The sequence below is a fragment of the Pseudorasbora parva genome, chromosome 21 (assembly GCF_024679245.1).
Source record: "Pseudorasbora parva isolate DD20220531a chromosome 21, ASM2467924v1, whole genome shotgun sequence".
Lineage (NCBI taxonomy): Eukaryota > Metazoa > Chordata > Actinopteri > Cypriniformes > Gobionidae > Pseudorasbora > Pseudorasbora parva.
Window position 1 is genome coordinate 15,004,980 of NC_090192.1, and position 72,089 is coordinate 15,077,068.

General features: G+C 40.5%; 3 protein-coding genes, 1 long non-coding RNA gene and 1 pseudogene across 7 annotated transcripts; 3 read left to right on the forward strand and 2 right to left on the reverse strand.

The window, feature by feature from the left end:
* Positions 1 to 5,104: 5,104 nt before the first annotated feature.
* buc2l (bucky ball 2-like) lies at positions 5,105 to 10,232 on the reverse strand. Of its 2 annotated transcripts, XM_067429408.1 has the most exons (5): positions 10,095 to 10,232; positions 8,559 to 8,789; positions 5,526 to 8,150; positions 5,365 to 5,442; positions 5,105 to 5,270 (listed from the first exon to the last, which is right to left on the reverse strand). In XM_067429408.1, the coding sequence occupies exons 2-5, from the start codon at positions 8,785 to 8,787 to the stop codon at positions 5,203 to 5,205; spliced, it is 3,000 nt and encodes a 999-aa protein (XP_067285509.1). In that variant the 5' UTR covers positions 8,788 to 8,789; positions 10,095 to 10,232; the 3' UTR covers positions 5,105 to 5,202. The 2 variants fall into 2 exon arrangements, with proteins under 2 accessions (XP_067285509.1, XP_067285510.1); XM_067429409.1 differs by lacking the exon at positions 10,095 to 10,232 and having other exon boundaries at positions 8,564 to 8,692.
* A 4,113-nt stretch (positions 10,233 to 14,345) lies between these two features.
* Positions 14,346 to 19,315, forward strand: LOC137056240 (uncharacterized). Its single transcript, XM_067430261.1, has 2 exons — positions 14,346 to 14,639; positions 14,807 to 19,315. The coding sequence occupies exon 2, from the start codon at positions 14,847 to 14,849 to the stop codon at positions 19,080 to 19,082; it is 4,236 nt and encodes a 1,411-aa protein (XP_067286362.1). The 5' UTR covers positions 14,346 to 14,639; positions 14,807 to 14,846; the 3' UTR covers positions 19,083 to 19,315.
* Positions 19,316 to 21,101: 1,786 nt separating this feature from the next.
* Positions 21,102 to 26,020, forward strand: LOC137056540 (piggyBac transposable element-derived protein 2-like; annotated as a pseudogene).
* A 20,413-nt stretch (positions 26,021 to 46,433) lies between these two features.
* kbtbd2 (kelch repeat and BTB (POZ) domain containing 2) lies at positions 46,434 to 71,642 on the forward strand. The gene is made up of 4 exons (XM_067430303.1): positions 46,434 to 46,926; positions 60,830 to 61,222; positions 68,115 to 68,280; positions 69,737 to 71,642. Exons 2-4 carry the CDS (start codon positions 61,050 to 61,052, stop codon positions 71,291 to 71,293), a joined length of 1,896 nt encoding a protein of 631 aa, XP_067286404.1. The 5' UTR covers positions 46,434 to 46,926; positions 60,830 to 61,049; the 3' UTR covers positions 71,294 to 71,642.
* On the reverse strand, positions 49,015 to 58,837 carry LOC137056269 (uncharacterized). Of its 3 annotated transcripts, XR_010900279.1 has the most exons (6): positions 58,579 to 58,837; positions 58,233 to 58,330; positions 57,716 to 57,777; positions 57,115 to 57,385; positions 56,624 to 56,705; positions 49,015 to 51,442 (listed from the first exon to the last, which is right to left on the reverse strand). It is a non-coding gene; the product is annotated as an uncharacterized lncRNA (long non-coding RNA). The 3 variants fall into 3 exon arrangements; XR_010900278.1 differs by having other exon boundaries at positions 58,233 to 58,837; XR_010900277.1 differs by lacking the exons at positions 57,716 to 57,777; positions 58,233 to 58,330; positions 58,579 to 58,837 and having other exon boundaries at positions 57,115 to 57,709.
* Positions 71,643 to 72,089: the final 447 nt, after the last annotated feature.

The following is a 72,089-nucleotide window of genomic DNA, read 5'->3' on the forward strand; positions in this document are numbered from 1 at the left end:
TTTGATTTGGCCCACCGAGGTCCGAGAGAGAGAGCCTACATTTTGAAATGATAAACGCTCAAACATTATAATAAGCATGCATGTTATTTTCCGTCAGTGAAACAACTCACTGCAGCCTGTAAAACAATTAAACAATTATCAGTAAATAATGGTAACCCAAAGAGTATAAGAAAATTAATGATTAGTTAAAAAAAGATTTGTAGATAGATTCCTAGCCTTTTCCCCCTTAAACATGCGTCCTATGCCGGTCTGCGCTTTGAGATGAATGTGGGACATGAGCTGGATAGACACCTTTTCTAATATCTTTGTCTTCATGATGTTGCAAAGCAACACTTGTTGTAAAAGGGCTGAAGAGTGAATTTTATCTTCCACAGGGCCAAGACATTTAGGCTATGTTTGATTATGCACCGCTAGAAAAAGCGAAAGTAAAACCGCTGGGTGCACGTGAACTGCGCTATTCAAATAAACTTGACGCGCCTCAAGTCTAATAACAAGCACAAACATAAAATTTAATAAAATAAAATTTGTCAAAAGGTATTCGTCCTACAGTCTTTACCATAGATGTGAATGGGTATAATATACTTAATTATACGCAAACGAAAGGAAGAAGCATTAATATTTTCCTGTGAAAATGAGTGCGACGCGAGTGAAGATTTGAGAAAAGAAACCAGATGTCCATCAAATCGGGTGACCAGAACGCAAAACAGAATTAAAAAGCTGGCAGATCTTAAATTGGGCTCAGCCCACCTCTCTCATCCAGGGCTGCAATGTTACATCTGCGAATTTATTTCCTTTTTAAACAAAGTTTTGTGCTTTTACTCCTGTGGTAATATTCACGTAAACAGCATTCACATACCAAACACTGGGTTAATGACGAAGATAGAGCTTTAAGTAGAAAATAGTTTTTATGTAAAGAGATAAATTAAAATAAAAAGTGCACAACTCTTCTTAAGTGGAAGGAAGCTACCTTTTTTCCCCATCACGTGGAAACTTGTGCGGGTGAGTCCTTATTTGGGTTAATAAAATAATGAAATTATAGTTTTTAAGTAGAAAATAGTATTTATGTAAAGAGATATAATTTACTATACTCTGTATTTTATCTTTTTATAAAAATAAAAATAAACGACGATATCATCGTCCATTGCGATGTTTTACTGTAAACATTGTCAACTGCCAATTTAGGGAATATCGCCCAACCCTATTTGCAAACAGTCTGTTCCTTTTTTAAAAGAGTAAAATATCCGTCAACATTATGAATCTGGATCATTGTGTATTTTACATTGAACACTTGGGGATTGTTGCCCATTTAATTGGTCATTAAAATGCAACACTTTACAAATAAAACTGCATTAGTTAATCAGATTACATTTGTTTTATATTTATTGTAAACATTATGAAATGAATAAACCTATAGCAACTTTAATGTAGGCCTAATACAGTTTGATTTATGATTTTTTTTTTAATTACTTTCGGCCCACGTCTCTCAATCAAGTTTGATTTTTGGCCCTTCATAGGAAAAAGTTTGGGCACCCCTGGTCTAGATTTTTAGGCTACTGATTGCCGGCATGTCTATTTAATTGGTGGTTTGAAAGTTAGGTTTAATGCAGCAAACATGGAATCCAAAACAAGAATGCCGAGAAAGCCCAACTGGACAGAGGAACAGTTTACTGTTGGCACAGTTAGTGGATGAACACAAGGACATCCTTTAAGGTAAATTCGGGCCGGGTGTCACAGCACGGGGCAAGAAGCAGACGTGGGAGCTTATAGCGCAAAATATTAATGGTTCATTCCCCCTACTTGTGCGCAACAGGGAAGGCCATATTCATAAATGCAGTTTTTTGAGCATGCAAGGTGGGAATGTCTAGTGGAAATGAAATGAACTGTGACACAATATGAGGTTCTGAAAGTGCTGTAATTGTTTGTGTTATCACTCTGCTTACAGAAGGTTGTGACAGACCTAAATCATCACTGCTGCATTGTTGCATTTTCCCAGTTGCCAAATATCGTAATGAAGCAATTACTTTCATTTCTGGCGCTATGGCATTCCTGCGCTGTGTCGAAGATGTTAGCGTGTCTCTAATAGGATCCGTCACAAACATGATCCCTGCACGATCTAATCTATAGCATCTTATTAACTCACTGTCATCCATTGTCTGCAACATATTTCTTCTCCCTCTTTGCCTTTCTGCCATTTTCTCCACGGCTAAAGAAACTCTTAAGCCTCTTAAAAGTCCTCGTCCATGCTCCTAACAAATTTGACCTTAAGACCTCTTTTAAGGGTTAAGATGCTTTCTGAATTACTTTTTTCTTTACTAGGATTTTTTAGTTAATTTTAAGAGTAAACGCCCACATTTCTAAGAAATTTCTTAGAATTTTGTCACTAGGAGCTACTCTTTGCATTAAGATCCTTTATGAATACGGGCCCAGATATTCTTCAGAGCAGATTCAGTCACTTTTAACGCACATCGTTTTTACACACATAGGAATATCTGATAAAAGGATCTATACACCCATCAAGATAATCAGGGGCATATTCACAAAACATCCTGAGCTAAAAATAAAGCTCCTAACTTGCAGATTTAGGAGAAACTCTTAAAAAAATGGACTTGCCAGTCCAAATTTTTGAACTCCTACATTTTTACAGTAAGAGTATTTTACAACGCATTTTATCTCTAAAACTAGTTCCTAAATTTGTGAAATGATATTCAATAGGACCAAATCACAAACAATCCTAATGGCTGTTGCTGCAATTCACCTCAGCAATCCGCCCAAAGACCCTGTGAATCATAATCATACACTGTTTGGCCAGAGGAGAACTGGCACCCTGACTGAGCTTGTTTTTTTCTCTCCATTATGTCACCTGATGGAGTTTGGGATCCTTGCCACCACTGCCCTTGTTGCCTTAGTTGCCTGCGTTTCTCAGTGTGGGGCGCACCCCACTGGTGGGGAATAGAGACATGACAAGTGGGGCGTGACAAACGGGAGGAAAACGAGGAAATGTGTTAATTTTTTGGGCCCATCTCTATTAACCTTTTGAGTGGTCCCACATGGGATTTTTATTCCGGTGCCCCTGAGAGTACGGACCCACATATGGGATTTAGAGTGTTCAGTGATTCAAAAGCAGATTCAAAGGTGGGACGCACTTCGGCTGGCAATGAGCCAGATGCGGACGCGCTCTGCTCTTGACATACATCATGCAGTGTTATCAAACACATACTGTTTATTTTAGGTTTAATTTAATAGGTATCATTTAAATACACAAGTACTAGTAAAACAATACATTTAGAGTTTGTAGAATACACACTGGTGTCTATGGAAGCAGCAATAAAAATCCATTCAAATATAATTGGTCGCCATGTTTTAGATACACAGTGTAAGTAACTATAAAGTTTGCTCAATTCTTCTCCCAGTTTACCAGTCACTTATTCCAGGAGAAGCTGATGAATATATGTGCTGTAAATCCGATTGACAGGACTCTGAACTGTGGTGCAATTTGTTCAAATGGTTCAAACGTGGCAGCGCCCATCTCACATTATAGATCAAGATCATTTATAAAGGTTTTTAAAAGATACATCTGTCATACAGCGCTATATTGGTTATGTTGAGTCACGTGATAAACATTAAGGTAAAATGTTCTAAAATAACGTTGCCTTAAAAAAAAAAAAAAAAACTCACACTGGGAGTCAGCTAAAATATTTTGACTGTACACATGAAAGGTTTAAATGTGATGTTAATAAAATAAATGTTAAGAGGCAAACTTAAAGCCTAGATAATTACCATTTTGTTGGGGCGATTGGGGACAGGTGGGGCTCTGAGCCCTTCCCTACCTCCAAAGTGGGGAATGGCAGAAAAAGTTTGAGAAACACTGCCTTAGGCTTTTGGCTTGCTCAGTTGGGGAGACAAAATATTTAATTTTATTTATATATATATATATATATATATATAAATTACTTTCTATTAAATTCTGTTGCAATACATTCGTGTTAGCACTGTGAAGCTACTTTGAAACAATCTTCAGTGTAAAAAGTACTATATAAATAAAGGTGACTTGACTACAGTGTACACCATCGAGGAAGTAGGCCTAGGCGATAGAGCCTTGGGTGCTGAAACTTCTCTTCATAAATGCAATACATATTATTTATAGATTTGAATCTACGATAAAACACCAAAAATAAATCTTTAATATATAATGTCCATTTACCTGTGGCAGTTGTTTTCACAAATACACACTTACAAGATTAAGATCAGGGACATTCGAGTTTGAAATTTAGCCTAAACCCAGAGTTCTGCCCTGCCTCGGAGACCATGAGTGAAGAATGGGGTGGCCGAGGGATGCAGTCAAGGTAACTAGGTGAGTCAGCTCTCAGCTGTTTATACCTACTCTCAAGCTGATTAGATAAAACCATTTGAACGTGCACCTCAAACTTTGTTTATAAAACAATTTTTGCTTGAATTCTGCAATCTCTTGAGATGCAGATATGCTAGAGTCTGACAATTAGCTGAACATATACTAGTTTAGTGATACTTAACCTATTTTTAAACTCTTATTTTGAGTATAGCACCATTTTTATTTGAAAATCTTTATTTGAAAATGGCAACATGAAACCTCGTTCTACAATATTTCGGTATTTAAATCACTGACAGTGACCCCTTCCCCTATCAGCTAATCACTGTGGGCATAGTAAGCGTGTTAACATCATCCATAGCAACAAGGTCAACCCGCCCCTACTCTTAGCTCAAGACCCCTCTCTATTCCTTAGTAAAAAGTTGGTCTCAGCAGCTTTGTGAATAGGTTAAGAGAACTCTTAACTAAGCATTTACTGCCATTTAGGAGAACTCTTAGTGGTGAAATGAAATGTTTTGTGAATATAGCCCCAGATATCTGCATGGATCATACCTTCTGTTGAAGGACTTGTTACAAATTAAAATATTTGAAAAGGCCATGATTGAAATCTAAAAATCTATTTGAAAAAAGTTGACGTTTGTAAAGCAAAGTGTTTTCACAGGACTGTGTAGCCAATTACATGCATGGTTATTCATATTAGTGACAGATTTCATTTCAAATGGAACTTCTGAAGATTCAGTGACAAAGCAATGTTACATGTTCGCAGTCATAAGTACTTTATTAAATCACTGCATAAAAAAATGACACGTGAGTATGAGTGATGAAAGGGTTTAAACATTTGTGACATTAATGTTCCTTCACGCTCTCCATGGGGTGTGCATTGCGTTATATTGTGTAAGCTCTGGAGCATGAAAGGAAGAGGGGCCTTTAAAAAAAAACAACAGTACAAGATTAAGTGACTACATAAGAGGGATTTTAAATGTGCATTAAATACATAAGCAACAAAAATGAACTCTTACCTTGCAAGTACTCTTTTCTTTCTTTTTTCTGGATCCTTTCAGTTTTAGATGCCTGAATAATTCCTGTCCATGCATTGTCTACCAGAATATATAGGTAACAATATATAGTATATATACACACAATGTAGAGAATTTGGACATAAGTCTCTTGGCAGTCCTACCTTTCTGCAGTCTCTGTAACGATCTCTTCTTTGGGTTGATATTCCAGTCTTCCCCACTCTTTTCCCAAGTTCTCCATTCAAGGTCAGCACATTTATTTTGAGCAGAGCTGACATTAAGGCATTGGCAATTTTCACATAGTCCAGGCTGATCTCTTATTTTAGGCTGATAAGCAGCACGGCATTTTGCCAAATGACTACCCAGAATCATTTCTTGGGTTTTGTGAACTCCCCCAGTAGCCCTCTTCTCATCATAGGTGTTCACTTCAGCAATTTCTTCCCTTTTCCAACCAAGACCATCTAAACAAGAATGCTTTCTATGATCCTTTCCTTTCGTGTCATATCTACATGATGGGCAGAAGGGAAGTTTTTTCTCCAGTGTGGAATGAGAAATCGAACCATGCATCACGGCAGATCCAGCATGCCTCGGACTGCTTTTTGCTTTGCGCTTGCAAGTATGAAGTGAACTGTGCTTCTGATCTGCTGCTCTTTGGTTCTTGGTCTCTTTCCCACTTTTGAGAGAAGATTCAAGACTAATAGCAGGGGACATCTTTGGTAGCTCCCTCTCCGGAATGTTAGGCTGTTGTCGTACAATGGGTAACTTACTGTAGTAGTATACGTTACCAAAGTCAGCCAGCCAGCTTGTTGAGGGACGATATGGTGAGTGAGCCTTAAGAGAGCTAAGCGAGTCTTCACATTTAGTTGATGGACCGGTTTTTTGATTTTTCCCTACTGGAATACCATTAGTGAAAGACTGATTCAGCTCTGAAAGTACGTTGCTGGATTTAATCTGTGGTCTCAGAGTTTTCTGAGGTGTTAAAAACCCATTCTCCACCAGCCACTCATTGGAAGGCACATATGGTCTCAAAGACTCTACAGACCAGATAGAGGCCTCCAGTTGATGTGGAAGACCATTGTATTTAGTTGATGCAGGAATTTTTTGATTTTTCCCTACTGGAATACTCTTAGTGGAAGACTGATTTGGCTCTGACTGAACATAGCTGGAATTAATCTGTGGGCTCAAAGGTTTCTGAGGAGTTAAAACCCCATTCTCAGCCATCAGCTCATTGGAAGGCACATATGCTCTCAAAGACTCTACAGACCAGATAGAGGCCTCTAGTTGATGTGGAAGACCATTGTATTTAGTTGATGCACCAGTTTTTAGATTTTTCCCTATTGGAATACCCTTAGTGGAAGACCGATTAGACTCTGACTGAACATAACTGGAATTAATCTGTGGGCTCAGAGGTTTTTGAGGAGTTAAAACCCCAGTCTCAGCCATCAGCTCATTGGAAGGCACATATGGTCTCAAAGACTCTACAGACCAGATAGAGGCCTCTAGTTGATGTGGAAGACCAGTGTATTTAGTTGATGCACCAGTTTTTAGATTTTTCCCTACTGGAATACTCTTAATGGAAGACCGACTTGGCTCTGACCGAACATAGCTGGAATTAATCTGTGGGCTCAGAGGTTTCTGAGGAGTTAAAACCCCATTCTCAACCATCCACTCATTGGAAGGCACATATGGTCTCAAAGACTCTACAGACCAGATAGAGGCCTCTAGTTGATGTGAAAGAGAATGATATTTAGTTGATGCATCAGTTTGTATATTCTTCACTACAGGAACATAATTCGGCTTTGAGACAATTTCACTAGGTTCAATCAGTGGGTTCAAATGTTTCTGAGTGCTTAAAATACCATTCTTTGTCATCCACTCACTGGATGGCACATATGGGATCAAAGATTCTACAGACCAGATAGAAGCCTCGAGTTGACAAGGCTGGTTATGGTTCTGTATGTCAAATGGCAGCCGCAGAATCTTAAATTGAACATTGGAAGAATTTCCATCTTCCTTTACCTTTGCCAGAAATGGCATCTCTGATTTTTTCTTTGCTTTAATGCTTTGGGTAATGACTGATCTACTTGGCATAGGATACTTTTTAAAAGTTCTACAAGATGGAGGAGTTCTCACCACAGTAACTTCTGTACGAGTAGGGAGACGATGCCTACTGGAGTATGTCAACATACCAGCTTCAAGCTTCTGTTTATCCTTCCTTACTGCTAATGACTGGTAAGAGCACAGGACAACATCCTCTGAAGATTGTAAAGATGCCAAGCTGCACTGCAAAAGGTCAGTTTCATTATGACTAGCAAGCTCCATGTTCTGAAAGATCTGAAGCCCAGGAGGGATTTCACTGCATTTGATTTGCACCCGTTCGGCTTGAAGGATTTCACTCTTGTGAACAGAATTGCTGGCATTGCGATTTTGAGTCAGCACAGATGTACCTTCAGGGCAAGCTACTGATTTGTTATCTGAGGAGCAGGGTGATGTTGACACTGCACTACCACAGCCAGTACCTCTACCTGATTCAGAACTAGTTTGATACCTTGCTGCATGTCCATGTGAGTCTACACCATGACAAAGGGGTTCAGTTTGCACCTCTGAGCTGACCATCACACGACCAACAGACACACTGTTTTGAAAATGGGAGTGGCGGGTCTGGTGGGCTATGGTTGGAGCCACATGGGGAGTCATACGCCTGTAGTCCATTAAGGGCAGTTGAGCCTGAGGAATCATGTATCCAGGAACTTCCAAACATGGAGGTAGTAATGGCACCATGCCGTAACCTTGAAAACAAAGAACAGTAATATTACCTATATGTGGGTTTCCATTCATACGTTTTACCAGACTGCCAGGTAGCATGAAAATCTGGATCCTAGTATCCTAAATTAAGGTTACTCTAATCACACAATTAAACCATGTAACGTTAATATAACACTTTTTAAATCATCACTATCATGAAAAGCATACAGCTTCCTCAAGGTTTTCACTCATTTGATGTGCTCAAGGCAATCTAGGAAATAAGCCATCGGAAAACTTTTAGAAACATCATGTTCATTGGGTCAAATTAAATAAAGACACAGCAAATATATTCAATTCCTGAAAAACATTATAATCATATTAAAATCCATTGCTGAAGAAAATAATAATATTCAGTAAAATAGGAAAAGAAACATGCATGCTTTAAAAGATACCTAACCCATGAAATCCACCATAGGGAACATATGGAGTTGACATGGACCACTGATATGGAAAGAGTGGCTGGACAGTAGGAACATAAAAGGGCTGGTTTCGATGGAGCTGCTCATCTGGGTGTAGCACTCTGGAGGTCATAGAAATAGGAAACGGAGGGGCCTGTGTATGTGGTCCACTCATTACACCTGCCATAGCACCAGTGGGCTCTTGGGTAACTATAGCAGCCATACCTGGAGCAGAACATTTCAAGAGAGGGTTTGAATAATTTGACTGGAATAGTTTTTAAACTACAGTCGAAGACATCTGTTTTTGAACTGAAGCATTTTTTTTTAGAAAGGTCAATCAAACTAAAATCATTCTTATTATATAGTTAGTTCAAAAGCAAGATAAAAAAAAGAAGTTTGGTAACATTTTACAGCAAGTTTTTATTTGGTTATATATAAATCCAGCTGTTTATTGTGTGTCCATGTTAGTTCACAGCGAATTAACTATTAACAAATACAACTTAATTTCAATACAGCATTAATAAATGTTGAGATTAAAACTAACAAAGATTAATACATGCTCTAGAAGTGCAGTTCATTAGGTCATAATTCATGAAACATTGTAAAACGTTACCTTTTACTTATCCATTCACATTTTTTTTTACCTGTATTTAAGCTTTCCTAGCATTTTATGACAAAAAGTGATCAAATGTTTGATAGCAACTGAATGGTTTGTTTAAACTATTAAAGTTCTAGTGCTTCTTCCTACTTTATTGGTGGTCGGCAGACCAGCTTTCGGTGCATTACTGCCACCAACTGAACTGGAGTGTGAAGCGTCAATGGAAAGTGAAAAAAATAAATAAAAAAATACCCAACACACTTCTAACACTATTCTTAAATAATTTCCGCTTTCCTTTAAAACCCTCAATATTGCATAGGAATTCATACATTTTTTTTCACCCAGAATAATTTCTAAGGACATTGTATTGTGTTCCATTTCCTTCACCTTATCTTTTAACTCATGCATTTTATTTTTATATGCCATGAAATTTATGAGAACACGTTCAACTTTTCTGGTTCTTTACAATTATTGCACTTCTCTGTAGGATATTTATTGGTTTTAGGTAAACTATAATTTAACCCTGTGTGTCCTATGCAAAGTCTAAAAATCAATGATGATTCTTTACTTCTTACTACTGAATTCCAATCTCCTTTTCCCACTTTTCTCTGAATCTGATACAGGTGTCACCCTTCACCTCTCTTTCCCAATGCTTCTGCCAGATGTCATATGCCACCTTACAAATACATGCTTTTGCTTCTGATTTACCCATATCAATATTAAGCGCTACATTACTACCTTTAAGTGAGTTCTTTGCTAGATTATCTACCACCTCATTGCCTTCCACCCCTACATGTGCTTACCTTTGTTATTTAACCTGTATAATGACTGTAAAATATATTTCAAATATAATATCTTGTCTACCATCAGAAGGACAAAGTTCTAGTTAATCAAAGTATGTGGGCTTTATTTATATTTCTCATAAGGCTTACCTTTAAGTTTTCTGCACTGAATGAAAAGCTTTCTCAGACCAGAAATAATTACAATTAAAAAAAAATTCTCAGTTTTCCACAAGTTTAAATCAATAGCGTGTTGTGAAACCAGAGAAAACCACACCCAAATAATTAGACCTATTAATTAGAATGGCATGTTAATTAGGATGAAAGAGGAGCTCATTAGGCAGTCCAGCTGACTTGATTAGAAAGATTGTTGGTTCCAGAAAAGCCATTTGGTGTTAGTTCAGTCAGCCTATTTATGCACAACTGCAAACACAAAGATATTTAATGTCGTTTGAGGTGTCAAATGCATGATATGAGTATCATACGTTCCTTGGAGGACAATAGTTGGCCCCCAAATATTTATTGTTTTGTTTAATAAAGACATGTACTTTATATAGCTTATCTATACAAACATGCACACACAGTGATGGTGAAATGAAGCTTTGTGAAGCACTGAAGCTGTATCGTAAAATGTTTCTATATCCACAGATTTTCAACACACAAACGACCAGTTTAGGGTGCAACGCATTACAAGTAACTTGAGTTATGTAATCAGATTGCTTTATTCAAGTAACTAAAGTAATGCATTAATTTTCAATTTACAATACAAATCTGAGATACTTTTTCAAAAAAATAACACAAGTTACTTTGTTTTCCCTTTTATTTACTGACAGTGCTCCTGTTGCCATGTTTAGGGAAATCAGGAGAAAGTGCAGATGTGTTTTTTACAGTCTATGGTGCAGAGGCCTTGTGTGCACTGCATGATGCATAGACTAAATGTGAGCATTTACTAATCTCTCTTGCATAAAAAAGATTCAGTATTCCTTAAAATGATTAACAACAGTGAAATGCACAATCAGAACACTACGCAAACCTCCAATAATTAAAAATGTTAAAAGAAACAAAAAATAATTATGCATTTAATATCACTTCATTGATTGCTGCTGATTTTCAACTATTCAATTAAAGCATAGGCAATAATTGTTTGTTTTTATTCAATTTTAAACTTTCTACTCCTGCATCTTACATATTCTTCTGCAATATAGGGAATGGCAGCACAGCTGAAAGGTTTGTTTGAGCTGCATTTCCTTCAGCATTATTTCACGTTTTTAAAATGGCTGTGACAACAATACACTATATTGATGAAACTACTTGGCAGGATGTGTGGATCAGTTGTGTCCAGTTGCTAACAGCACAGTTCAGTGCATAGTTGTTGTTTCACATGCAGAGCAAGGAAGGCTGTGCAGATTCCAACTCCAAAAATCCTGGAATGCTGGTTCCTAGACACAAAACCAGACCAATTACAATTAATATTATTTGTATTTTATAAATACGGGAAGTTTATGGTGGAAAAAGTTAAATCATCTTGGACTTTGGTGACTCAAATAAGAAACTATTTTGGTTAGAATTGACTGATTTCCAAGTAAATTAACTCTTACTTCATCCAAAAATGTTAATTCTGTTTTTAATTTCTCACCCTCATGTTGTTCCAAACCCATAAGACTTTTGTTCATCTTAAGAACCCTTAATGAAGATATTTTTTATAAAATCGAAGCGATTTCTGTCCTTTCATCTACAACCTCCACTTCCAAAGCCTAGAAAGGTACAAAGGAAATTATAAGTGATCTATATGAATCCAGTTGTTCAACCTAAAGTTTTATGAAGCAAGTGTTTTATTAACCTTCATTGTCTTCAATCTCTTTCATACAATTTGCTCATGCATCAACAACAATGTTTTTTTCTTATATTGGAAATAAATATAAATAAAGTGTTAATGTTTTTTTTTTTTTTTTTTTTTGGCAAACACAGCACTTAGTTAATCAAAATGCATGTTAAACCTGAACGATCCTGAAATCCACTGCCGCTTCAATATACCTGTGTATGTATATATATATATATACATTGCATTTTATCTGAGCCAATAAGAATGGCGTGGATAGACCTTAAAAACTGTATAACTGTTTGCAGAAAGCCTTTCAGGAATCGCTCTTGTAGAGTCTCGTGAAGTTCAATGATTTCACAGCATTTTTTGAACATTGATTTATAGTAAAATGGAAGAAGTCAGATTTCAAAATGCTCATTTTGTAGAGTATTCACATAAACAAAATTGATTATGTCTTAAGTAAAGGTAAACAGTTGGAGAATATCAGATGTGTATCAGTGTTCAGTGTATTGGACCCATGCATTAGGCCTTAAAGTGACAGCAGCTTTTCAACTTTTATACAAGTATTTAAATGAGTTTAGTTAGTCATATGTTAGTCGGATGGAGTCACACTGACTGGCTTAAACCATGATGGCATAGTTTCCATTTATACAACAATAATAAAATAATGTGTTGACATAAAAAATGAAATTTACTTTAATACTTTAGTACTTTTGAAAACAAATACTTCTGTACTTTTACTTAAGTAAAAATCTGTTTGTACAACTTTCACTTGTAACAGAGTAATATTTGACCAGTAGTACTTTTACTTTTACTCAAGTAATGAAATTGTGTACTTTGCCCACTTCTGCAGGTGACATCACCAAGGACACCTCCACCCTTCTCCCCATAATCGAGGTGTCCTTTGAGCGCATCGGGATGGACAGTGTGGAGCCCCTGCCTAAGTCTGCACGGGTACATGAGCACATCCTGGTGATTGTCTTATGCGTTCTCTTCCCTCTCCGAGCAGACCACCGTCCTGCAACATGACATCCGCACGCCTCCAGGAGTCATCGTCAGGCATCGGCCCTACCGGGTCCCTGAGGCTCGTCGAGAGGCTATTGAGGAGGAAGTACAATAAATGCTGAGGTTAGCGGTGATAGAACCTTCACACAGCCCGTGGTCCAGCCTGGTCATGATGGTCCCAAAGCCTGACGGCACCCTTCGGTTCTGCAATGACTTCCGTCGCCTCAACAAGGTTTCTGAATACGATGGATGCCCCATGCCTCGGGTCGATGAGCTATTGGACCGGTTGGGAAGGGCCCGGTACATCTTAACACTGGATCACACCAAGGGCTTCTGGCAGGTACCGCTCTCTGAAAATGCAAAGCCTAAAACTGCTTTTTTCACCCCTAGATGCCACTGGCAGTACCGAACCCTTCCCTTTGACCTTCACGGGGCACCGGCCACGTTCCAGAGAATGATGGACATCTTGTTACAACCCCACAAGGCCTACACTGTTGTGATCCACTGTTGTGATCCACTCTGAGGCATTGGAGGACCACCTGGACCGTCGGCGAAGAGTGCTGTCGGAGCTCCAGAGGGCTGGGCTCACAACTAACTCATGTAAATGCCACCTTGAGATCTTTGAGGCAAAGTACCTGGGCTTCCAGGTCGGAAGAGGTCTCATCTAATTTATTTTGTAAGACAAAAAAGTGGAGGTGATTCACTCGGCCCAGAGGCCCGAAAACAAGACCCAGGTACGAGCATTCTTAGGGTTGGCAAGGTATTATTGCTGCTTCATCCCTAGATTCTCCTCCTCAGCCGCCCCTCTGACAGACTTGACTAGGAAGTGACAGCCGGAGAAGGTTCACTGGACACCAGAAAAGGAGGAAGCGTTCCAAAACATTAAGATGCCCTCACCTCGGAACCGGTACTCCAGGCGCCGGACTTAAGCTGCCCCTTCCTGCTACAGACAGATGCGTCCGGGTCTAGGAGCCATCCTGTCGCAGGTCCAGGAAGGTGAGGAGCACCCTTCTTATTTATCAGCAGGAAGCTAACCCCAGCTGAGAAAAACTACGCCACGGTGGAGAAGGAGGCCCTGGCTATCAAGTGGGCAGTCTTGGAGCTGCGGTATTACCTTCTTGGCCGAAAGGAGGTAATACCGCAGAGAGGTACCTTGCACCCAAGGCTCTCATCAGCGTCGCCCTGGAAACAGACAGGAGCACTCACCCTTATCCTTTACTGGTTTTGTTTCACCTTGTAAATAAATCCACTCTCCAAACCTTGTTTGAGCTATCCGTATTGTGTGATTCTTCACACCCTGTGACAATATATATACAGAAATACACATCAAAATAAGTGTCCCAATGACAATCAGAAAAATAAAAAATGTGGCATTAAGTAATTATTAGTTTATATATGCGATCTCACGGTCGAATCTTCGAGGGTGTTATGAAACGAGGATCATACCATTTTGGCAATACGGGGGTGCTCAATATTTTAAAGACGTGATCGTGGCGCTGAGCTGAGCTGAGCATCGGTGTGCGACCCCTTTAAGGGTGCTGTATATATATACATATACATATATATATTGTGACAAGTCTCCCGAGCTCTCATCAGCGTCGCCCTGGCAATTGATGGAAAACACCTGCACACGATCAGCACGGGCCGGATCGTCACAGCTGCAGGCCATCAGGCCCGGGCTTAAAAGCCTCGACTCTGGGACACCAGTTTGAGCACGATCTCCATGCAGCACTACGCTAACCTGTCTCTCTCTCTCTCACCCAGACTGCAGCCTGTGACGCTCCGGCCACCTCGCCGCACCCACGTCACCGCTAGCACCAGGGCACCCGGAAGAAGGACATTCACAGCGCACCTGCACCTAAACACATCACGTCTGTCAAATTTCACACTAATAAATCCACCCTCTGGGGGCTTTGCACCAATTCCATTGTTGCGTGATCCTTCACCCTGCCACACTGGTGGAGAATGCGGGCAAGAGCGTGAAGGATCACCAACCACCCCCTGAACACTGACATTGTTTTTTTTCTCACCCACGCAGTCAACCGGATCGGAGAAAAAGGCGGCGCTCCTCCCCCATCATGGAAGACCTGCTAAAATGCCTTACCGAAGTGAGTCTGCGGCAGCAACAGATCACCGAGCATCTGGCGGCTCGCCAGCAAAAAGTTGAAGAGGAAGTCGCCGCTCTCCGCCTTGCCCCTGCCCAGCACGTTCCGCTGCCTGATCCGCGCGTCCGCGCCACCCAGATACTGCCAAAGTTAACCGGCCATGACGACATCGAGCTGTTCTTGCAGCTATTTGAGACCACGGCGGTTCGGGAGAACTGGGACCGGAGCGAATGGGCGCGGCTGCTGGGACCCCTGTTGACCGGTGAGGCACAACAAGCATACTTTTCATTGCCCACTGAAAGGGCTGATAATTATGATGCATTAAAGAGAGAAATCCTCGGACGCCTCGGGCTGTCGTCCATCTCAGCAGCCCAATTGTTTCACGACTGGGAGTACAGGCCTCGTCGCCCAGCCCGCGCCCAGGCCGCTGAACTCTCCAGACTGTCCCGACACTGGCTGCTCGAAGGAACATCCACCGCGGGTCAGGTAGCGGAGCGTGTCACGATCGACCGTCTGCTCCGAGCTCTCCCACCGCCCACGAGGAGGGCGGTGGGAATGACGAATCCAACCTCCATCAGCGAGCTCGTCGAAGCCATCGAGTTGGCGGAGGCGGCGATGCACCGCGACCCTGGGGAGCGAGCGCCGTCTTTCCCCCGGAGGGTGGTCCAGGAGCGACGCGCGCCGGAAGGTACCCAGCGCGCAGTACACAGGCCTGCGGCTCCCGGCCCAATCGACGAGCCGATGCCCACGGAGGAACCGGTCCCACCGGTACGTACATGGTTGGCTGGCTGTGTCGTCCATCAAGAGCCGCCCCGCGGAGCCCCGCGATCGGAGGTGAAACTAAATGGGCGGCCAGTTCTGGCCCTTCTCGACTCGGGGAGCTCGGTCAGTCTCGTCCAGGCCGCCATCCTACCGCCCCAGAGGAACTCCAAGACCCAACTTCCGATCACCTGTGTACACGGCGACACTCGTTATGTCCCGGCCCGCCGAGTGACGATCTCCGCTGGCCCGGGCACCTGGCCGCTGGAAGTGGGAATTGTGAAGGACCTTCCCGTGGCCGTACTCCTCGGACGGGACTGGCCGGGCTTCGAAGAACTGCTGCAGACCTCCGCCCAGCCAGCCAGCCAGGCCGGGAGCCGCCCCCGAGAGCGGCGCGGTCGGAGAAGGAGGACGACCCAGGCCGCTCTGTTGGCATCGGACAGCGGGAGAGATGGTGAGTCCCCCTCCCAAACTCCTAATGTCTTCTTTGATGTATTCCAACAGGTCCAGGGAGGGGGCTCCTTCGCGAAGGCCCAGTTGGAGGATGACCGCCTCAAGAACTGCTGGACTCAGGTCCGGGCAGTCGATGGCCAGGACCATCATCCAGCGCCCCATCCTCTCCCGCATTTCATCGTTCGGAACGGCCTGTTGTACTGTGTCGCCCAGCGGAGGGGGGAGGTCAAAGAGCTCCTCGTGGTGCCGAGGACCAAGACAGAAATGATCATGGAACTCGCCCATGGCCATCCAATGGCCGGTCACCTGGGAGTCGCCAACACCATCCAGCGGATCCGGGACCGGTTCCACTGGCCAGGCTTGGATGGGGAAGTGAAGCGTTTCTGTCAGGCCTGTCCCACCTGCCAACGGACCGCACCACGAGCGCCTCCCCCCAGCCCGCTCATTCCGCTTCCCATCATCGGGGTACCTTTCGAGCGAATCGGAATGGACCTGGTGGGGCCGTTGCCTAAGTCTGCCCGGGGACACGAGCACATCCTGGTGATCGTCGACTACGCCACCCGGTATCCAGAGGCAGGTCCCCTGAGGAAGGCCACGGCCAAAAACATCGCCCACGAGCTGTTCCTCCTCTGCACCCGAGTCGGCATCCCAGCGGAGATACTGACGGACCAAGGGACCCCCTTTATGTCCCGGCTGATGGCAGACCTCTGCCGGCTGCTGCAGGTAAAGCAACTCCGCACCACGGTATACCACCCACAGACAGACGGCCTCGTAGAACGGTTTAATCAAACCTTGAAGCAGATGCTCCGGCGTGTGGCAGCGGAAGATAAGAGAGACTGGGACCTGATGCTCCCATACGTCCTGTTTGGCATCAGGGAAGTGCCTCAAGCATCCACGGGATTCACCCCATTCGAGTTGCTCTTTGGCCGTCAGCCGAGGGGTCTTCTGGACGTGGCCCGTGAGGCCTGGGAACAGCAGCAGCCGGCACCTCTCCGCTCCGCCATTGAACACGTGAGAGAGATGCGTGAGCGGATCGAGAAGGTCATGCCATTAGTCCGGGAACACCTCACCAAGGCGCAGCAGTCCCAACAACGAAGGTACGACCGGGCGGCCCAGCCACGAGAGTTTCAACCAGGGGATCGAGTCCTGGTGCTGGTCCCCACCTCCACGTGCAAGTTCCTCGCGACCTGGCAAGGTCCGTACACCGTCGTGGAACGAGTGGGGCCCGTCAACTATCGGCTGCGCCAGCCGGGTCGCCGGCGAGAAGAGCAGCTATATCACGTTAACCTGCTGAAGAGGTGGGTGGGGACCCGAGAACAGCTCGCCGCGGTGGCTTCCGTCGATCCCCTGGTTGTAGACGTCGGGGACCACCTGGCGGCCGCCCAGAAGACGGAGTTGAACCATCTGGTCCGTCAGTTCTCTGATGTGTTCTCCACCCGTCCCGGGCAGACCAACGTCATCCAGCACGACATCCGAACGCCACCAGGGGTCATCGTGAGGCAGCGGCCCTATCGGGTCCCAGAGGCTCGGAGACAGGCCATCGAGGATGAAATTTGTGAGATGCTCAAGTTAGGGGTAATCGAACCATCCCGCAGCGCCTGGTCCAGCCCAATCGTCATGGTACCGAAGCCGGATGGCACCCTCCGGTTCTGTAACGACTTCCGCCGGCTCAACGAGGTCTCGGAGTTCGATGGCTACCCGATGCCCCGTGTCGACGAGCTACTGGAACGTCTGGGGAGGGCCCGGTACATCACGACACTCGACCTCACCAAAGGATACTGGCAAGTCCCCCTCACGAACTCCGCTAAGGAGAAAACGGCGTTCTCTACTCCAAGTGGGCACTGGCAATACCGGACCCTCCCCTTCGGCCTCCACGGGGCACCGGCGACGTTCCAGAGGATGATGGACATCCTCCTGCGTCCTCACCAAGCCTACGCCGCCGCCTACCTCGACGACGTGGTCATCCACTCCGAGACCTGGCAGGACCACCTGGAGCGGCTCCGGAGGGTGCTCCTGGAACTCCGGCGGGCTGGGCTGACCGCCAACCCCCGGAAATGTCATCTGGCCCTCGCCGAGGCTCAGTACCTGGGGTTCCGGGTGGGTAGAGGGCTGATCCAGCCACAACAAAGAAAGGTCGACGCCATCCTGACAGCGCCCCGCCCGGAGACCAAGACCCAGGTACGAGCCTTTTTGGGGTTGGCGGGCTACTATCGCTGTTTTATCCCTAACTTCTCCTCCTTAGCATCTCCCCTGACAGACCTGACCAGGAAGGGGCAGCCGGAGAAGGTGAAGTGGGATGACGCGCTGGATAAGACCTTCCGGGCCATCAAGACCTCGCTGACCACGGAACCGGTCTTGAGGGCGCCCGACTTCAACTGCCCCTTCCTGCTGCAGACGGACGCCTCCGACACGGGCCTCGGAGCGGTCCTCTCCCAAGTCCAGGAGGGTGAGGAGCACCCCGTCACCTACATCAGCCGTAAGCTGACCCCAGCCGAAACCAGGTATGCGGCGGTGGAGAAGGAAGCCCTGGCCATTAAGTGGGCGGTCCTGGAGCTCCGCTACTACCTGCTGGGACGCCGCTTCACTCTGATGACGGATCACGCCCCGCTTCAGTGGATGGCCCGCGCTAAGGACACCAACGCCAGAGTGACGCGGTGGTTCCTGGCGCTCCAGGACTTCCACTTCACAGTGGAACATCGGGCCGGGACGGCCAATTCCAACGCCGACGGACTCTCCAGGCTGTGGTCAGCTTACGCAGGTCTGTCAGGGCGCACTCCCCGCCCACCCCTATGTTCCCCAATGTATGCCACTAACTGTCATTACAGGACCAGCGCGACGCTTAGGGGGGGGGAGTGTGACAAGTCTCCCGAGCTCTCATCAGCGTCGCCCTGGCAATTGATGGAAAACACCTGCACACGATCAGCACGGGCCGGATCGTCACAGCTGCAGGCCATCAGGCCCGGGCTTAAAAGCCTCGACTCTGGGACACCAGTTTGAGCACGATCTCCATGCAGCACTACGCTAACCTGTCTCTCTCTCTCTCACCCAGACTGCAGCCTGTGACGCTCCGGCCACCTCGCCGCACCCACGTCACCGCTAGCACCAGGGCACCCGGAAGAAGGACATTCACAGCGCACCTGCACCTAAACACATCACGTCTGTCAAATTTCACACTAATAAATCCACCCTCTGGGGGCTTTGCACCAATTCCATTGTTGCGTGATCCTTCACCCTGCCACAATATATATAAATGAAAAATTACTAAATGCCACATTTTTAATTTTTCTGATTGTCATTGTGACACGTATTTTGATGTGTATTTCTGTTCCATTGATATGTAGAGCTGCATTCAAAGGGATAATTCACTTTAAAATGAAAATTCTGTCATCCTTTACTCACCCTCAAGTTGTTTCAAACCTGCATGAATTTCTTTATTCAGCTGAACACAAGGGAAGATATTTTGAAGAATGTCAGTAACCAAACAGTTAACTGGAGCCATTGACTTCCATAGTAGGAAAAAAAATACTATGCAAGTCAATGGCTCCAGTTAACTGTTTGGTTACTGACATTCTTCAAAATATCTTCCCTTGTGTTCAGCTGATGAAAGAAATTTATACAGGTTTGAAACAACTTGAGGGATCCCTTTAAGGATGTTAGACTTACTAGAAGATAGCTGCATTTAAGGATGTTGGAATTACGAGAAGACAGCACGTGACGTTGAAGTTACTTGGAGTAGTTCACCTCCTCTGACTCAGAGTAGACTCTACGCACAGTCGCTCCTACTTTTTTTTCCAGCCAACTGCAATAGCTCTTTTTGCTATTGCCGATAATTGTGTGAAAAAGATGGCACAGAGAGGATGACATTTTACACTTGCTGTTTATAAAAGCTTCCCCAGATGACTGTGGATGAGGTTAATTATATTGCGAGGCAGTCAGCTGTCACAACTAATAGCAAGAAGAAAAATAGCTTAAAATTATATATTTTGAGTTACATTAACAACTATGATGGTGATTATTCTAATGCTATACCCGATTATTGATTGGTCTCCATTTCTGTCTGTTCAAACTGTCAGAAGTTAAATTTAGGTAAAAAAAATAATGAAATGTAGTTTCTCCAAAGGATCCCAAGTTTTTTTTCCCTCTCCATTTCTGTCACAATGAGTTTTGGGTTCCTTGCCACTGTTGCCTCTGCTGCAGACGAGAGAGAATGAACGTGCGTGTGAAAATCTATTCAAAATATTGTTCATAACGGATCTATAATAATGCACTCCTGACATAAATTAAGAAATGAATAATATCGAAGCTGGAGTCTTTAATCTGTCTGATGATACTGAGTTTGTCCAGATAAAGTAAGAGATGTTTTAGTTTTAACGAGCAATGAATGTTGAACAATAGTATCAACAATAGTAATAATCTGAGGCCGTCTGCGATCTTGAGGACACATAATATTCAACAATATTTTTGATAATATTATTTGAGTCCACTGACACTATTGGATGAGATCTGAAATGAGCTGTATCTCTGCAGCTGCTTTAAGCTGAATTGAACTAATTTTATATTTGATCAATTGTACAGTAATTGAACAGAACTGAATAAACACTGAACTAACCTCAGCTGATCAATGACACTATTTTCTTTTTAAAGCTGGTTTTCAACAAAAAAAATCTGTATTTTACAATGCACTATAAATAAAGCTGACTTGACTTGACTGAGCTCCCTGTAACCTGGAATTGTTTTGGTTTTACATCTGTACAAAGACAGGCTAAATCACAGTGCAGGCAATTTTTTTAAATGTTTATATAATGTAACTGTTGTAGGCCAGTAAGAGCTGTGCATGTAAACCTCACTCCCCTGATCTCAAGAGGTGCTCTAGCGACTGACTGATGCTATATATATATATATATATACATGAAATCAAGTAACAGTGTATAGCTGGTTGATGCCCCCCTGCAAGAAAGAGGGATGACTGAGTCCTCATACATTTTATTGCTTAACCCTGTAGATGAAATGCTCAACATGGACCCTCAGCCAAACTCTCAGCCAAGAGTCTGCATTACCTCATTCCCAGACATCTGTTCACTCTTTGACAGGTAAGCAGGTCTGAAAACTTTGCAAGGTCACACATTCATCAACAAGAAAACCTTTGTCAACCATAACTGCCATTCTAGATTTTAGCAACGCCATAACCCCAGACTGCTTCAAAAGCTCCTTTTCACTGACAAATCCTGCATATGACAAAAATGTGACTGCATGTGGTGACAAGCCAGTTAAGGGACTTGTAAGTGGAGAAGACGAGAGGATGATGTTTGGCAACACAGCTTTGTCAGTTACTCCTTATGTGTCTGGATAATCCAGGAACTCCTTGGGTAGATGAACCTTGTCTGCCTCCTCAGACATCCAGATGTGAACAGACACAAAAACAGCTTCAACTCGAGCTCTGACATACCCCCACAGTGACTAAATATAGGATATGATTGTGTAGGGAAATGTACTTTAGATGGCGATGGAGTTTAGGAATGTGGCAAGTATTGTGTCTAAGTATTCAGACCCTTTGCTGTGACACTCATATATGTAACTTAAGTGCTGTTCATTTCTTCTGATCCTCCTTGATATGGTTCTACACCTTTATTTGAGTCCAGCTGTGTTTGATAATACTGATTAGACTTGATTAAGAAAGCAACACCACTGTCTATATATGACCTTACAGCTCACAGTGCATGTCAGAGCAAATGAGAATCATGAGTTCAAAGGAACTACCTGAAGAGCTCAGAGACAGAATTGTGGCAAGGCACAGATCTGGCCACGGTTACAAAAAAAAATTCTGCTGCACTTGAGGTTCCTAAGAGCACAGTGAAGACATTTGGGATGACCAGAACCCTTCCTAGATACCCCTTCCAGCAGCCATCCACCATTCGGGGCTTTATGGCAGAGTGGTCTGACAGAAGATTCTCCTCAGTGCAAGACACATGAAAGTTTGCTAAAAAACAGAGAAGGGTCCAGCTGCGGCTTGGGGGTTCCCGTCATGAAACAAGAACGCCTATTGGAGTTTCTCAAGGCACATGGGTATGATGTCATATGCATGATTTTCCCCCCCAAACCAGTTCAGCGGAAATGCCCTGCAACTGATTCTAAACATTTAATTTGGCCATGTCAATTACAATAACGACTGCCTACACCGAATCCTGATCCCTAAACCTACCCATCACAAGAAACATTCTGCGTTTTTACATTTTCAAAAAAACACAATTTAGTATGTTTATAAAAACATTTTTATTGTGGACACACACACACACATAATGGTTCATTTCGGCATAGACATACACGCGGAATCACACACACGAACAATGGTTCGTTTCAGCATAGACATACACGCGGATAGCTCAAAATGCGTACAGATAACATGCCACTTGTTTTTCAGCTGCAGAGACAGAACAACTGGTTGCAATCAAGGGAAAGATGACTGTGGCCAAGTACATGGATATCCTGAATGAAAACCTTTTCCAGAGTGCTCAAGACCTCAGACTGGGCCAAAGGTTCACCTTCCAATAAGACAATGACCCTAAGCACACAGCTAAAGTAACGAAGGAGTGGCTTCACAACAACTCAGTGACTGTGACTGCTCTTGAATGGGCCAGCCAGGGTTAGTTCAGAGTTAGTTAAATTTAATTTATAGCTGTGTCTCATTTCAGAAGGCTGCGTCCTCCGGAGGTCGCATTTGAAGGGGGCATACGTCATAAGGCCGTCTCATTTCAAAAAAGTGAGTAGGACTCTCCAAATGCGGCCTTCGAATGCGTCCTTCTTTCACAGGATTTCGGAGTGTGCATGAGGTGTAGCCTTCACGGCTGGAGATAACCCATAATTCTTTGCGTCGCCGTAAACAACCGTCATATATATATTTTTTATATTATATGAAAAAACGGCACCACTGCCAGATATGCATGCGGGCGTAGGTGTGGTGTTTAAAATGTAAGTTCAAGCTTGTTTTTATTTTTAAGCTCTATTACCTCAAGCAGATAGTTGTGGTTAACAGGATTACAATGCTTTAGTGCATTTTAAACGTTTAGAACAGTACATTGGTGTCAAGACAAGAAAAATTTCATAGTAATTTTCAAGTTATAAATAATTTTCATTCATATAACTGGAGTGAGAGTGCAACGAGGCTGATGTGTTGGCATAGCAACGTGACACTTCCTGCCTGTGTGTCCTACAAAGGACGTCTCGTTTAATTCTGATTGAGGACACTTCGTATACTGCATCCTACACAGGACGTGTCCTCCGGAGGACGCAGCCTTCGAAATTTTACAAAATGAGACACAGTTTATGTCATTAATGACAAATGGTCATGAATCAGCTTATTGATTCATGATTCGGATCGCATGTCAAACTGCCAAATTGCTGAAATGTGACATTGGCGATCCGAATCATGAATCAATATGTTGATTTGTGACTTTTGAATCTTTATTTAAGGTTTGAAAACAAAAACAGAAGTGAAGACAATGCTGAATAAAGTTGTAGTTTTTGTTATTTTTTAACCAAAATGTATTTTCAATGCTTCAAGAGATTCTAACTAACAAACAGATGTCACATATGGACTACTTTGATGATGTTTTTAGTCCCTTTCTGGACATGGACAGTATAGTGTGCCTACACATAGATACGCTGTCGGACTAAATATAAAATATCTTAAACTGTGTTACAAAGATGAATGAAGGTATTACGTGGAACAACATTACGGTGAGTCATTACCCCTTAACGCCCACTGTCATAAATATGCGACAAATCGTTTGACTCAATCAACCAGATGAGATAGCGTCTGCATTCCCCCAATGCCGGTTAGTGCATATTTGCTACGGACCTAGGAACCTTCGACAAGCACTTGTTTCTAGTGAGACCGCAAAGTGACAGACTTATTTCCTGTTTACGCACGAGGATTACTCCGGTCGCGAAGTTATGGATATGAGGCGGGAAAGTTTGATCCTGAGGTGTATATAAGGTAAGTTGTGCTAAAATAAAAATACTCACCTGCTTATTGTGTGCTTATACACTCGACGTAATGAGTTAAAAAAATGTGTGACAAGTGTTTTTGAAGTTATTGTAATATTTAGCTTTGTAGGATATTAGCGACAGTAAGCCTAGTATTAGCATTAGGCTTATTAGGCAATGGCGAATATGTTCCCGAGCCAGGGGATTAAGAGAGCAACAGTGCCCAAGTTGCAAGAAAGACACAAAAGAGACAAAACAAAGACAAAGTGGCGTGGAAGACGGTAAAACAGACTCAGAGCTCTACAAAAAAAGTGCCAGTGTAGGAAGGTGCTCTGCCAGACAGTGACACAATCAAATAGCCTGTTGATTTTTTTGACACTGAATTTTTGGATCTTATTGTCAATCAGAGCAATCTGTACAGCACACAAGAAAATCCAAACCCTGCCTTGAAATTAGATCAGAAAGAATTGGAGCAGTTCATTGGAACTGTTTTGTACATGAGTGTTATCCGCTTACCTCGCTCTATGATCTACTGGTCTAATGCATGTCGTGCAGAGCAGGTGGCTGATGTGATGCCCTGCGGCAGGTGGAAAGAAATTAAACATTTTCTTAATTTAAATGACAAATTGGCACCCAACAACAGTGACAGGCTGTTCAAAATTATGCCACTAATTGATTCCCTACTCCCAAAATTCCAAGCTCTGCCTCAAGATCAGATGCTATTGACGAACAAATGGTGCCATTCAAAGGCAGATCTGTTCTAAAACAGTACATCCCCAAAAAAACGTACAAACGGGGATACAAAACCTTTGTTTTGTGTGACACAAAAGTGCACTCATTTGATGTTTATGTAGGGAAATCTGATCCTCCACCAAGTTCACAAGACATAGGGACAAGCGGGAACGTCGTGCTAAAATTTGCACAAGTTACTGAAGGCTCTGTCAACCACCTGCTGTACTTTGATAATTGGTTTTCCTCGCTCGATTTGTTTGTAGCTCTTGCAAATAGGGGGATACCAGCCCTTGGCACTGTGGAGCAAAATCGCCTGCGATACTGCAGTTTCAGCGAAGACAAAAAGCTAAAAAAGAAGGGAAGAGGGACATTTGAGAAGCAACAGGCTGTTGTTGACCATGTGGAGGTTAAGGCTGTCAAATGGTTTGACAACAGAGGGGTGATTTGTTGCCAGCACTTTTGCAAGTGCCCAGCATGTTTCCTTCATAGAGAGATGGGACAGAAAGCAAACGAGGAAAGTGTCTGTGGAATGTCCTAGCATCATTACCTTCTATAATAAGTTCATGGGGGGTGTTGATGCGCTTGATGCCCTAATCGCCTACTACCGCATCCACATCAGGTCTAAGAAGTATTACCACCGATTCTTCTTTCACTTCGTGGACATGGTAGTTGTCAATGGCTGGTTGCTCTATCGGCGTAATTGTGACAGTATGAATGTTCCACGGAAGAAGCAGAAGGACTTACTGGCGTTCAAGCTTTCCATTGCACAGGCCCTATGCATTAGGGATGGGACGATACACTTAAACTCACGATACGATGCACCTCGATATGCCAGGGTTATAACATATCAACATGTTCTGGTGTAATCAGGGATCTTTGAGTCGACACAATGTCTCCTGCTGTGGAAAAGATATGCTCACTGGGCACTGACGTAGCAGGAATGCAAAGGTAGGCTTTGGCCAGGGGGGCAAGTATGGGGTAAGCATATGCATTAACTTTCCACCACTCAAGTGGAATACGGTTGAGTGGGATAGGAATCCCATTTCTGTAGGAGAGTATCTCCATTTCTGTAGGAGAGTATCTCCATTTCAATCCCTCGGCTGGACTGCACTGTCTCAACAACAGTAGTGTAGGAGCTCCCAAGGAGATCATCTAACGCTGTCTTTTTTGGTGGGGGAGGCTGTGTCACGTCCTGCATCTGCCTTTTTCCTTCCACTGGCTCTTCCTGGCTCTGCTCTGCTCCGCTCCCTGTGCTGCCTCAACCATGACCCTGGCCTGCTCTGCTGCTGCCCCTGATGTTGAAGCACTGGCCCTAGTGGCTCTTTCATCTATGTCACTGGTCTGAAAAAAATAAAATAAAACTAGCTCAAACATTTCTGTCCTTCAATCCTTTCACTCCCTCCCTCTCTCACAGACACACGCACACAGAGACTCTCTCTCTCTCTCTCTCTCTCTCTCTCTCTCTCTCTCTCTCTCTCTCTCTCTCATCGACTAATAAAAAAACAATATGAGAAATACGTTTTCGTGCTCTGGCCTACACATACAGAGTTACACACACGCGCAGGGCACCTCTTTTTTTCCAATAAAAGTTAGCCTACCTGGTTGCGCTGCTTATGAAGTGCTGAAGCTTTTTCACGTATTTGGGCATAGACGGACTCGCGTTGTTCATCATTCAAATGGGACAGGCTTCGGAATCGTGGTTCAAGCGCAGTGCACTCCTGCAGCATGTCATTACAGTCCCCAGAGTACCGGTCCGAGATGTCATGTAGAATGACGCTTTTCATGTTGGCGATGGTCTGTGTGTCATTTTCGTCTGGTGACATGCTTTGCTCGATCATGAACTTCAGTGGGATTATCAGTGAAACAGTGGGCTCTTTTTCATCACAGACAACTGTTGTGGCTGTCTTCAGTGGCTTAAGCAGTTTCACTATGTCCTCTACATCTGATATATCACTGTTATCCAGAGTGTCAATTTCTCTCGCATTCCTTCGGATTCCTGGGCAGCTCAGCGCAGCTGAGACAGCTGCTTGTTGCTCCAGGTAGCGCGCCAGCATGTCGTGTGTGCTATTCCACCTGGTTTGGACATCGGTGATAAGTTTATGTCGAGGCACCTCTAACTGGGTTTGCTTGTTGGTTAGGAAGGCGGTGGCCGTGGTGCTCTTGTGAAAGAATGTAGTTATTCTTCGCACACGAACAAGGAGACGCGCAACACGGGATACAGCCAAGCCTCGCTTACTGGCCAGATTCAAAACATGCGCTAAGCACTTGATGTGAGGGTAGAGACCGCTCTCTCTAACAGCAATGGCCATGTTGCTCTCGTTGTCTGTGACACAAGCAATGGTTGTTTGTGGCCTCATTAGCTCCCACTCTCTCAGTGCATTTCTTAACACGTGAGCTATGCTAACACCAGTATAACTTTCACTTAGCTCACGAGTTTGCAACACAAAGCTTTTTCTCTCCCATTTCTCGTTGATGATTTCTGCCGTGATAGTTATATAACTCTGTGTTGCACACGAGGTCCAGCTGTGGTCAGGGCGACACAGTCTGCATTTTTTAGATACTCATTCACACTTTGTTTGGTTTCATTGTAAATTTCCGGGATTACGTAAGATTCCGCTATGAATTCGCCAATGAGCCTGGTTATCTGTTTTGCACGCAGACTTGTCGGAGGTAAAGTTGGTGTCAGCGCTTGTTTCATGGTCAGCTGTCCCTTCGGTAGGCTCGTTTTCTCCGGGCCGTCTTCACATTTTTATGGTGATGTTGAAGGTGGTGGTTCATGTTTAATGTGTTGGATGTGGTGTACGGAATGACAGCATGGCATAGCTTACATACAGTCTTAGTCTTGTCAGTTACTCTATTGCCGTCTTTGTCTTTTTTAACGAGAAAGCCAAAATACTGCCAGACATATGACTTGTATCCAGGCGGAGCGTCCTCAATTTCGACCTCATTTGACTCCATGGTCGGCTGTTTGGGGGCAAGGCAGTTGGTGCTAATGCTAATATTTGTTAGCTCGCTGCAGTGTTGTTGTTGCAACATATGCTGTCTTGACGTGACGACGTACCGCACCGTTCACCGGATATAATTTTTTTTTTTCATTTCGTTTTTTTACCCTGCTTGATCAGCAGATGATGCTGCCAGCCTGCTACCATTGACTGTATGTCTGCCCCATATACATAAACACACATATAATACACTAAATTATTTATATACTACGCAGATCATGCAGCAGTGCCATCTATCTTTATTTCGCGATACATTTTTTTCGACCTCTATACGTTTCGTCATGTTTTGTATCGTAATATTTTGTCAAACGATATTTCGTCCCATGCCTACTATGCATGCAAGGCAAAGTTCTAAGGGTGGCCATATGGTCTATACAGAGGCGGAATTTAAGGAGGTGTTTAATACCTGTCTGGATATGCGTCTCAGTCCAGGGGAGATGGAGAAGCTGGGGCATCTGGGACTCTGGGACTTTGTTTACCGCATCTACCAACTTAGTGAGCCAGAACATCTCCGGCCAGCAGAATCCCAGCCCACTGACTGTTCCCTTCCATCTACAGTCAGTGGAGGCCCCAGTCCTCTGATGAGAAGGAGGAGGATCCATCCGGTGATCCCAGTTCCGGTGGTCCCAGTTCTGGTGGATTATGGTTCAGTGATCCCTGTTCTGGTGGCTCGTGTTCCGGCGGTCCCAGTTCCGGTGATCACTGTTCCGGTGGATCTAGTTCAAGTGGTCCTTGTTCCGTTGACCCAGTTCCAGTGGATCTAGTTCCGCTGGTCCCTGTTCTGGTGGTCAATGCCGATGATCCCAGTGCAGGTGATCCCGATTCCGGTGGATCGCCGGTGGATTGTGTTCTGGTGGTCCCAGTTCCGGTGGATCATGTGCCGGTGGATTGTGTTCTGGTGGTCCCAGTTCCGGTGGATCATGCGCCGGTGGATTGTGTTCTGGTGGTCCCAGTTCCGGTGGATCGTGTTATAATATATAATGCCTGGCCTTAATTTAAAAACCTCCACATAAAATCCTCTATTACATGTAATCATGCCCTGCGCTGATGTCACTCCAGAGGCGGCAAATACTAAACCCTGGCGACGGGGAACCCGCTCTGTTGCCATAGATACTGATACATCGTATTATACGGCATGTTTTCGCAATGTTTTGTAGTGATTTAAAACATTTAACGTTTTTTATGTGGCTTAATTATATGCCTGTCGAGGTTCCTGTGCTGTATGGAAAAACTATCCATCCATCCATGTCTGTCTCTCTTTTGGCTAATACATTTTCAAACTTCAAAGCCCTTTAAAATACTTTTTTTCAAAACATTAATATAAATGTCATGTTTTGACAAAAAGTGTAGCCTATAGCATAAAGTTATATGAAATCAAGCATCTGTGTTAGGTCAGGCAGGCAGGCCATGTAGTCAAGCTAGGCTATCAGCTGATTCCAACCCCGCCCATATCAGCTGATCTAATTCCCATACACTCAATTGGCAACTCTCAAACAGGACGTCTTAAGCTTGGAACATACTCTGCAAGAACAAAGAAATTTGTTAGTTTTCTCGAGGTGTACATTCAGTACATTCCATACTACATGAGAAAAGCAGGTGCCGATAATCTGCATTTCTCCGCATTAACCAGGCCAATTTAAATGTATGACCAATCACACAATAGTTCTCAGACACCCGCAAGAAAAAAGTTCTGCTCAGGCGATGTGTCGAGAACAAGCTGCGAGAACTCCCAAACCAGGGCTGCGAGAACAAAATGACGTAATTTTGTTCTTGCAGCCCTGGGAGCGAGAACTTTTTTCTCTGTTCTTGCGGAGTATGCTGTAGCCTTTATTTTGGTTTAGTTCAGTCTACCTGCTTGCTGCTTTCAATGCACACTGCTTTCTAACCCAGCTCCTCCTTAACCGTTGAGGCGGCAATAGTTCAGTGGTTCATGTAGGTTGTCTACAAACCGAAAGGTTGGTGGTTCGATCCCCAGTTCCACCTGACCAAGTGTCGAGGTGTCCATGAGCAAGACACCTAACCCCAGCTGCTCCCGACGAGCTGGATGGCGCCTTACATGGCTGACATCGCCGTCGGTGTATGAATGGGTGAATGTGAGGCAAGATGTAAAGCGCTTTGGATGGCCATAGGGTCTGTTAAAAGCGCTCCATTTACCATTTAACTTAATCAATGTCAATTGTGTCATTTATGCATGTTCTGTTCTAAATGGGGGATTTACGATGACTTCCTAATTTGGAAATTTGGAAGGTTGTCCCTGGAAGTTGCTTTTCATGGAGCTCATGAAAAGGATGGGGAATTTAGAACAGAGCCATTCCGTCAAATGTAAATGTATGCAAAATATGGAAGAAAAAAAAGTTAACAAAAATTTTGTTATTTTTGTCAATTTCTGTTTTTGACTCAAGTGGACCTGTCTGAACTACTTTTCATTTAAATTAATATTCATAATTCCTTACATTCAAATTTGAATTACATTTCTTCATCCTCGTGTTGAGTTACCCTGTTGGCCGACTCGCTGTAGACATGTGTCTGCTGTTTCTCATGGCCGGTTTGAAGGTCCTGAGGGTGCACTGGGGTAAGATCCTATTTTTGTTTATTAAAAAAACATTTAGTAAAGCATATTCATTGGCCTCATGTTAGTCTCTCTTCCTCAGGGGTCAGGGGTAACCTTCAGGAGAGCGAGGGCTACACTGGTTTAAATCTGGTCACCATAGGGGCCACAGTGCTGCTGGTGCTCTATTGTGTATGTCAGTCTTACGTCCTGTGAGCCGATGTCATCTTCGGTGCCATCTTGCTCTGCTTGTATGGACTAACAGGAATTGTGGGGCTCTGAATGCTGGTGTGCTTCACCAGGTCAGAGTTCACATGTTTGTAGTTTTAGACACCTGGGCTCTGTTCCCAAATCTAGTGAGCTCCTTTGATTAGGCATTGTCCACACTAATAGGCTTTTGTTTGAAAATGTATCGTAATTATGATTTCCATTTCAATACATTTCAGCACATAAATTACATAAAACTGTTACACAAGATTGACTGTGAAATGCTAATGTGAAATTATTTTTATCAGTATAATGTGATTATCTCAACAGGTGAACACACCTTTTAAGCATCCACAATTGGCATATTTAGCTCAATCAAAGAAAACCGTGGTGCAATTGCTCTGTTAGTGCGGTGAATTTAATTAAGTGTGAATGCTGCCATCTGAACCCTGGTGGACACCAAACAAGCAGGTCGAGTCGTAGTCGAGTCCCCTATATTAGATGGAAGAGTTGGATCAGGTTTGCAATGTCGTCTGGACTGGTCCAAGATACATATTTTGACATATAGGTCTCATATATGAAATATCCTAATATGCTCCTTTAGAGTAAAAACATAAATGCACATATATGCACAGCATCAGAAATTCCATATATTGACATATATCTTTATAATATATGTTTAAATTCTATATGTGACAAATCACTATCACTGTCAAATGTCGTAGAGTCTTAAAATATATGCTATGTATAAAACAAATGACATTTAAAATATAAAATATTTATAATGTTACTTATTGTCAGGTGAGGCATGAGATGAAGGACTCAATGGTGCAGAGGTTAATGGGCTTTTTATTAGAGTTATTGAAACAAACAAACCCCTTAATCCTTGTAACTGGCTCGCCTTAGTTTTTTTATACAATAAGAAAGCCTAAATAAAAACAGGAATTCACTTTTGCCAATAGTTTGTGTTCAAACTAACTGTAAGATTCTCAATGTGGGAGTGAAAATAAATCGTATCTATTAATAATAATAATAATAAACTTTATTTACAGTCTTGTTCAAAATAATAGCAGTACAATGTGACTAACCAGAATAATCAAGGTTTTTAGTATATTTTTTATTGCTACGTGGCAAACAAGTTACCAGTAGGTTCAGTAGATTCTCAGAAAACAAACAAGACCCAGCATTCATGATATGCACGCTCTTAAGGCTGTGCAATTGGGCAATTAGTTGAAAGGGGTGTGTTAAAAAAAAATAAAAAATAGCAGTGTCTACCTTTGACTGTACAAACTCAAAACTATTTTGTACAAACATTTTTTTTTTTTGGGATTTAGCAATCCTGTGAATCACTAAACTAATATTTAGTTGTATGACCACAGTTTTTTAAAACTGCTTGACATCTGTGTGGCATGGAGTCAACCAACTTGTGGCACCTCTCAGCTGTTATTCCACTCCATGATTCTTTAACAACATTCCACAATTCATTCACATTTCTTGGTTTTGCTTCAGAAACAGCATTTTTGATATCACCCCACAAGTTCTCAATTGGATTAAGGTCTGGAGATTGGGCTGGCCACTCCATAACATTAATTTTGTTGGTTTGGAACCAAGACTTTGCCCGTTTACTAGTGTGTTTTGGGTCATTGTCTTGTTGAAACAACCATTTCAAGGGCATGTCCTCTTCAGCATAGGGCAACATGACCTCTTCAAGTATTTTAACATATGCAAACTGATCCATGATCCCTGGTATGCGATAAATAGGCCCAACACCATAGTAGGAGAAACATGCCCATATCATGATGCTTGCACCTCCATGCTTCACTGTCTTCACTGTGTACTGTGGCTTGAATTCAGAGTTTGGGGGTCGTCTCACAAACTGCCTGTGGCCCTTGGACCCAAAAAGAACAATTTTACTCTCATCAGTCCACAAAATGTTCCTCCATTTCTCTTTAGGCCAGTTGATGTGTTCTTTGGCAAATTGTAACCTCTTCTGCACATGCCTTTTTTTTAACAGAGGGACTTTGCGGGGGATTCTTGAAAATAGATTAGCTTCACACAGACGTCTTCTAACTGTCACAGTACTTACAGGTAACTCCAGACTGTCTTTGATCATCCTGGAGGTGATCATTGGCTGAGCCTTTGCCATTCTGGTTATTCTTCTATCCATTTTGATGGTTCTCTTCCATTTTCTTCCACGTCTCTCTGGTTTTGCTGTCCATTTTAAGGCATTGGAGATAATATTAGCTGAACAGCCTATCATTTTTTGCACCTCTTTATAGGTTTTCCCCTCTCTAATCAACTTTTTAATCAAAGTACGCTGTTCTTCTGAACAGTGTCTTGAACGACCCATTTTCCTCAGCTTTCAAATGCATGTTCAACAAGTGTTGGCTTCATCCTTAAATAGGGGCCACCTGATTCACACCTGTTTCTTCACAAAATTGATGACCTCAGTGATTGAATGCCACACTGCTATTTTTTGAACACACCCCTTTCAACTAATTCAACTAATTTCCCAATTGCACAGCCTTAAGAGCGTGCATATCATGAATGCTGGATCTCATTTGTTTTCTGAGAATCTACTGAACCTACTGGTAACTTGTTTGCCACGTAGCAATAAAAAAATATACGAAAAACCTTGATTATTCTGGTTAGTCACATTGTACTGCTATTATTTTGAACAATACTGTATATAGCACTTTTCAGGCATATAATGCAGTTCAAAGACCTTTACATAAAAATCATGTTCAAAAAACATATAGGCCTACATCAAAAAAAAAAGAAAAAAAAAGATCAATTGCAATATTCTGAATAAAATACAAAACATATGATAAAAATACACAAAATCTGACAAGAAAATATAAAAGAAATTGGTCATAATTGATTATAAAAGAAATAGGTCATAATTGATTATAAAAATGATTTGGAATAGGCCTTACTAATGAAATGCCAAGATAAAAAGATACGTTTTTAGTTTTCTTTTAAAAATACTAAGTGTACTAGCTTTCCTAATATCGGATGGTAGCATGTTCCATAGTTTTGGCGAATAATTAACAAAAGCCGCAGCAGTCTGAAGCAGCATTTCTCTCTTCGTTTTTGGGCCAACTAGTAGAATATCAGTCTTATCCTCATTTAATTTAAAAAAATGATTACTCATCCAATTATTTACTGCCACAAGGCAGGTAGTAATAGAACTAACAGCTGTATTATCAGTTGGCTCGACAGAAATATGGAGCTGTGTGTCATCAGCATAACTATGGAAACACACATTGTTTTCTCTGATGATGTCACCAAGTGGCAGCATGTACAATTAAAACAATAGAGGACCAAGGCAGCTTCCTTGTGGGACTCCACAGAGAATTTTCTCAAATCACTGGTTATTTTTGTAAGGCAGTTTCTGTACTATGGTAAGCTCTAAAACCAGACTGAAAATCCTCCATAATTTGATTTTCTTTAAGAAAGGAGTTTCTGTGCTGCAACTACCTTTTCAAGTATTTTACTAATAAATGGGAGGTTAGATATTTCTTATTGATGATATTGTATCCCTAATTTTTTTGTGTGCAAATTCTTCACATTTTGAGCTGTATTTACTAGCTGTTCAATAACAGAAAATAATGTTCTAGGGTTACCACAGTTATCTGCAATAACCTTGGAGAAATATTTTTTTTCTTGCAAAAAGTAGCATTTTGTTGTATACAGTCATTGCTTCTTTATAAATATTGCAATGAACTGTTAACCGTGTTTTTCTCCATTTTCGTTCAGCAGCCCGACAACTTCTCTTGACTTCTCTCACATTTTTAGTATTTAACCAAGGGGACATTTTGTCAGAAGACCTCTTTTTGACCTTTAGTGAAGCAATAACATCTAAAACAGATGACAATGTATTGTTAAAATTTCCAACCATTGCATCTAAAGAACAGTCATTGCTAATGGGATCAGACAATTTTAACATTTCTGTAAACTTTACCATAGCCTCATCATTTAAAATTCGCCTCTGGATCATTGATTGATTTGTAACATGCATTAGAGTTACATTAACACCAAAGAAGATACAGTAATGATCTGAGATGGGTAACTGAGATACAGAGATATTTGCAACATTTAATCCTGCTGTTATGACAAGATCTAATGTGTTACCATATTGATGAGTAGCTTCATTGATATGTTGGGTGAGTTCAAAACTATCCAATACATTCATAAGTTCTCTAGATTTGGAGTCATTTTCTCTGTTAATGTGAATGTTCAAGTCCCCACTCAAGATTATTTTGTCAAATCGAGTAATGCAAAGCGCAATCAGCTCTGATAATTCTTGGATTAATGCTGGGGCATGTTTTGGCGGCCGATATAATACAATGATAGGTACTGATAAATTCTCCTTTAATCTCAAGAGCTAAATATTCAAATGTTGTAAACTCACCCAAATCAATGTCATTACATACCAACTGCAAGGATAAAATAACTGCTAATCCACCACCCTTCTTGTTTTGTCTACATTAAAAAGAGCTAGTTTTAGTTGTAAGGATTTCAAAACAGGAAGTGTAGCAAAAGATGACTGAACTTGAACATGTTTAAGATTGTTAATACACACATTTGATAGTTTATCAATTTTACGATATGTTTGACCATGCCATCGACTGCTTAAAATCACTGGTATATTATTAGGAATGGCATGGAATCTGTCTCATCTCCGATGAATTCTAGAACAATGATGTCTGTGATGATCGGATTAATTTATCCTCAACGTTGCAGCTCGAGCTAAATCAGTACTAGGTAGGCATGCATTAGTTGGAAAAGAGTGACGCTCAGTCAATGACTGAGGAATGGACATTCTTTGAGTACTATAAGATGTCGGGTCAGGAATGGGTGGGGGGGAGAGACGGAGATCATCTGCCTACATGGCTTCATATCTGTCTGTACATTCTGAAAATGTTGCATTCCAAGTACATAACGTAGGTTGGCACCAAGTAATCTGGATCCATTAGCATTTGGATGGATTCCATCCTGTTTAAAACATTTTTTATTGTTCCAAAAGATGTTAAAATTGTCAATAAACGTAATTCCATAAGTAGGGCATGCTCTTGCAAGCCAGGTATTTAGGCTGAGAAGTCTGCTAAATATTTCGATACCTTTCCCATTAATTGGAATGGGGCCTGAGATGCAAATGTGTTGCATCTGACTTTCACTCAGCTTTTTTAATAATTTAGAGAAGTCTTTTTTTAATATCTCAGATCCAGTTTTCATTCGCAAGATATCAAAAGATCCAGCATGGACTATTATTCTTATGTTAGTTGGACATGTAGACAGAATAGTTAGTACTAGCTCTGATAGTTCTCTGACAGGTGTATCGACCAATGTCAGGATTTCAGTTTTTGGCATATTTAAATGCTTGGTTTTCGAGTCTCCAATTAAAAGTGTATCTGACGTGCTAGTTGTAGACTTTTCATGGATCAATATTGCAATTTACCTGAATAGGCTTAGAAGGTTCATGATTGCTTTCCCTGTGTTCAATATCAACATTTACAACTTGATCAGTCAAAAACAATGGATCATACCTGTTGCTTTTGAGAGTTCAGGTAACGGGGCTAGGATTGATGTTTTCTTACTCACTTTCAGGCTAGATTTTCCTCCGTTACGAACAATGTTAGTCCAGGTCTTAGCTGGAGATGACGCTTTCGGCCTTGCGCCAGTCCTATGCCAGCGAGAGTTGACAATGTCATCGTGAAGCGCTGGTTTTGAAGTCTCTATTGCTAATCCAGTTTCATCTGGACATATCCAAGGTACTGTGTCAGCCAAATCAACAATGGAATATTCCGCATTCGCTTTGTTTCCGTGAATGAAAATCTGCGTTTGGTCATTTACGTCTGGCGGCTCCACACCTTGTAAAGTGGCCACTACAGAGTCAATGAATTGCTCAGTCTCACGAATTTGAAATAGCATTTCGATCTTCCTTTCAAGTTGTGTAATTTTCTCAGTCAGTTGTTCAGTTCATACAGCTCATTGACTCCTTGGAGCTAGATCGGACATAGCATCCATGCTATCAAGCTAATGGGCAGATCAAACTTGCACGTAGTGAGTTGCAATCTCAATCTCTGTAAGCATCAGAATGTACTGCAGATCTCAAGGAGGTGTTGCAAGCAGTAGCAGGAGTTGTAAAGCAGTAGCAAGCAGTTGTTGCAAGCAGTAGCAGTAGTTGCAAGCAGCGTCTCACTCACCGTAGCCTTGGGTTGTTTAAATGTGTCCCAACTATTTAACCACTGAATTAGATAACATAGTAACAATTAGCACATGGATGGAAATCCAAGACAGCATTGTGAATATCAAAGCTCAACACTATAAGTAAACAAATAAACAGTAAATCAATTCCAAACCCAAAATACTAGTGATACACAAACAAAAAACAGTACCAAACAATACAAATTGCCGTAGAGGGAAAAGGATATACAGTCTGCAATGCAAGTCTCTTATATGAGTGTTGTAGGAGTCCAGGTCCCAGCAGGCAATGAAGATATACAATCCTAAATCCTAGATTAGGCACTGGCACAATCCAACACAGGTAAGAAGTAGGTATCAGTGCACTCAAGCCCCATAACAGAATCCTCTGCAAGCTTCTCTGCAAACTTCCAAACACTATGAATTAACATTTTTATGGGTACATAAGAATGTGCATTTGAATAAGATTATGAAGCATTATAATGTACAATTCACTTAACTCTCAAGCACAATGTGATTCCAGGCATTTTCACCCATGCTCCATTGCCATGCCTCTGCTCTATGCTACTCGTAACCTTAAAACCACTTCCTCCCTTTGTTGCCCTCTAGAGGACAGGATGAAAAATGTCACCCATGTACCAGGGTAACCGTTACAGAACAAAACATGAAAGTACACGCCATGGCTAATGATGAGCACAAGCCGCATGCTAAACAAACAACCCTAAACACATGGGGAAAAAAATATGCATACCGCCCAAGCAAAACTAGATGTTCAACACAAGACCAAGCGAATACAACAGGGAGAAAAACACAGATGGAGCTTTTAATGTCTGAAGCCTGAACCAAAACTAAATTAGAATGAAATATCAGGATTAAAACACCACTATATAAATCCATATAAAATCCTATACAAGCATACTGAATGTTTGCATATATTATGTTTAAATAAACTTACATATATAAATTCGACATATAATGTTTAATTATATATGGCATTAGTATACAGTGCCATATAAAAAGTCATCATATAAATAATTTTAATATAGGTATAATAATTCTTCTATGGGTATTTTATACATGGTATAAACCTTGATCTTCATATATCGTGAGAATGTTTATATGTGCTAATAATGTATTGCCTTATATGAAACATATATGACATCACTACTCGGATAAAGGGACATATATGTACATACGGAATATTACATTTCCATATGGGGACAGGGCTCTCAAGTCTCACGCATTGGGCGTGAGACACACGCATTTCAACCCGTTCACACACTCACACGCCACACCTTGTATTTCTCACGCAGAGAAATCGCCAGGGTAACACGCGCAATGTTAAGCCCCGTTTCCACCACAGGAACTTTACCCAGGAACTAGGAACTTTGGGTGGTACTTCGTGTGTTTAGACCGCAGGAACCAGGGTCTAAATGAAGTTCCGGGTAAATATTTCCCCCTCCAAACGGCCCTGCTCGCAAGGTAGTACTTTTTCAAAGTTCAGGAACTTTCGAGGGCGGGACTTGGGCGCTGAACATGCTGATTGGTTGAGCTCAGGCAGCATTTTTTTCAACTCTGCATTTTTAAAAGTCTTTTGCGAGGTTCGGTCTACGTTCAGTGTACGCCATTCAAAATAATCAGTCTTACACGCCGCGCTCATGTTGACAAGAGAGGAAAGTTAATTTTTCTGAGGGGTTAACTTTTTATTTCGTAAGTTATGAAGATAATGGAGTAATGAGACGGCGTATATTGCCCCAGGCAGTTTTTACTTTAACTGCGCCTGACAGAAGAATTTTTTTTTTTCTCAGATGATTATTTAAACAAATAAATAGCTTATAATATAATACTGTATTAGTCCTGGTGGCCGTTAAGAGTTGCTATGGCTACAGTAAACACACTCCAGCTGCTGGAGAAAACAGCGTTGACATTTTTGATGCGGCAGACAAACTGCACAAAATGATTGCGATTGAAAGTCATCACATGTAAACACCAGATCGGTTTAGATAACATCTCATGTAAACAGTCCACTAAATCTTTCAATCGGTACACACAAAAATGATTACTGTCCGTTAGGGCTGTCATTTTTGAAAAAAATCTAATTGAATGGAATTAAAATATCAAGCAATGCATTCGAATATATTAAATTATCTACAACGCCGTCATCTCCAGCAGCTGGAATGTGTTTACGGATGCCACTGCAACTCTCAACGGCCACCAGGACTTACGGTTTTATAAAAGCTATTCATTTGTTGTAAAGTGTAATAATCATCTCAGAAAAAATAAATTCTAATGTCAGGCGCAGTTGAAGTGGTTAATGATTGTTTGCTTGCAGTTGAAGTGGTTAATGATTGTTTGCTTATCATAGGCGTAGGGACAGTGTCATTATGCCAACATTATCTTCATAACTTCTCATGAAATAAAAAGTTTATCCCTCAGAAAAATGTATTTTCCTCTCTTGTCATGCTTGGTGAAGGCGCGCGCTGTGTACATCACATAAGGACGCACACTCAAAAGTAATCCGGTCAGGTCATGGTGAAATGTTTAGTTTGATCGATTCATGAAAAGGTTTATCCACCCATCTCAAAATGATTACAATTTCATTCAGTTTGGGCATTTTTATTACGATTGAGGTGTTTATATAGAGCATTTTCCTTCAGATTGGACTTTTAAAATAGTGCTCCATGTAAACGCACCGACAGTAAAAAAAAAAATTGTGCTACATGGCAATTTAAAAAACGGATAGTTTATTTATAGTTCGATTACGGATATTTCACGTCATCTTCGAATGCATATTCGAATATCGAATAAAAAGTGACAGCCTTGTCCGTCACTGGCTTGGAGGAGCAGTCGCGTGCAGCAGTCCTACATCACCGGACTAATTTGCCTAATCTTCTCGGAACTTTATCGCGGTCGAAACGCAGACAGCTGCAGGTCTGGGGGGGAGAAAAGTTCCTGTAGAAAAGTTCCTGGTACAAATTGTTCCGGGTAATTTTGGTGGAAACGGGGCTTTAGAGGAATCAAGTGAGTTCCCCATAGAGTTCTGAGGCCCTGCCACGCACCAGTTAATCTAATAAAAATAGAGACCGAACAGCCAATCATAAAATAGATTTGCTGTATCTGGGTAAGATATAGATATTCCCTCCACCCAAGAACGTTTACGTTCTGATTCCAACGTCACATTCTGTGATTCACGCCAGGGACTGAGAAGGGTATTCCTGCACAACCGGAGGCTGCAGTTTCAGGACCCCAGTTCTAAGACCGCAGTTCTAGGACCCTAGTTTTTTGTGACAGCACCACCTACCGAATTGAATCACCAAAACACTAATTTAAGATGGACGATGGACACCGATCAGACTGTGAGTACTGATATTCAATCAAATTTTATTTTATAACTTTTACATGAAACAAAATGTACGTAAGTGAGCTGCTATGAATTAAGAATTAATTCACACGAATTAAGAATTTGTGTGCTAGTTTTGTGTGTGGCTGAGATTTATTAAATCCTTTTTGATTTTTAATGACTATAATGCATCTAGCCAGCTGCCAGCACATTAATTAAACTTAAAAAGATGACAAAAGCATGTTGTTAAGGGTGTGTACGATTACCTGTAGCTTACTGTATTAGAGGGCAGACTTGCTGAATACTCATTGTTTTACCATAGTTAAGAATAAAATATTCTTACATAACTGCTGTGACTGCCTTGTTGCACTACAATATTAGTCTGTCTAAATGATGTTTGACAAGTTCAGCCATTTATACTTTGGCTACGTTCTTATAGCCTGTACTGATATATTTTTGCTGTGAAGGATTAAAAAGTTGAAAATTAATCCTTTAATTTTTTTAAAATAATTTTTCTGTATGAATCTTGCACAAATGTTTTTTAGTTATCCTTGGAGCTAGACTGAAAAGACTGGGCATAACATTGCAGTGATTTATAAATGCATATTTAGCCTCTCCAAATAAATATTATTATATTCAATTCTGCATATCGTGTAAATTTCATAATGTAACCGAGATGGCAATGGCTTTTGACGTGTTACCTTTTTTTTTTTTTTGCTTTTAGGAATTGCCACGCCATCACTGTAGAAATGACTGCGGGATAAAGTCTCATCAGTGTTTTTTTGTTGTTTTTGTTTTGCCAAGCATATGCTAATATAGTATCTGTCAATGTCACACATCTTTCAGATGGACATGCCTTTCATTAGAAACTGGTGGTGTCTTCTTCTGATGGAGCGCTTCAAAATAGGATGGTTATGACAATATATATTTGTATATTCAACTCTGTAACACTTGCTGGTTTTTATAACTTGTGCAGTTTTTTATTAATTTTATCTACAGTTCATTTTGTGCCTTGGCTCATTTATCAAAATTACCATGTTCACCAGATTAGTATAAGGACTGTCAGTCATCATCCAGCTTAGTAAAATGTAAAGGAAATGTTTACAGTTGTGAGTTGCCTCACATTGTATGCAGCTTCAACTGTATAGCACCATGGTCTCAATTGGTGGATATAGCTCTTATATACTTACACATTTGGAATTAGACATGAGTAACATTAATATTCTGTTTGGCTTTCTCTCTCTACAACTCCAACAGTGCAGTGCAAAAGTGTTAACTTAACTCATATATATATATATATCATTCTGTCTGTGCAGCAACTGATGAAAAAGGGGTCTTTTTGGTGCTGTTGTTATTGCAAAAATGACAAATATATATTCTTCAATCATTCTTGTGTCTTGCCTTGCCTCTCTACAAACTTTAAAATATCTGACTGTAATTTAGTGACTGCACATACTGATTCCATCTTTATTTTCCCTGATAATTAACTAATTAGTTAAACTTAAGGAGGTTAATCAATATAGAGTATAATTCAAGAAATTAAGATTTTTAAGGTACTCAACTTTTTTTAAAAGATTGATATACATTATTTATTTATATTTTGTGTTAATTAATTTGTTTAAATTTAAAATTGTGGATCAAAGCAGGTATTACACACTTTGTAATTAACCTCTGATGCATTTTGAATTTAAAAAATCACATGAAATATACTCCTGAGATTAAATATCTTGATACTATGTAGGCTACTAACTAAACCACCTGGGTCGTAGAACTGAGGTCCTGAAACTGCAGCACACCGCTATATCATCCAGTTCTGTAGGTGGCGCTGTCACAAAAAACGAGGGTCCTAGAATTGGGGTCCTGAAACTGGGGTCCTGAAACTGCAGCCTCCGGTTGTGCAGGAATATACTACTGCAGGGACTCGCTCATTGAATCAAATGCTTCCTGAAGTCCGTTAGTTGGCAACTACAAACCCCGATGACAGACGCAGAGACACAAAGATAACGGTGTCAAGTTAAGTTTCTTACAGCACTTTGTTTTCTGTTCTTAATCCCTCAACAAAACTTAAAGGAAGCCTTGTCTCAATCATGATTTGCATGAAATGCATTTTGCTGTACGTTATTGCGCTCTCACTCAGTGAACATCTGTGCTCACCCGCACTCGTGAATGCGGTGATGGACAGCTTGTTCTCATTCGACTGGTGTTTGGATATGATTTTTTTTTAACTCACTTTCATTAATTAATTTATTAAAAGTAACTCCATTTTGTAAGATCATTTTCATTTAAGTATAATTCCAAACATCACGAGGCAGTACGACATTAGTGATCAAATACAGTCGAGTTATTAACACGCTCCACAGCACCACCCAGTGGATTTAGTTATAACTGCGAGATTTAGAGGGATGTATAATGGATTCACTGCATTTAGGCCAGCGAAGCAATATAGTAAAATTTCAATATTATTTTTATTTTTCAAACATTAATTACAGATCGAATATATTCGTGCTCACCCCTATTTATGGAAGCTGAAGTGTAGCGATATAAATTTGCAATGCAATATGTAAAATGGCAATGCATTTCAAAATTTACATTTACATTTTCCATACCATGTGTGCAACATTTGGAGCAAAATAATAATTCAAATTGAATAATATAATTTACATTTGCTATTTCCTACATTAGTTTTAACATAAAATTTAAACATAAATTGTATATTGTAGGCTAATACTTTATATAAGTTGCAAAATTAAAATGTATTACAGAAATAATTAGATGTGTTTAACATGTTCAAGCAATTCCAAAAATTATGCCACGTCACCGCACTAGCCATTATTTTTTATGGAAAGGAGACATAGGTGTTATTCAAGCATTAATAAAATTTTCTATGGTGGCAAAACATTTTTTTTTTACATTTTGTTATTTTAACTGAATTCAGAAATGCTTTTGAAATTAAAAACTTTGCTTTTAATAAACAAAATACATATTTGAAATAAAGACTGTTTGGAGTTGGGTGCTCCGTTCCCTGAATCCACAGCCTTTGTTGGTATTTTGAGTGTACACAAATAAAAGTAGACAGTTTATAATTATCTCTTGTACTTAGCCTATGTACTTATCTGTATGGCTAAAAAATGATGGGGTATTGGTGTGGGAGTTGTTTCCGCTGTCATAAAGAGAGGGAAAAATACAACCATACTGATATAGCAAACAATAATCATAGGCAGCTTGTCTAAGATTATTTGAGAGTAAAATAATCTCTGTTGTAAACCACAGCTGACGTCAGCGTGACCGTACTCATGTTATGGTGCCACCAACCTCTGGGCTGAAGGCCTCAAAAACCAACACCAATAAACAACACTAACCATTCTCTCTCACTCTCTCTCTCTCTCACAAACACACACACACACTAATTAAATACATATTTATTTTATTTGTACGAATTTGTCATTTTTCATATCAGACCCCTGTACCCAGCCAAACCCACGGCCGAAATCTCACTCTGAACTCAGTTCAAAACTTGAGAGCCCTGTGGGGAAATCTACAGAGTCTGCAGATATGCTAGGTGTTATGCTGCGTTCACACCGGACGCAAATAACGTGATTCGCGCGAGTGTACATCTTAAGGGGGGGGGGGGGGGGGGGGGGGGGGGGGGGTGTGAAACACTCAGTTTCAGTCAATCTCATGTCAATCTTGAGTACCTATAGAGTAGTATTGCATCCTTCATATCTCCGAAAAGTCTTTAGTTTTATCATATTTATAAAAGAAATATAGGCTGTACCGAGTCTTTCCGGAAAAAACCGAGCGCCTGGGCTGGAGGTGTATCGTGTGGGCGGAGCTAAAGAATGACAAGCGCGCAAAGCGGTGACGTCCTCAAGCGTGGAGAAACCCATGGCTATCTCAGCTAATACAGATAATGATCCACAATCAAATCTGAGGGAGAAATAAATTGAACAGGAGAAACGGCAACATCAGGACGTCCGTCTCTGTGGTATGTAAGTTACTGTATTTAATGGCCTCTCCACATTTCTGTGTGTTTACTCGCAGTGTATGAGGACATGATTCGGTTTATGGACTATTGTATGCGACTAGACCTTAGAAGTAGCAAGCAAAACGGTTTTGCACGTCAAAATACTGTAACGTTATACAGAGAACAGCAATGGAGTAACCGTTAGCGCATTTGAATGACGAAGCACGCGATCGTGTCGTTTACTGATGTTTACTCATGCGTCCGTAGCCAAAAGCAGAGACATTTGAAGCAGTTTAACTCACCGGCTGCTTCCAAAGCAGGACCGAAGGTTTATCGCTGGGACTGCTCCGTCAAAAACACACTTCTTTGGTATGATTTGGTAAAGTCCTGACAGCAGTGGCGTGTAAATCCATTTTGAGACGCAACTGAAACGATGTTGTGAAGCTTCCCGTCATTTCTGCGTTCAAATCGGTTTAAATGCAGCGCTGCCTTCCCGGAATGCTGTGCTGAAGCGTTGAAGTCGCTCGACGTCACCCATAGGAATAAAGAGAAGCGCGGCGCCACATAAGTGTTCACGGACGACTATAGGTGTTTCTCAATGTCAAGGAAGGATCCTCGGAAGCCAGAATTCTAAGGACGCTACGTCATCGACATCCGACGAAGGACTGTTCCAATGTCGAGGATCCTCGGAATTCAACCAAGGACTGAGTCCTTCGTTCGAAAAATATGTCATATACAGGAAAGGATGCATACGAGTAGCCTTCGCGCACTTCGCGTTCTCAAATCACCCACAATCCTATGCGCGCAGCTTTGCTATCAGACGTTCCCGGAGTCGGACTCGGAGCGTGAACGGCAAATATGCTTGTATCGGGGTTTGTAGATGTGAAGGAAGGGGTTTGTAGATGGGAAGGAAGGAGGCGGGAACCGGCAAACGTTCAACAACTTTATAATAGCCCCCTCACGGGCGACTGCCCGCACACACATAATAAAACATAAACAAACCATAACATAAAGTCCAGCAGACCTAGTCCTTTCTCGACTTCCACGCTCCTCCAATTATACTCCCGTCACTGCCGTGAGCCGAGACCGGTGTGGCGATCAGCTGCCGCTCATTATCACTCCACCGGCCCGCTCTCACGGTCCCTCACCTCGCTGCTTGCCACAATGCTTTTATTTACGTTACCAAACATTTGTTATAACCGTAGTAAATATAAGTAAAGTTTAACGTTTAAATACCGGTACAAATTACTACTGTATTGATATAAAAAAAAAAATACAAATAACGTTACACATAACGTTATTGATGGCCAACGGACCTTTTCACTGACGTAATGACGCAATGACGTGCACTTGCTAGCCTGTTCCATTTACGTGTTCTCCGAATGCTAAAGAGGAGCGTCGTCTAGCCTCTGAAGGAAGTGACTTTGAAGGATCCGTCCTTCCAAGGAAGCATCCTTGACATTGAGAACACCTTGGATCTGCATCTGAGAGACTGTTTACGGCGTGCTCTAGTCACGCGCGCGCGCACCCTACCGGGAGAAAAGCCCGTACATCCCATACAAGGACCTTCCGCTCTTATTAACGTCAAGCTGACCCATACTCGAAAAAAACTCGCCGAAACTTGTGAGAAACCGGAAGGAGTATTTTTGACACAGAAATACTCTATCAAACGTCCAACATTAGTTTTTGAAACTTTGTCTATGTTTAGGATGGGAATCCAAGTCTTTAACAGTGTAAAAAGCTCAGTATGCATGAAACAGCATTTCACCCCCCCCTTTAAGTCAATGCAGAGAAGCGAATAGGCATTCTGCGGAAAACCAATGAGGATCCTACTTCGGATGGGAATCCCCGATGCCAGAGTAATTTAAAAATACTGTGTCACAAAATGTAGTTTTAAGAGTTTTTCAGGTGAAAATGTAGTTGTTTAAAGCTCAAAAATTGGTTTTATTTATTAAGAGAGAGCGTAATGAAAATTTGATCTGGCTCAATGCTTCACAAAATTATTTAAACTATTTTTAGAATCAAAATCTTTTCTAATCTTGACAAAACACACTGAAGATGCAGACCACACCGTTGCCCCTCCAGTCAGCATAAACAGGACACTGATGAAGAAGGAAACTATAATTCACGTTCTCACTAAAATTGGACAATCTTGCCTGAAAAACGTTGCCTGATCTCAAGTCAAAGGCTGAGTCTTCAGACAAAAGTTAACATGCACGTCAATGGTAGGCCTAAAATATATTCGATTTAATAGCCAGTGTAAAATATTGATAGAACTGTAACATCATAGATATAGACGACGGTTATAGCATAATGTATTTTCCTCATATCATCCTGCAGGCTAGGCGGAAGAAGCTTGTCCCCGCCCCCTTCAGTGACACGGTTGTTGCTGGTTTCTATTCTACCGGTTTAATTCTCGGGCTGCTAGCATGCAGCTAGCTTTTCTGATCGAAGCAACTTCTTAAATTAGGCTTCCGAGCTCACGCGGTGTCTAAAGGCCCGATTAAGTCACTGCATCGTTGCGTACAGTGTACATATTTTAAATGCACGAGCCATCTTCGATACGTTAATATTAATCTGGTTAATTTCCGTAAAGTACAGCTGTTTGTAGCTAAATTTGCTAATGCATAGATATTTAGCAGCATATTGCTATAGCCGTGACCAATTTGTGTAATATGCGCTTGATATCATGATCAGGGCGTCAATGTGTTTGTTGTAGGCACATAAAGCATCGGGTTTCGATCCGGGACGAACCGAGCATTTCTAGAAGCCTGCTGTCTGTGAAAAATCTTCGTCTTTGTGTGTTGTGGGTCCGACAGAAATGCGCAGCAGCCGGAGTTTCGAGCAGCACATCAGAGGTAAGGTGACCTCTAGCAGGCCTGTTTAACAACGTCGTGCGGTTATGATCCGGATAACAGCGTCCTTGCTCGCCTCCAGATGTGATAATGTTTACTAAAGGTAAAACACTAACGTTAGCGTGTTTGCTTACCACAGAAAGATGGCTTGAGCCACACTAATGGTAAATCACCATGATGATACCGGAGCAAAACACGTTCTTCACTGACGAATTTAAGATAATATAATCTCATACATACATACATACATATATATATATATATATATATATATATATATATATATATATATATATATATATATATATATATATATATATATATATATATATATATATTGTGTGTGTGTGTGTGTGTGTGTGTGTGTGTTTCAAATTTGGTTTTCATGAGGAGACTGGGAAATGTGGGTGTAATGAGTTCATGTAGCGACATTACTGATCTGAACTAATGAGCTTTCACCGGAAAAAGGCGGTCCCGCCAGTGTACAAGCCTTCACAATACGATTCATTGTGATTTTTATAGGCTATAAAATATAGTATTTCATATGTACGTTTAATGCAGTGGTTGGTTAACGATACCCGAATGACTGTGACCCATACCCTAAGCCAGAAATAACTTTTTACTGACCAGAATGTTGTTGTTGGGCAATTTGTTGTTGGCTATATGCAAATGACTACTGTAAACACTCTTAAGTCTATATGAAATGTATAACATAAGTCATCAAAATAGGCCTATTTAGCTCTGATAAGGTTGTGTGTGTAAAGGTCCTTAATCTAGACAGAAAAACACTAACAGCTGCTTGTCTGAAGAAAAAAAAAGATTTTTGGTGTAAATTTATTTTCATCAGTGTTCTATCAGCTATGGCATCTAAACCTAGCATGTTTTGTACATGAGCCCATACAGTAGCCTAGTGAAATACATATGAATATTTTCATGTGATTAGACAGTTTATTTTATTATTAAGGTGTGCATCATACCTGACACCAAAATGGACACGTTACAGTTGTTTTTTGACTGTAGGTCATTCTCTTCAAATGCTATTAAAGTTAGAAACATGTATATTAATGTCGAATGCAATTTGTAAATATCGAACATCCAACATCATGCCAACTTTATGCCAGCCATATCAGATGCTCTATGGGTCTGCTGTGATCTTTGTATGAAACTTTTTTCCGCTGCTAAAATAGAACAAAAACAGTCAGTTGCTGTATGATGAATAAATCTCTTTCGTAAATTGCACGTACATCTCTGCTCTGTTGTTTATGATGAGAGTGCAGATTTGAGTGAGTGAGATCGCATTCTGAGCAAGACTGCCGTTTCAGCAATGACTATTCTGAACACCTCTGATTATTGGATGTTGCATTCATTTACCTTAGTCATTGTGCCCCCTCTGTGCTTTATTAACAACCCCCCCCCCCCCCAAAGCTTAAGAGAAGTTTAGTACTAATTTTACTTACAGTACTACACAGAACAAGGGTTTAAAGTAGTGATCGACCGATGCGATTTTTTTATTACCAATTATTTGCATGCCAATATATAGAACTGATATGTACAGTGCAAAGTCTTTTTAATATTAATGCTGTTGCATATTTTTATTTATAACATTACCCAGATAGCACACATACGTCGGGCCGATGTCGGCGCGATGCACAAAGTTCCATCGGAAAGACATCGATCAGAGAGCGTTTGCTAATTGGGACAAAGTCGCCGAGACATCGGCATTTGATCGCGAATGCTGTCCGGCCGACGTGTGGACGATGCAAAACAGCAAATCCTGGCCACTATTCATGGGCTTTCTAGGACCTTTATTTAGGTCGAACCTTTCGGGTTACACCCAGATAGCACACTGGCATAGAATCAACGTTACACTCACGGCATTAAAGACCAACGTCACACACTCCATTCAAAACATCAATCTACGCAGATGATTTACTTACCTTATGCTGAATGACGTTGATGTCAGTTGAGTGAAACACGATGTTGATTTCAGTTTGGTACAGTTAACGTTAACACATTTTCTGTTTTAAAAATAGCAAATACTTAATACTAATAAGATACATTAGCCTGTTTATGTAATAATCACACATAACATTCAGTTAACATTGTTTTAATATTTACAGAGCAGTTACAGATAGCCTACATGTTTAGAGCAAACAATCTATATAAATATTCAATATGACAATATAATAGAAAAGGCATTTAATAGAAAAATATATATAATAGAAAAGGCATTTACATTCAAATACACAAAGAGGTAGGCTATACAGGTACATAAATTAAAAGCAATATTTACTCAAGAACAACTGATCATGTACCAGACACATTATTTTTATTGGAGCACAAAAGGATATGTCAGTCAGAACATAATGAGACTCAAATCACAGGTTCTTTTCTAATGGTGACTGAGACAATGTGACTCTTTTTGTGTTACACAAAATAAATGCATATGGGTGAGTAGATGGTTTATAAAGAAAGCTTACCCTTGAAAATGTAGGGCAGAAGAATATTGCAGATGAATTGGTTCTTTTGCAACTATTGCAGCCTACTATCAGCAAGTGTAAACTCCTTGGTGAAAAAGGTGACAAAGATGTAACCCACATTTTCAATAGCATAGAGAAAATATTTTTAATTACTTTAAAAAATAAAATGCATATTATGAGCCAAAAAAGAGGTTTAAACCACACTGAAAAGTCATTATTAAATACCGATGAGAAGGATGCAATACTAGAGAAACTGGAAAATTAAAGTTTGACCATTGGACGAGAAATACTGATCGAGTCCGCAAAGTCCAGCCAATCTCTTGAATTAAATATCAATTGTTTATATATTGACTACAAACAGAATTAATAGTTGTTAATGAAATAGGTTTGGCATTGGTAAATTGAGACTGGAAAAAATATAACCAGAACATCGACTCAAACTATGCATGTGCTGTATAATATCGAGTATTATTTTAGCAAAACTAAGCACTGCTGACAGTGGAGAAAATTTCAGTAAAGTCACTGAGAAAATGTATTAGGATTTGTAAACTTGTAGTTTTCTTTTCTCTCACAAACACAACAGTTACATTTGTACTAATCCTATTCTACAAATCACAAATTAATAAAATCGTGGGCTCATTTTTTCCATCAAGGGGGAAAAAATCATACTCACGATCTCACATCATCTAACAAGTAAAATTTGTCCATGGCTTCACTTTTGATACATGGGTGCACCAAACGCAGAATAAAGATACGGTCACACTACACTTTACATTACATTGACGAGAAACCTTTGTATTAAAGTCAAGTAGATATTTTTTTTATATTTTGAATATACTGTTTTTAAATGTTGAATTCATGTTTATATAAAGACTGCAGAGCGTGAAGTCATATCATGTTTTTATCATTTGTTAATTTGTAGAATAGGACTTGTGCACCACCAGAAAATAATTTGAAAATGTTTAACTGTTGTGTTCTTTGTGAGAAAGAAAAGTTTGTAACTTCTAAAAAAAACATTTTCTCTGACTTTAAGGGTGCTTTCACACCTGCCTTATTTAGTTCAGTTGAATCGTACTAGAGTTCATTTCCCTCTTTGGTGCGGTTCGTTTGGTGAAAGCAGCAATCGCACTCAGGTGCGCACCAAAAGCGGACTAAACAAGCGTACCGAGACCTCCTTGAAGAGCTGGTCTCGGTGCGCTTTCAAACGAACTCTGGAGCGGTTAGCTGGTGGTGAGAACGTGATCTGGCCTCGAACAGAACCAACTGCAAAAGTACTGATAATATTTTGACTAAACCAGCTGCCATAGTTAGCTGCGCTGACATTATGTGCATGACATTATTACCTGATAGATCGTTGGAAATATTTTCGGAATGAGCGTGTCAGAGTTAAGAATAATTAATGCACGCCTCTGATTGAAGTGACGAGTGATGTGCGCTCGCCGTCTGCAGTACGTTGTTTTCAAGTCGCATCCGCGCTTCATTATAGAAAGGTATTGTTTGCATACTGTGGTTAATACACAATATGTAGTAGATTATGGCCAGGGACAAAACCTGCCCGCAGTCGTCTTTCTATAGTGTTATAGTTTGCTGGCTTTTCCTCTTCTGTTGAAATTTTCCCACAAAGTAAATTCTGACCAATCGAAAAGCAGTTTAGGTAATACACCATGGCCAATGAGTGATGTGGATGTTGTCACGTGTTTCAACTGGTCCGGACCAAAGCAATCAGTGTGGTGTGAAAAGGAACCAAAAAAGCTGTAAAATGCAACAATGTATTATTTAATTGTTTGGCCTTGGTTCGGACCAAATTAACTGAACAAGAGATGTGAAAGCACCCTAAGTGCACTGATGTGTGACTATTCTTTACAACTACAAATCCCACTGTCACAGGTGTTCAGTTTTTCTATAATAATACCCTCACAGAACAGGGTAGCAATCAGCCATCCATGCAAAAGCAGAGGTCAGTGTGGTGGACTGTTGGTACATCTGTCCAGGCCAACATTTGATGTCTTCATGCCTTCAACTGGGGATTCCCAGAGAACCTGTAACAAAAATAGTACAGTTCAAAATCCATTGTACATATTCATTACAAAGTATTGAATCTGGTTACACAAATTATCATACAAGGTTCAATTTAACTTTAGCTCAATATACAATATTTGCAGCATAATATTGCACAAAAGGCACGGTTTTGTCTTGCACTCTGAATATTCCATTAATTTGGCAATTTGTGACAAGCCCAGTGACATTGTCACATTTTCTTCTCTATTTAATTTTTATACAAAATGAATGATTAATGTAAAATATAAATAATTACATAACTAAACTGGAAAAATATTAGGGATGTCACAATTCTCAATATAATATTGACCCATTCGGTACGACACCCTTGGATCAATAGGCGCTTGTGTATTGCATTAATTTCTGTGCATTTTATTTCTCTCTGAATTGGCTCTGTTTTGTGTGCCAATGAGTCTATGCTGATATGAGCAAAATATCCAATCACGATGCACTAAAGTTAGGGGGTGTTTAGCCACGGATGCAATGCTGGTGTCTTAGAGCGGTGAAGTGAGGCTGCAGTGCGCACCACCATCGTTTAAACCTGTGGTGTGGGTGGGGTGTGCGATATAAAGTTAAAGAGTTAGTTCACCCAAAATTAACCCAATAACCCAATAAATTCTGTCATAATTCCTCATGTGGTTGGACACCGGTCAGACCTCCGTTCATCTTCACACACAGATGAAGATATTAGTGTTGAAATCCGATGATTTGATTTGATTTAATGGTTTATTTGAAAGGGGACAGTGCAATTTCATAAAACACATGAACAAACATGGTTAAAAAAGCCAGAATTAGCTAAAAGGCTATTTTTCATCTGTAGTCCCCTGGCCAAGATGTAAAAAAAGCAATTAAATACATATAAAAATATGTATCAGATTGCTCAGAAAGGCCTTCACTGACACGAATGTCATTTCCTCTCTCAAGACCCATAAAGGCACTAAAGACGGCGTTACAAAGCCCATCTCACTACAGTGGCTCTATAATCATTTTATGATAGTAAAGTAGTAAGTAAGGTAGTACTTTTTCAAAGTTCAGGAACTTTCGAGGGCGGGACTTGGGCGCTGAACATGCTGATTGGTTGAGCTCACGCAGCATTTTATTTCAACCGCGCGTTCGTCTCAGCCATCTTACGTGCAATGTCTGTAATAGCTGATAATAATATACATTGTCATTTTAAATCTAGCTTTACAAGCTTTCTGAATATGCTGCTGAATCTGCATATTAGTGCTCTTTTCTGTCATAACCAGCAAAAGCAGCACAGCTTGAATCTCTTCCATACTTGTTATTCATTTTTTTTCACCATGTAAACGACCTGACCGATTACTTTTAAGTGTGCGTTCTTACATGACGTGACAGCGCGCGCCGCGCTCATGTTGACAAGAGAGAATAGTTCATTTTTCTGAGGGGTAAACAGTTTATTTCGTAAGTTATGAAGATAATGTTGGAATAATGACACAGCGTATATTGCCCCAGGCAGTTTTTACTTTAACTGCGCCTGACAGAAGATTTTTTTTTCTGAGATGATTATTACACTTTACAACAAATAAATAGCTTATATAATACTGTATTAGTCCTGGTGGCCGTTAAGAGTTGCTATGGCTACAGTTAACACATTCCAGCTGCTGGAGAAAACAGCGTTGACATTTTTGATGCGGCAGACAAGCTGCATGTGACAAAATGATTGCGATTGAAAGTCATCACATGTAAACACCAGATCAGTTTAGATAACAGCTCATGTAGACAGTCCACTAAATCTTTCAATCGGTATACACTAGGGCTGGGATAAACGATTATTTTTTAAACGATTAATCTAACGATTAATTTTTCCTGTCCGATTCGGTTACGATTCGATTCGATTACCGATTATCTCCCCATTAATTGCCTAATAGCAATTTATACATGTTGATTTAATTATCTGAATGAAAAAACGAATTCCTTAACATTGCAATATATGTTTATTGCTCTTAAAATTCCAAAGTAAGACTATACAAGAGCAATGCATTCAATAAAACCTTGAAAACATAAAGTAGGCTACACACACACACACACACACACACACACACACACACACACACACACACACACACACACACACACACACACAAATAAATAAGTATTAACCTACAACAAAGAAACATATTATACGATTTTTCTATGTATGCAACTCAGCCTACAGGCTATGCCCATCGATTAAATATCAACAAGTTGGTTAATCAAATCCGGGGACACACTGCAAGCGTGAGCGTCTCGGCTGCGTGGCGTGTCCGTTTTTGTTTAGGCTCACATGTTAACAGGTTGGAATTTGCACACTGCCTGTGACGCGCGGAAAACGCGTGCATGCTGGAAATAGAAGAGCGCCTATTTTTCACGTGTGTTGGGAGCGTCTCCAGGCAAAATAGAATAGGAAAAGATGTTTATATATCATTTTGACACGAATACATATTATTAAATTACATTTTCATGTTTGAAAGTCTGTAGGTTTACATAAATGCAAATATATAGGCCTAATTGTAATAATAAAAAACGTCAATTATCGATTTTGAAACATTGCAACTGTCAATACAGAACGACATATTCTGTAGCCTATTTTGCCGTCAATATAGATATGTGGCTACTCCCGACGTTTTCTTTGCTGTATCAGTAGGCTATTTATGTTTAACATTAGGAATAGGGCTTCCCTCCGCATCAATAGCAGCAGCAGCGCCGCGTCAGACACGCTTCTAGTGTGCAAAGGCAGAGAAAACGCCACGCAGCCCCGTCGCTGACCCGCAACAGAAACGCCACGCGCATCCGCGGCATGACAGTGAAAAAAGTTACATGTAGAGTGCATTACGGGCGCCAATATTCCGTTTAAAACCGGAATAGTCCTGGGATGAAACTGCTCACTTAGAGGATGGATACCCTCGGTCACATCAGCGCGATAAGACATTGAACATTTTAAATTTAAAACAGCTTATTATGTAGGTAACGTCAATGTGTCCGATGCTTTCACTTGATGCAAACGTTTGTTTTTGTGATTAAAATACATCAAATATTACCAAAACATCTGTCTTCCTGTGTGCAGAAATTTGTTTATGTAGCCGTGACAACAAAACGCGTGCGGGCATGCCTGTGATGCTCCGTGCACCGCGCGCCAACCCCATAGACTGTGGCCAACCCGCAAGCCTTGCACTTCTGAAAGTCTGAGGAGCCACTCGTGTTGCTACCATAGATATACATAATAAATAATATACTTAATTACATAATATACTTTATTATGTACATCTATGGTTGCTACTACTCTCCGGCGCCGCCATCTTTATTTTGAGTCTGACGAATCGACGCGCATATTTTGCGTCGACGTATTTTTTGCGTCGACGTCATCGATGACGTCGACGCGTTGTCCCAGCCCTAGTATACACAAAAATGATTTCTGTCCGACATTGATGGAGGAGCAGTCGCGCGCAGTAGGTTACATCACCAGACTAATTTGCCTAATCTTCTCGGAACTTTAGATCGCGGTCGAAATGCAGACAGTTGCAGGTTTGGGGGGGGTCTTGATGAGTATTTGCTTGGATACTCATCAAGATGGACATGTTGACATACTTCTTGTGCGAGTTTGTCCGTTTAAGCGCAAGACTTGTAAGAGAACTGAATATTTGCGCGCTGTGAGACGTGCGCGCTCTCGGATGATGCACAGAGACAGATCTTCTCAAAGCGCGCTAGAGTTCTCATTCGTGTCTTCTGGCTCTACACGCGGGTGATGAAGGTGAAAATGACTGGTTTTTCTTTTATTATCACTGTTGTTGTAGTGTATAACTGAGGAGCCAGTACGTGTATCCATCGACAGGATAATTTAATAAACAAAGCATAATTTTCAAGTTATAACCCATATTATATAGTTCGGCCATATTGTTTTGGTGATGAAAGTCTTTTGGCAGAAAGCCGAAAATTTGGTGCATCCCTACTAAATAATGACTTCTATAGTGATGGGTGATTTTAAAACACTTCTTCCTGAAGCATCCGAGCATATCGATTCATGACCAAACTGCTGAAATCACGTGACTTTGACGATCCGAATCATGATTCGATACTGATTCATAACGGTTCGAAGCTTCAGGAAGCGGTGTTTTGAAAACAGCCATCACTATATAAGTCGTTATTTTGCTTTTTTTGGTGGACAAAAACTATTCTCATCGCTTCATAAAATTAGTGTAGAACCACTGTAGTGAGATTTTTCATTTTTGGGTGAACTAACCCATTAAATTCATATAACAAGATTATAACAGATAATTCCATTAGATTTTGAAAAATGTAATTCAATTTTGTGGAAAAGTTTTCCTTAATTTAAGTGCGTTCAATAGCTTTGTTTTTGAGTGTATTTTCCAGACTAACAATGTAACATTAAATCTATCAAAATAAATTAAAGGGATAGTTCACCCAAAAATGAAAATGTGATGTTTATCTGCTGACCCGCAGGGCATCTGAGATGTAGGTGTGTTTGTTTTTTCAGTAGAACTCAGATGAAGATTTTTAACTTTGACATGCATTATACGAGCGATATTAATCCATATTAAACCCTGTGGCTCGTGGCGACACATCGAAACGATCGGTTTCTGTGATAAACACAACTGTATTTGTTATTTTTTTACCTCATATAAGACGAATCTCATTTAGGATGAGTAGGTCAAAATCCCGGCGCGAACGTAGATGCCTCATTCGACCGATCCATCGAGGCACTAATAAGGCATATATCTATGATCGCACCGGGTTTTGACCTTCTTAGATGGAACTAATGGCGTTGGGAATACTAGATGAGATTCGTCTGATATGAGGTAAAAAATAACACAAATACTGGTGTGCTTCTCACAGAAAGTGATCGTTTTGTGTTTTAACACATCAATGTGTCGCCACGTGCCGCTGTGTTTAATATGGATTCCTAAGTCTTTGTGTTTTTTACTCTCATAGAAATACACCCCATTGACATGCATTATATGAGCAACAGCTAAGTTAAAAATCTTCATTTGTGTTCTACTGAAGAAATAAACACACCTACATCTCGGAAGCCCAGCAGATAAACAGCACAGTCTAATTTTTTGAGTGAACTATACCTTTAATACAGATTGAAGCCTGTTGTTTTCAGTCTTTTGATCTGGGATAGTGGCAGCTATTGGGAAACTCACCATCTTCATGTACTAATTGTAGATGTCATCAAGGCCTTGTCCTGAAGAATCTCAGCACCAAACGCTGGGCTTTATATCTGATCTGGTAATAAGAGCACAGCAATAACTGTAAGAACTCTAATGATATCTTTACCCTCTGACACTGTATTGTGATATAATTCAAAAATTTTAGTGGCTAATAGTATGAGCAGTGAGTACGCTGAAAAATAACTTAAATGCCTAAAGTTGTTGACCGCCTGAACCACAGTCAGCATTTAAAGTATTTAAGTATTTAGTAAAAGTATTTAAGACCATAACATCCTGTTATCATAATAGTTAATCATAAATACAAACTATATCACATTACATTTGTCACCTTGTCTAATTTTGCTGATTATTTTACCCTAAAGGCTTTTCAGACGGTCTTACTGTAACAACATGGAGTTAATGTTTTTAAAATGTACAGACCCCCAACTTTAGAACAGTAGTATAATTTTTGAGGTTTTGCTTACCAGTCATCTAGTTTTTAGCCTGAGATTTTCTTCAACAGGAGTGCAGGCCATCAGCATGGAAGAATCTAGGAACATAAACAATTTATCACAGAGCCTATATAATGTCAGGCTTATTAGAAGGAAACAAGCTAGAGCAGAGGTGAAACGCAGATAAGAGAAAGTAGAATATGCAGAGTATACATACAATAATTTCTTAACATAATTTGTTTTAGGCTTACTTCATTTTACATTGCTCAGTGTTACTTACGTGTGGTTGTCAGAACCTTGCAAACTGTAATAAAAAATAATTTTGCAAAAGAAAATAACATGCAGGGTGATGTAGGTAAAATATTTATTATGGTAACACTTTGGTATGGGAAACATTCACTTAACTTTTGCCTCAAATTCATAATTTACTGCTTAATAGATAGTAAGGTAGTTGTTGTAGCGTTTAAGTTTAGTTAGATACCAGGAAGAATTTAGGGATGTTGTAGTATAAGGTCATGCATTAATATGTGCTTAATAATACTAATAAACAGCAAATGTGCAAGCTAAGAATTGTTCACCTTACTAAAGTGTTACCTTTTGTAGAAAAAATACTAAAGATTTAATGAGATTTTACCCTTCTCTGTCAGCAGCCCATGGGACCATCCTTTGCCTCCGTTGTTGTATTTTTTTTTTTTACTGAAATCACAGGGGGGAAAAAAATGAACGTAATTGGTATTAAATAATTAAACATTAAATGTAATTTAGGTTGTTGTTGTTGTTGTTTTTTACCGTGAAAGATTATTTCATTTGATTTTGGCGTTTCCTGTAATAACATTAACTTATAGTGAAGTTAGGTTAAATAAATTAGCTCACTTCCAGTAACCCATTGACAGACTACCAGCAAACCTAAAAAAAAAACTATCAAAGCCTCTCTTCTGCACATAAAGACGTGATTAAAAACTCACTTTCATTAGAGCTAAAGTATATTAGCAAACTGCTAATAAAAAACGGTTGAGATGCTAACGGACTTTTTCAAAGACACTGAACAATTTTAATGAAGTAAATATTCGACAGAAGCGTGTCAATTACAGTAAGAAACGTGTACGGAACAGTTTTATATTATTTGTGTTATGTTTATGGACTAAACTTACCTGAAAGCAGCGAAAATAACAGGAGCGTGTCCGTTACTGTGCTGTTGCTGGCTTGCTGCAAACTCCGGCCCGTTTCCATGGTAACTTCCAGTGTTTGACTGTTCAACGCACGCCCGTCAAAGTCACGCAGCAGCATTACGTAAATAAACACGTACATTACCAATTTAATGAACAGTCAGTTTATTTATCAGATGATGACAAATGTTCAGACAGTTTGGCAACTCAAAAAACTTTGGCACAAGAGTATGCACCATTTCTGACTAAAAACTGTGAGGAATTCTTGGAGTGAAAACTGCGATTACAAACTGCCTGTTTTTTTTTCTGATTTCCTCAAGTGAAAATTTACCTAAAACCCACAGATGGCGTCGCGTCGCTTCGTCTTTCTCTCGGGTTGGTGGCAAAGAGATGAATGGGCATCATGAGCAAACAACAGATAAACACAGCATCGGCCTCCAGTATATTGGGCCGACCCAAAGCCGACGAGCTGGAAATAAAGCGATATTCGCGTATGCCTGGCCGATACTTATTCGATGTTATGATTTGGAGGCCGACGTCCGCTCTGGGGCCGACGTCGGCCAGACGTATGTGTGCTATCTGGGTAACAACAGGCAAAATAAATTTACTAGGTCTGATTTCAAATGGAGAACATAAATAAATGAGAGCATTATAAATTACTTTTATAACTATAAAAGCGTTAGTTTTAAACTACAGTTTTAAAAGGTTGATCTATTATCTATTTAATAGACTAAAGAGTGAATATTCTCTGGAATATGCAAACATTGCCAAAAAAATAAGCAAAACCACAAATACATCATGGCTATTAGAGAATCCATCTAATCTCGCACGTTATCAGAACTATTATTAAAGGGTTACTTCAGCAATTAACATATTGCTTTGTATCAGTAGAAACCCTTGGAGTATACTCGAATTATTGTACTGAAAGGAGTGAAACTGCAAAAATTACAGTGTTTAAAAAGCTCAGTTCAGTGCTGTTGTTGTAATTGTAAAAAACAGAAATAAAATAACACAAATAAATATTAGTTCTATATATCGGTTATTGGCACATAAACACAAACAGTCGATATCGGTAAAAATAAATAAATCAATATTGGTCGATCACTAGACAACAAATACATTTTCTGTTTTTTTTTCTCAGTCTAGAAGGCACCAAATTCTAAAATAATTTCACATTTCTACTACATTAATGACCCAGTTTAAATACAATGCTTAATACTAAGTCACTGAAGTAACCCTTTAGTTAAAGGAAGCAAGTTATTTTACCTTTGAACACTGTTGTTGACTCATCTCCCCTCAGATGCAATCCTTCAATGGCGGGCTTGTACGTGATTCTCAAAACGTTCACAAAATGGTGCCAGTTATCGGTGAATCCAATATTACAAAACCAATACGCGATTATGGAAAAAATGCTTACATATCGGGAGACCGATATACATTGGTCGATCACTAGTTTAAAGTTAGTTGTGAGTCTCCATTGTCAGCATAACATCCGCATTCAATGGACCCTTTTAGACTACGTTTAATATATATTTTCCCATTTGCTTAAATGGCAAAAAATAAATAACTCATTTTCACAACTTTCAAAAAGAGGAAAAAATAGTTAAATGAATGTTGAAAGTTTAATGTTTTAATCTTTAGTTTATGAATGTTAAAGGGTTCGTTCACCCAAAAATTAAATTTATGTCATTAATGACCCTAATGTCGTTCTACACCCGTAAGACCTCCGTTCATCTTCGGAACACAGTTTAAGATATTTTATATTTAGTCCGAGAGCTTTTCTGTTCATTCATGAAAGTGTATTCACACTATACTGTCCATGTCCAGAAAGGTAAAAAAAACATCATCAAAGTAGTCCATATGTGACATTAGTTAGTTAAATAGAATCTCTTGAAGCATCGAAAATACATTTTGGTCCAAAAATAACAAAAACTACGACTTCATTCAGCATTGTCTTCACTTCCGCGTTTGTTTTCAATCCTCAAATAAAGATTTGAACGGTTATGAATCAGCGGTTGAACGGTTATGATTCATGATTCGGATCGCGTGTCAAACTGCCAAACCGCTGAAATCACGTGACATTGGCGATCTGAATCATGAATCAATACGCTGATAACAGCAGTCAGAAGAGAGAAAGATGCCAATTTTACTGTCACTCCTACAGCTGCTGTATTAGAAAACACCCTCCCTCACAATATTATTTACTAGTTCTTTGTAATTTGATGCAAAGGTAATATAAGACAAAGTATAGTATACATAAAAAAATTAAAATATTAAAAACTGCCAGGATTTACGATGTTGATAACTTTGTCATCACAGTCTGTGCAAAGTGTCTATTCACATGGATCGACACCCAGTGTTATGTTTAAGCACCTGGTGGCACAGAAAGAAAAGCTTGAAAAAGCTAATTAAATCAGTTATAAATTCAGTCTGTTAGTACTGTAATTTTACTTTTGTTCTAAAATAGTATTAATCTTATTATATACTTTATTATACTAATATATTGTTTAGGGGATCAGTCAGGTTTTCCTTATTTTTTTGTCTTTAGCTGTCTAATGTGCCTTTTATTTTTCACATTGCAGGTGCTCTGATGTAGATACCTCCCTCTACCTCACACTTTCTCATCTTTCAATCTCAACATCCTCCAAGACAGCTAAACACCGGGGAGTGCTGTAAAAGTTGTGACTCAGCATGGTAGAGGAATAACCTTAATTTCAAAGAATTCTGGGAACAGGCCATTGCAGAAAGGAACTTTTACGCTTTGACATCAGAAAGCTGGTTGGAAACTCATGGGATACGAAAATGTCGGAGGTTGGAGAGCGTCGGACAGTCAACAAAGATTATGCGGTTTCTGTGCTGGAACAGCTGAAGTTTTTCTATGAGCAGAAGTTGTTGACTGACATCACTCTGCTGGTGGAGGAAAATGAGTTTCCCTGTCATAAGATGGTGCTGGCCACCTGCAGCTCTTACTTCAGGTGGGTAGAGCAGGGGTTTGTAAATACATGACCATTTAATTGATTGTTCTATCTAGGCCTGTCACGATAGTCAACCAATCAATTAATCGCACAGTAAAAATAATGAGCGCAATAATTTCCATTTGCATGCCTGTTTGTTTTCCTCGTCTCTCTCACTGATGGTGCGCGTCTGTTTGGGGAGGTGTTTATACTGAGTGTGGCGTGATGAGACGTCATGCTCAGCCAGATTCGCCTGGAACTCATGCTTCTCCGGTTGCGGAGCCGCTCGCAAAATTGCAAAATTTGCCGAGCACACCCTCACGCTCGTGAGGACGCGTCAAGGCTTAAAGCTACACTGAAATTTGGCAGTTTGATAAATGCAAGTTAATTCTTTAGTTCAATCTTTGTGTGCTAAAAGGGCACATCAGTTCCTGTAGATATAGCAACACATTCTCCTTTTTTTGCAGAATAAATGAAAAGCATGTCATCAATATCTTCTCTCTTGCTGTATCAAAATCTCACTGTCAAGTCAAGTTCAGTTTGTGCATAATTACATGATATACTGTATCCTAAATTGTGGATAAGTAAGCTATATATCATATGCTGAAGTAAATTTCTGGAGTGTTGATGATTAAAAGAAAAACAACAAGAACCGTACAGAATCGAAAACCGTGACCCTAAACTGTGATACAAATTGAACCGTGGGTTTTGTGAACCGTGCCACCCCTAATATGCACCTAAAACACAATCATCCGTTGCAGTTTTCATCCATTTTATTTATTGTTTTTGGTATTTATTCAAGTGCATTTTTTTTGTTAACAGACTGAGAGGCCATTGCTTTTATTGTTTTTCGTTTGTTTTTATTGTGGATATTTAAAATGTTGTTTGTTTTCAGTGGTAAATAGTCTTAAGAAATAAGTTTACCTTAAAGGTGGTAAAGGTGTACCTGCATTATTATGCCATTATTTTAGAGGAAAATGGTCTCAGAACGACAATATTATCGTTTATCATAATAATTTCTTGGACAATTTATCATCCAGCAAAATCTGTTATCGTGACAGGCCTAGTTCTAGCAACCATTTGAAGAAATAAAGCTTTCGAATTTTTGCCATGTATGTATACAATTACAATAATGTGAATTATTGTAATGTGAAATGTGCCATTTTTATTTTAGATGCTATTTCTCAATTTTATGTTTTCCGCATCACAGAAATCATAGGTCCCTGTTGGTCTAAATACAAAAACAACAATATAATTGGGTATTCCAGAAAGCAAGGGTAACTTACCCTCACATATACCCTTAACTCCTTGTAATATAGTTTTATACATTCAAAAAAAATGAAAATATAAAAAACTGCAGGATTTACGATGCTGATAACTTTATCATCAAAGTCTGTGAAAAGGTGTCCATTCACATGGATCGACCACTACACACAGAGTACATGTTGTGTTTTAGCATCAAATTAACCCAAACCTTGCTTAATTGAGGTATGTCAATAACGCATCCGTGTGTAAGTTCAGACAACATTGTCTGATGTTCCACTCCACTTTTAGACACACAGACATGCGAACTTCCCTAAGCCATTTCCCTCGGGGAATCCCTTCTGTCATTTTGAATTGTGTTCCACGTGAAGTAGATGAGGAAAATATAGACAGACTCTCGCTCTCTCGATTGACGTGCACTTCAGTCAGCTCCATATACTGCATTGCAACACAATTGTGACATCGCTGCATATAACGTTTAATTTACCACACCACAAACAACTCTCTGACATATTAATTATTTTAAAAAAAACATTTAAAGCAACCCATACACACCTATTAGTGGTTGCACCGACTAGTTGACTTAAATGCTCTGCCATGACGCTTTAAGCTTGAGGTGTAAGCTGGCCTATAGAGGGCGCAACAGGATAAGCAATTTCCTGACACGCAGGCTCTGCTTTCAATAGTTAAAAATGACAAATAAATGCATACTCTGAGAGTTCTCCACAAGACAAGTTCGATTATACCATCTTGATGCTCAAAATTGATCGGGAGAATGCATGCTTATTGTACACGTAAGTTAAAGGGTTACTTCAGCGATTAGCATATGGCTTTGTATCAGTAGAAACCCTGGAGTATATTCAAATGATTGTGCTTCCAGTAGCGGTGATTTTGGGAATGGCCTTACAGGGCAGCGAAGCATTCTGGGAATTGTTGGCTTTCATCCCCATGAGACAAAAATACATTTTCTGTCTTTTCTAAGTCTAGAAAGCACCAAATTCAAAAATAATTTCTACTACATTAATGACCCAGTTTAAATACAGTCATCTTCCCAGCGCTAAAGTACCCCTTTAATCATTGCGCTAAACTAATGCGTGCTGCATTGCAACGCATACACACAGCCAGCCGATCCCACATCACGCAGAGGTTGTGCGCGCCTCACACACAACTATTCAGTAGTGCAGAAATGCATTGTCAGCACTATTCTGTGATTTATCAATAAAATAGCTTAGAAACTGAAAAGTTTTAGGATATATTTCTTGATAACTAAAACTCACAGTTTCTCTATTAGTAGAGAGAGACTGGCAGGTAGAATTAATTTACATGCAATCACTCACTAATGCAATCATATTTTTTTGTGCTACTTTATCTGTATCTTATTCAGAACGAGCAGAAATCTGTGAGAAATATAATGACCATAAGACAAAAAAACTGATACAAAAGGTGTTGTGTAGGACCAATAACCTTATGGGCAGCGCTGTGTCATATGCCATAGCTGCCCTGTGCTCAAGAAGACCCGTGTTTGCATCTCAGCTCAAGGTTCAGGCTTATTTTTTCATTAATGACGTCACCCGCGACTAGTCGACGTCGACTCGACTTTCATCACATAAATGTCGACTTAAAAAAATTGGAAGTCGTTCAACCCCTAATATACAAATAGAATTCTGCATTAAACTATTTTGTTAGAAAATAAAAATCAGGGGTCCAAGTGATTAAAGGGTTACTTCAGCGATTAGCATATAGCTTTGTATCAGTAGAAACCCTGGAGTATATTCAAAGAGATTTATGCATTTTATTTCTGGAAAAATTCCTCCTATGACGCAATTTGACGATATTTGCATCATAGGAGGAATGTTTGGCCAAAGGCTAAAGACTGCAGCCAGCAGAGGGAGCCATTTCTGCATGTTTTGAACCCGCGCATGGGGGATGGGAGATCACACTCAGAGCTCAGCTCACAGCTACAGGCACTTATTTAAACGGAGCTATGGTGAGCAATGTAAGTCTTTTAACTTCTCCAATAAATTTCTGTGAAAGTTAAGTTTGCAAAGGCATTAACTGAAACGCGCCAGACTGAACTCGCGTTGTGAATGTATGCTGCAAATGTAGTCGCGATTACCTCAGCTCTCATCACAAGAACTCATCAGCTCAAGATGTTAAATGTAATCTCACTCCTGCAGTTAGTGCTCAGCGCTGTTACACTCGCGCGGTGACTCGCTCATTATATTGAACAGACACATTCATTTTTTTAATTGTAGTGTCTTCTCCAACTCACAGTAATCCAGTAGGTGGCTTTGGGAATGGCCTCACAGGGCAGCAACGCATTCTGGGAATTGTAGTCTTTCATCCCCATGAGACAAAAATACATTTTCTGTCTTTTCTCAGTCTAGAAATAAAAAATTTCACATTTCTACTACATTGATGACCCATTTTAAATACAGGTTCATCTTCCCAGCACTGAAGTTCCCCTTTAAGTGCTTAGGACATTCCAATTCAGTCCATTGCAAAGGTTCCACCAGTAGTGGGCACTAATGCTACATAAGCAATTATTCATACCCTAATGAACAAGATGGGAGTTAGTGAGTGAAGGGCATAATAAAAATTAACTGGGTTGCTTTTCAATATCCCTCCTCGTTTCCTCACTCCTCCGTCCTCCATCCTATGACCCGGAAACCGATGGAGCTCAGCCATCTTGTAGGGCATCTCAATTCTCTAATTGCACCGTGAGGATCGAGGAGTGAGGAGGCTTCCTGAGGAGTCGTGAGCGAGGACACACGGGTGGATCCTTTACGGAAGTGTTTTATGGACTAAATGTGACGCACACATTAATTCTCCTCCCCCTTCACATATTGCCACATTTTTATTATTATGTTTACATGTACAAGACACACATTTTTGTCAAATAACAACATCTGACAGTTGCAGAATTATATCAAAGCACAAGAAAATGAAAGAAACAAATATAAACTAATACTATACAACAAATAAAAAGCAGTTAATAACTGGAATTTGTTGTTAATAATAACTGGTAATAATAATTAAATTATGGACAAATGTGGTATTTTGTGGAGGTTGAAGCTTACAATATAAATAGTTATCTCTAATATTCAAGAATCCTGACTAAATCCAGTGGTGCTGTCATCATTAATTGACAACGCTTTGAAGAGATGATTTACATAACCCACTTAGTACACATCGCCACCTATCTTTTTCCCCCAATCTTTTCACTTAAAGTCCTCATGAAATCAAAACTCTCATTTATTTTGTTAGCACATATTACCAAGGGGGTAATCTAGCAATCGGAAAGCGTTCCACCCATACCAAGCCATTGGCCATTGCTAACCAAGCCATCACCTGCTGTTAGCATCCCATTGACTCCCATTCATTTTTGAGTCACTTTGACAGTGAATAATTTTACATCTGAGGCGTTTAAAGACTCCATTTGTCCATTGTTTTTTTCTAAAGAAACGCGACAATGCATAAAAGGCTCCATTACCTTGTATCTTACACTATCGCCCCGTAGAAGCTGTTTTTGTAAAAATAGGCTAACGATTGCGTCATAACCAACACGACTCTGTCACACAGTTGAGAAATTACCGAATAGACCTGAGGAGACGCTCACAAGCAATCTTTTACTGTTTATGAGACAGTCGGGGAGACTTGGAGACATAAAGTCAAGGGAGAAGAATGGGGAGAAGCCCATAGTGAGCCAAAAGCAACGGGAGAAAACATTTAAACAACGTGATTCAGATTTCACTTTCCACAACTACTAGAAGACCTACAGCTGTCAGACAGGTTGCTTACGTCACATCTACGTCGTCAAGCTCAGTGTGCGCCTGTGCAGTGCGTGTTTTTTTCCGTACCCATTTTAACAGATTAGTTTTCACACTGCACACAGTTTCGGTCCGTCAGTGCGAAGTGCCGCGATCGTTTTTGCACCGAGTCTATTTGGCTGTGCTGGACGCGCTGAATTAAAGTAACAGTGCAACTGTGTGCATTAAAACAAACATGTATTGATGCGAAACTCTAGTAATTGCGTATAATTTTAAGTGTACTCTGTTTCAAAGTCAACACATGGCTTTTTTGCCTTGGGTAAAGCAAGGAAAATTGAATTTTTTGCAATTTACAAATCTAAAACTTTATCATTTAGATTTAGCTAAACAAGTGAAATAATGGAGAGCATTTCTTTCTTGGAGTTGGAAAAACAAAGTTCTTTATGACCTACAGGATTTATTTAAAAAAAAAAAAATTTTTTAAATGAATGAAAAAAAAAACAAGTTGGCTGTGTTTTTTCTATTGTGAGTTGTTAAATAAATATAATGTATTTAATTGAATTAAACATTGTTTGAATGTAGTGTTTAAACATGATAGCTATAAAAGTGCATAGGCCTAAAAAGCGATTTGCTTTGATGACAAGCCATACCAACTTTTGGATTTTAAATAACAATAATGGATATGTAGTAAACAGGCATGAGAGGTCTACTCTCTCCCCGGAGAATTTTGACATCCTAATCTTTTTTTCTTTTTTTTCCTTCTTCCTATTTATGCTCAGGTCCATTTTCACATCACAGGTTGTTTTTCACGTTAACTGAGTAAAATGTGATTTATTCAGCTGGTTATTTATTTTATATTTGTTAAAACCATAACCAAATAGGTTATGCTAACACCAAAAATGTCCATACAATAAATGGAAAGCAAATAAAAATAGTCTCCTCCCCCTTTTTTCTGATCCGAAAAATTATCCGATCCGTGACTCGTGAGCCGTGATGTGATCCGACCCGTGAGTTTTGTGATCCGTTACACCACTAATAATAATAGTAATTAATAATAATAATTAGTACTATATTATATTTATTCTGACCTACTCTATTTTTAATTTGTATTTATGAAAATGTTATTGTAATGGTAATATTTCTGTAAAAAATATATTTTGAGCAGTAATAATAATCATTATTATTATTATATTAATATATAAACACAAAATGTTATATACACACACTTTTCATTTGTAAAAAATAAATCAAATAAATAATAATAATCGCATTTATATATTTTCTCCAAATCGTGCAGCCCTATTGCACAACCGCCAAATAGGTTTGTAAATCAACAGGTACACCAGGTAGGTTGTGTAAATTGGCATTAAACAAAAGATTGAAGTAGAATGGCAGAACACACACTGAGTTGTCTGAACTTATTCACGGATGTGTTTTTGGAACCAGCATACCTCAAGTAAGCAAGGTTTTAATCAACCCGGGAGTTCAAGATATATGTGATGGTAAGTTAACCTTGCTTTCTGGAATACCCCCCCCTGCTGTGACTCCCTCGCACTCGCTACTTATGCCAGCAGGGTCACTGGCACTGAGAACAAGCTTGAATCTTAGTTTTGTCTCACATTTCATTTCATTGTTGACTGCTTGTAATTTCAAATTAAGCTAACCACTTGAACGCATTTTTGCATTTGTTTATTGTAATTTCGTGTTAAACGCTTAGCATTGGCTAAGTAACATGTACTGCTGTTCTCCCGTTTTCATTCTAACGCCATACTTTCTTGAAATATCTTTGAATAGTCAATCTTCAGTCAAGTTTTTTTCATATTCAAAGTAGTTATTTGGTTTGACATGTTTTTGTTGTTGTTGTGTTTTTGTTCCTCTAGGGCCATGTTTATGAGCGGGCTCAGTGAAAGCAAACAGACCCATGTTCATCTTAGAAACGTTGACCCCATCACGCTGCAGACCATCATAACATATGCTTACACCGGCAACTTGGTCATCAACGATGCCACTGTTGAACCTCTTTACGAGACGGCCTGTTTTCTTCAGGTTAGAAAGACATGCACACACTCTTCCGCAGGTTAATGCGTTTAAAGGTGCCCTAGAATGAAAAATGTAAATAATCTTGTCATAGTGAAATAATAAGAGTTCAGTACATGGACATCACATACTGTGAGTCTCAAACACCATTGCCTCCTACTTTTTATGTAAATCTGTGACGTAATAGCTGGGATCATTAATATGTACGCCCCCAACATTTGCATATGTCCGAACATGTTCATTGTCAGGCGAAACTACACAGTGTGCAACCAAATCATCAGGTAAACAAGCCTAATCCGAGGATAGCGAAAACAACAGCTCATGGACACAAATGTCATGTTCCAGGCTGTGCAGGGGACATGAGGACTTTTCATACCCTTCCCACAGATAAAAAAAAATGTCAACAGTCATGGTTGATGTTTATTATAGTCGGATACCACAACAAATCGTTAATTTGCTCTGCCCATTTCAAGCAAGCTTTGCTCACCGTCTAAAACTGAAGAAAGGGGCAATTCCAACTGTATTCCTACAAGCCGTAAGTAGTGATTTATCCACTTATTGGCTGTTTAAGTAAAGAGTTCCAGCCTTTGTGCATGCGGTGCCAGATTTCAGTAATTTAAATCCCCCAATCAGTACTTTTCTGTGAAAAGAACACGTATACTATCCGGTGTTTTACCTAAACGTGCATTCTGGCAACCATATATGCTCTCTCGTGCACACGTGTGGATGATCTGAAAACACCAATAAACAAGTAAGCTGCATTTTAGCAATATCCATTTGACATGTTCTGCTTAAAGTGTCATTCAGTCGGTCTGTTTTCTGTCAGGACTCTGGCCGCTTCGCTGAACAATATGTGTGAGCTGTTGAAATAAGCCAATAAGAGCAAAGCTCAACATTAATATTCATGACCCTTCCAAATAAGGCAAAACAGAGCATTACATCCTAGGGACAATTTCTACGGTTGTAAATGGACCTGTAAAACTGTATCTGGACAATTTTTGCACTTAAATAAGCCACATACCCCCTATGTAGATATCAGAGAACAATTTAACATAGTTTCAACTCATTCTAGGGCACCTTTAAAGAAGTCGAACATTCCTCTCACAAATGCATACAATGTTTTCACTCATAAAGCCTATGGATCGCACATTACTGTCATATGCCATTGTTGCAGACCTTGAGCAGCACAGTCTGGCATTTGTAGGGTTCTCATCTCTGAAATGTCCACAAAAGAAATGTTCAGGAGGTGAATGGCTGATCATCGTGAAATCTGGGATCTGCATGATGTTCAAACATTGTGTTCCACCTTTTTTGAGAATTAGCCACAAGGAGCCTTTCACTATTTTTTTCTTAATATAACCAACTACCTTTTAGAAGTTGACCTGTTAAAGAATCTTAATATCTACAATACAGTTATTTAATTTTTATGTCTACTTATTTTTGTCTTTCATTGATTCCCTCCCAGGTGGAAGATGTTTTACTGCAGTGTCGAGAATACTTGGTCAAGAAAATCACAGCTGAAAACTGCGTACGCATGCTAAGCATTGGCGACCTGTTCAGTTGCACTGAGTTGAAGCAAAGTGCTAAGCGCATGGTGGAGCACAAATTTTCTGTCGTCTACAGACAGGAAGCTTTCCTGCAGCTCTCGCACGAGCTCCTGCTGGACCTCCTTAGCAGCGATAATCTCAACGTGGAGAAAGAGGAAACGGTACGTGAGGCGGCCATGCTGTGGCTGGAATACAACATGGAAGCACGCTCTCAGTATCTTTCCTCCGTCCTCAGCCAGATTCGAATTGATGCGCTTTCTGAAGTGACCCAACGTGCCTGGTTCCAAGGTCTTCCACCGAATGACAAATCAGTGGTAGTGCAAGGCCTGTACAAGTCTATGCCAAAGTTTTTCAAGCCCAGACTGGGCATGACCAAGGAGGAAATGCTGATTTTTGTAGAGGCTGAACCGCCAGCTGAAAGCCACCCGGTTGTGATAGGTCCACGTCACACGGTGGTCTGTTACAGTCCTCAAGCGGAGAAGGTCTATAAACTGTGTAGCCTGCCTGGAGACTTGCAGAAGGTTGGGACATTGGTCACCCCAGACAATGATGTCTACATTGGCGGTGGACAGATACCACTGAAGGGTGCGCTTGCTACCCACGGCAGCAAAAGCGGCAAGCTGCAAGCCGCCTATTGTTCAGTGGACAGCTTCTACTGGCTGGATGCCCAGCAGAATGCATGGGTGGCTAAAACACCCATGCTTTATGCGCGCACTAAACCATCGCTGGTGTATTGTCAGGGTTTCATCTACGCTATAGGTGGTGATAACGTGGGGGGCGAGTTGAATAAACGCACAGTGGAGCGATACGATTGCGAGCGGGATGAATGGAGCGTGACCAGCCCTCTTCCCTGCGCGTGGAGTTGGAGCACAGCGGTAACAGCCCGGGACTGCATTTACGTCATGACACACGACCTCATGTACTGTTACTTCCCTCGTGCCGACACTTGGGTGGAAATGGCCATGCGGCAGACTAGTCGCTGCTTTGCTTCCGCAGCTGCATTAGGAGATCTCCTCTTCTATATCGGGGGTCTACATGTGGTAGGCAACTCGGGTTTGCGTCTGCCAACAAGCACTATCGATGGCTCTTCTGTTACAGTAGAGATATACGATGTCAACAAAAATGAATGGCGTCTAGCTGCCAACATCCCAGCCAAGCGGTACTCTGACCCCTGTGTGCGCGCCGTGGTGTTACTGAATACGCTATGCATCTTTATACGCGAGACGCACTTAAACGAACGGGCAAAGTATGCTTTGTATCAGTACGACCTGGAGCTGGATTGCTGGTCATTGCGGCAGCCTGTGTCAGAGCGTGTGCTCTGGGATCTCGGCAAAGATTTCCGCTGTGCCGTGGGAAAATTATACCCGTCCTGCCTTGACGAATCGCCCTGGAAGCCACCCACTTACCTCTTCTCCCCTGATGGAGCTGAGGAGTTTGAGGTGGATGAGGACATGGTGTCACTGCCTCATGTATAGTTATTGGCATCATATTTGAAACTTAACCTGTAATTTATCCACTGTTCTGAAAGGTGATTGAGCTGATGGACGGTCTTCCCTTAATGCCTAACGTGCTCATGTAGATCAAATATTTAATTGGAATCTGAAACATTTAATTCAAATTTTGACCCGCCTCAGACATAAAAAAAAAAAAAAAAAAAATCTTTCTCATAGTGAGTTTGAGAACATAAATATTTAATTTCTGTCACCATTACAAGTTTGGCATTATGTTTTAACGATTTGATGGTGTAACGGATGATGATGCGATTAAACCTTGTTTGGTGGAAAATGGCAACTGTACACCCTGATTATTAAATTTCTCACTGTTCTTTTGTCTGGTTTATCTTCCAGAATTTTTTTTACCTAATAATGAATCCCCTTTCTCCTAAATGTCGGTAGGGTCAAGGGTTTGGTAAAATATTTTGTACCGAATGTTATTTGATGTTTTGGTTCGCCACTGGTTTGGTATCTTCCTTGATGATGGTGATGTTGTTGTCTGCATTGCTCTTCATCTGTATCATCATAGTACACATTCTGTGTTCTGTTTGCCGACCCTTCCTGGATATGGCATCTGTTGAACCCTTAGAAGGGTAAGTTTCACATTCACAACCACAAACACACTAGCAATACCTCAGGGCGCTTTTCCAGTCTCGTAATATATAGTAATGTTATTTTTATTAAAATCAAATGTAGTATATGTTAACATTAGTCAATGCACTGTGAACTAACGTGAACAATCAATGAACGTCTGAATTTATAGCTTATTGTATATGTT

Coding starts and splice junctions, on each gene's coding strand:
- buc2l (XM_067429408.1), bottom strand. CDS start 8,787: ATGGCTGCTATAGTTACCCAAGAGCCCACTGGTGCTATGGCAGGTGTA. Junction 8,151..8,558: donor TGGTGGATTTCATGGGTTAG/GTATCTTTTAAA, acceptor TTTGTTTTCAAG/GTTACGGCATGGTGCCATTA. Junction 5,443..5,525: donor GTTACAGAGACTGCAGAAAG/GTAGGACTGCCA, acceptor ATATTCTGGTAG/ACAATGCATGGACAGGAATT.
- LOC137056240 (XM_067430261.1), top strand. CDS start 14,847: ATGGAAGACCTGCTAAAATGCCTTACCGAAGTGAGTCTGCGGCAGCAA.
- kbtbd2 (XM_067430303.1), top strand. CDS start 61,050: ATGTCGGAGGTTGGAGAGCGTCGGACAGTCAACAAAGATTATGCGGTT. Junction 61,223..68,114: donor ACCTGCAGCTCTTACTTCAG/GTGGGTAGAGCA, acceptor TTGTTCCTCTAG/GGCCATGTTTATGAGCGGGC. Junction 68,281..69,736: donor AGACGGCCTGTTTTCTTCAG/GTTAGAAAGACA, acceptor ATTCCCTCCCAG/GTGGAAGATGTTTTACTGCA.